Here is a 72,089-nt window from a genome sequence, read left to right as displayed (position 1 = left end):
TTTCTATTTCTTTCTGCTGCTACTGATTATAAGGACCAGTTTCTTCTACCCACTCTCTTTCCCCTGTCATATTTAAAAAGTGGAATGAGTTTTCAACCCTAAATCCTCAGATCTTTGGCATTGCTTCTATTCTGTAAATAAGGGCTTCCAGCAGCAGTGGGAGGAAGTGGTCATTTATTTATTACATTTCTACGTGTCCAATAGCAGAACCTCTCTTCTCGAGGGTTTGCAACAACTGCTAATTAATTTCTTTCCTGCCTGGCAGGCCCCACCCAAATCCCCCTTTCTGAATTTAGGTTCCGGACAGATATAACCCTACCATTATTCAGGTCTGAAGTAGCAGATCTGAGGTATCATAAAAGGGCAACTCTTATTTATTTATTTGTTGTTGTTATATTTTTCTTATCAGAGATGGAGAGAAATATTTGTGGGATCTTCTATCTTCTGTCAAAAAGGTTGCATATTATGTTCATTGACTTGGGCAGGTAGCATTCGCTGCTCCACCTCAGGCAGCAAAAATGTTTTTGACCAGCCCTGCTTCCCAGCTGTGTTTGCATCACAAACAGGGCAGAGTCACCTGAGCTGGTGGGGAGGGAACAACGGATAGAGGCTTTGTGTAGTGCTCTTTTTCCACCTGTTACTGCTGTGATGCCAACTGCATCGCACTGGCCCTCATTTGTGGTACAGACACAATGGCCAGGTCATGGAAATAGGACCCTGAGGCAGAATATGTATTTTGAGCCCACCTTGCCTTAGTTCCTCATTCTTTGTTGTAGCTTGATGTATTAATTCAATATGCTGACACTCAGAAACAAATTTCTATTGCTATTTCTTCTACCAGTTGCTAAGGTTGTTTCTCAAATTTTGAATCACCAGTATAAGAGGGAAAATTAGTTTTTTCCCCCACCAGGGGCTTTAAAAGGCATTTAACTTCTACTGTATTGGCACCTTGCGTACAAAATAGCCTCCCATATGATGAATGTCTTAAGCTACATTTATGCTTGACCTATCAAAGATTTTGTCTAATTTTTTCTTTTCTGTGAAATAGCAACTCTAGGTAGACAGTCTAGAAACAATAACATCAACAATCAATTGTACTGATTGGTAACTGGGCTTTGTCTGTAAGGGGGGATTATAGTATATCTCCTTCTTGTTGTTTTATTATTATTCATTGTTTTATGTATTATGTATTGATATTATGTATTGCATTATGTATTATATTATTACATTAAGGTTTGTTTTGATTTTGTATTGCTTGCAGTTAAATATTGTATTGCTTGATTGTATTGCTCTAATGTATTAATGTATTTTTGTATACATTAATGTATGGGCTATAGAGCAGCATACAAATGTAATATTTGTAAATGTAATAAATGAATGAATGGACAATTGTCATTGATGCTGTTAGAGAAAATAAGTGTTCTCTTGCTCCTGAATGATATATATTACAGAATGCATTGAAAAGCCTCTAGATTAACTGATTAATACTGGACAGAAGAAGGAACTCTCTACATATATAGCAATTGTAAGAATAATCCACATCAGTAGAAATAGGTTTAGTTCACGCAACATTTCTCTTAAGAAAAAAAGGGTTTTTAACTTTGCTTTTGAAAAAGGGTCCTCCTTTTCTTAATTAATCACATTGGTAAGGCATATCTTTGTTGGGCATATTCTATTTCAGGAAGATAGATAGTGCTGATGAAATCTCTGTAGCCAATATAACTTATTCCAACTGTCCCTCATTCCTGGCCTTCAATCTTTAAAGTTTACGAACTCCAATAACCCTCATTTGGTTCTCATAGGGAGAGAGTGCCACTACTGTTGAGTGGAAAGTTTTGTGCAGAGTATATTTCAAATTCTTTTCTCCATGTAGATAAATATTCAAGTTAGTATTAAAAATGCAATCAAATAAAAAGGATTTAATCCTTGGCATGGCAGACAAAGAGTCTCAGAATTTGAAAGTTCTTGCTTGTATGCATTAGAGGAGAAAATGTTGTTCACAGCTTGTAACTTAAAAATATGTTTATGTGAAGTACAATGTTGCAGCTCCAATATGAGATTTATTGTCATATATTAAGCCATCTGTTCCCAAGGACTGTTCTTCACATTCCAAGGCTGGCCAATGACTGACTCTGTACAGCTTGCTTTTGAATCACTGAACTCTTCTTAGGCATGTCTGCTCAAAATGAGTAGAAATTTTGATTCACATTTGTTCTTTTGAAGAGCATACTTGGAACAGTTTGTGCTCTCCACAGGTAGCAATAAGTAATCTGGAATTACAGAATTTATTTTTGACAGGTAGAATAATATGGATGGTTAATCAAGCCTTATTGACTATAGTGAACATTGTTAGTTTGGTCCCTCACTCAGCTCTTGTGTATAAGCACCCTTTGCCCTGAAAGCATGTGCTGTGTTTTATACATATTTTATTCCTTTTTCACCACTGTCCATTTGCATTCTGAAAGAACAAGGTGGATACAGTTCTTATTCAAAAACAGTTTAACCACAACTAGGCAAGGGGCAGGGAAAGCTTGTTTAGTTCACATTTTTATGTGACCTTACAAAATACATAAATGAATGGGAATGTAATTCACTGTTGATATCTATTCTTTTCTGAGGTTTGCTGAGGTGATAAACATTTGCATACTAAAATTCTGTACACATTGACTAAAATGCAGCTAGTATCGAGAAGTATGTTTCACGTGTATTACAGAGATGTGTAATAAGAATGCTGTATCTTAAGAAAAATCTTAAGATATGTATTATTTGAAGACCCTTACAAAATGTGCATATTTTGAGAAATGCACATGAAAATATGGATGAAATTCTGTGCCGACTTTAAAAAACACAAACTGATGGAAAAACTCAATGGAATTAATAAGAAACATAAGAAAATAAGCATAATCAAGTAGGACAGTTTCAACCAATGAACCAACCAGCCAGCCAAGCAACCAACTAAGCAACCAACCATTGAACCCTAACCTATAAACTTTTTATTCAATGTTCAAAAGCAATTATTCTTCTGAGCTCAGTGAATACGGGGCAGGGAGGATATCTGGATACCTACACCAGCATTATTGCTCTGGTCATTTTTGTGTGGTCTGCCTAGGATAAAGCCCTGTGCTTGGGCATATGATTAGGATCCAGATCTTTCTCTAGCAGTTGTCCAAAAACTGTTGAGTGGTCTGTATCCTGCCCATCATGCTGCTTTCCAGTCCCTGGAAAGCTCTCTCCTGAGAAAACAGGGACATGTGAAGAGCTGAAACGAAATGAAACAAAATGAGAGGAGACAAGATGAAACAAAATGAAACAGAGATCTCATTCCTTATATGAATTCCAGATTCGTATTCTATCATATGATAGCTAGAATCTCTCAGTCATCATGAGATTTCACAGATGCTACATGCCCTGGCCATTCTTGAAGTTGGAGAGGCGGACAATAGAATGGTGCTGCTTCAGTTCAGCAATATTATTGTGGACTACATGACAATTTTGTTCCTGTTTGCAAAACAGAAGAACAAGATCTGCTCACAATCCTGAACATACACATAGCCATGCAAAAAATGCACATCCCTGGGATGCAGTTTGGGTGTGCCATTACAAAAAGTACATATATTCCTCAGTTGACAATGTGCGTCTTTTCCAGTTTGAACCTCAAGTGAAACAAAAAACATGCCTGCATCCAGTATCACAAATGAGGTGAACTGCATCTTGGGGTGATTGAACATTGCTTCTTTTCCCATTCCTAATCCTCCTCCTATTTTGAGGAACTTCCACTGATCAAGGGCATCTCTGTCGGCTTGTAATTTTATAGTTTCATTAGCTTTTCAGCCTGAAAATAATTTTGTTAAAATACTGACATAAGTTAGAAACATTTTGGATGAGTTTCTCTTAGCCATAAACTTTCTCATTGGCTACAATAGTTCATTGATTCCAGCCACTTTCACTAACAGTTAGTGAAGAACCTAATTATATAGAAATGCAATAAAAGGCTAATAATAATACTAGAAATTAATTAGCTATAATTCATTCCACTTCCTACCTGTCCTTCAAGAAGCTCACTTGAGCAGTTTCTCCCACTGTTCTATTTAATTGTGGCCACAACCTTGTGAGGAAGTTAGACCTAGAGAAAGGATAACCCAGAGCAACTCATGGTTGAACAAGATCCCTCAGTCCTAGTTCAGCATGTTAACCACTACATCACAGGAGTTGGCTTCAGACAATACAATAAGCCATGGTGCATTTTTACCATTGTTGGTCTGTTGTGTTGTCTGCAACAAGTCATGGTATTTTACTATGCTAAGTTTGGTTTTTAGAAACCATGATAAGAAGCAAAGGTTTGTTCTATGGTTTCTCTGCACCCCTGCAGTCCTGGTGTGCAACTACCACAGAGACCTCTGGAAAGAGTGTTAACTCCAGTCATCCAGCCTCTATATGTGGACCACTGAGGAAGAGACAGGCAACTTAGGCAGAGACTGATGCACCTTGGGATTAAATTTCTGGCACAGTCACTGATGCCAATAGTGGGAGGACTTAGCAGGGAGGATGGATAGTACAATAAAGTAGAACCCACTTGAGTGTTTGTCAGGTAGAATGATGGTAAGTACACAGAGTTGTGCTGCATGAATGCAACCAATGGCTCTAAAAATAGTCAACATGAGTGTATAAGATGCAAGTACTGTAGTACTGGGGTAACTCGTATTATGAATAGAACTGAGTTTCAGAGGAATAGGAAATTGTGGAACGGCTTCAGACAATTAAGTCAAACATGGGATATCTTAAAAAAACAAATAACAGAAAATTGAGACTTACACTAAGGAACATGCAAAACATGGCACATCTTGCACCAAATTATGCACAATTTGTTATGTTTTCCATATACCATAAAGAGCAACACACCAGAGCATGTGTTAATGAAATACAGAAATGCCTTGCAGAAGTACTTGTGCCCTTTTAGTTTTTCCATATTTTGTTTTGTTACAACCTGGAATTGTAATGGGTTGAACTGGCATGTTACCACCTGATGTACACAAGATATTCAACACTGTGAAATATTATTATTAGGATAAGAGCAGTTCAATGTATTTTTGCTGGTGAGTATTCTGTAGCTAGTTGAGAATTGCTGACTGGCAAAAGAACATACCTTGCAACATACTCAACCTAAACTCCATTTAAAAGGACCTCTAGGAAGAGTGCATTCTATTAAGTATATAAGCAAATTTATATTTGCAGCACTCATCCTAAAATATAATAAATTTGGATGCCTTAATCCATGCTATTTCAATCTAATATGTGTTCTAAATATACCTGGCATCAGCACCAGCAAGCCCCCAAGAAGACTTACATAAAATTTTAAACCAGATTGATGAATTGTTAGCTAATGCCTGGCTCAGATAACTGAGAAGTTTATTTTAAGATGTTCCCAGGGATTTCCCTTTAACATACTTTGGCTCAATCCTCTAGCAGTTTGGAACACCATGCCTTATGGTGGGGGGCTTCAAGTTGCTCTGTTCTCACTTTATAGATCAGCCAGGTCACCTGAATGAGCATTCAATAAATGTTTCAAGAAATGCAGTGAAGAATACTGCTTGATTGTGTACATCAGCACAAAGAGTTTATACCTCCAAAGTGTGCAATGCAACTCTCAGTTTAAGAACTAAATATGCATGCATATGAGTTGCTTGCTTTAAAAAGCAAATTAACGCAGAAATCAAATTAACGCTTTCCATCTTTATGACCTCGAGCAATGGAAGACCCAATCTCTTTCACTTGTTAAACTTTGTAGCACAAAAATATTCTTGAATAGGGTGGATATGATCAGCCAAATATCCGACTAACCCTTTGCTGCTATATGTTTTCAGATACAGGAAGAACTTCTTTGGGCATCAAAAAGGAAATGAAGAGCAAATACCATTTTTAATTCATAAAACCACAAATGCATTTAGTTAAAAATCATATTTTCAAATTATTTATGCTAATTAAGCAAATAGATTGTGTTGTAATCACCCTACATTTCATAACAGCATCTACTCACTGTGTCCTGCATGTAAAGGTGGCTGCGGTAGGTTAGACACAGACTAGTTTCTCTTTCTCATCTTCGATAATTACAGGGAGAGTGTGTCAAGCAGACTGTCTTCAAAATGACAAAGAGATCCTGAGAGCATCTCTGAGATTTCCCAGGGTAATTTCTGGACAACAACATTTCCATGTAGCTGAATTGGGTCCATTTGTATTCCGTAAGGAATAATATGCTTTGGTGTACTCTCAGTTATTCAAAGCCCCTTGAATCCTTTATGCATTACCATGACTACTAGCTTTAGCATGAGACAAAATAGCTTGTTTACTTTTATTTCCCCCCCTTAGCATGCAAAACAAATATTATACATGCAATTATTAGATAATTTATGGAAAGTGGACTTCAAACATGCAATCAGAGCAAAAACCATAGCTATTCATAAACAGATGTTCAGTGCAATGTATGTTGTATTCTTTCATTTTCTATTGCTTTGACTCTGGAGGTTAGCTAATCCTTTTCTATGAGCTGAACCATTCTAAGGTAGGATTGATATTTTTCATTAACCCAAGTTAAAATATGATAATTTTCAAGAGTACTGGAGAGTGTTATTTATCAAAAAGTCACCTCACATTGTTCTGACAGTTGGCCTTTCCATGGAGCATGTTACTTTTATATGTTCTGGTTTAAATGGTAGCAAATCCAGGTGATGGAAACCTGTGCAATATACTCTTAGTACAAGGTCTGGAGTATTGTACTGTAGGGTATACACTGGGAACCAAGCCACAGGCTGAACCATACTTATGATTCACTACCTTATTTTCAATAGCTTCTCCAGAAAAATGTCTGATAATATTCTAGCTGACTATACCAGCTATGGGAATTAGCATTCTGAGCAGTTTTAAATTTTAGATTTAAAAAAATCTTTGATAGATAATCTGGTACGATGAATATTTTACCAATGTGACAACTTCAAACATCCTGCCCAGTCCCCCCACTCCAGTTTTAAAGCATCCTTTACTTTGTTTCTTGAATGATTGTTGTTGACTTAGTTTGATACTGTGATTGTGGAGGAAGTGCTCATGTAACAGCTGTCTTGGCAGGCTTGTGATCCCATACAGAACAGCTGTCATTAGGATTCTTCCCTGCTATTTCCCCATGAAAACAAAGATAAGGAATTCTCATAAAGGTAAATTCAGTCAACATGAGAGGACCCAATGGACCCCCAGTGCAGCTGGTCATGTGACAATACAGTTCTTGATTGCTTTGCCATGCGCTGAGTTAGCCATTCAGCATGTGTTGAATGAGGATATTTTCCTCTCTCGTTCCATAATGCACTGAACGAAGATTTGTGCAAGTGCTAAAGCAATCCAATGACTGCCCAGCTGCGGTGCATGCCTGTTAGATTATTATGTTGGCTGATTTTTAAAAATCTGTTTATTTAGAAAAAATATAATTCATTGGAAGGTGGGGGAAAGAAAATACATGTGAAAATTGAGAATTGCAGACACATTTCTCAGGTTATAGACTTCATTGCTTAACTTATTGCAACCAAGTGGTGAAGCAGAAGAAGTATGCATGATCTTTCTTTTACCATTTCTTTGCTGTTCTGCCGGTGCAGCCCCTCCAGCTGTTTGAGCATTTCTGAAAGCCCCATAGATGATTTAGCCAAAACTTCCTTCTCTGGGACTTCCCTGTGATGCAGCCTGTTAGCATTTTAAAGCTGAGTGAAGATTTCTTTGTCTTCGTATATGTCTTCTTCAAAGGGCTTTTAATAACAGCAAAGCAAAGAAAAGCCAAAAAAGGCATTTCTCAGTTTGCTAAGTCCTTAAGTCCTCAAGTCCTCTAGCCACCTTTCCAAGCAGCTCAAGCTACAAAAGAAAGCCCCAAGTTCCTACTTATGTCTTCTAGGTTTTCTAGAACAGAATAAAAATGGTAAACATACAACCACCTGAGCTATTACAGTAAAGAAAGCATTGACACCCTCTTTTACAGGGAAATAAAGAGGTCATAAAAGGACAGGTGCAGTTTTACAAAGAACTGATTATGGTGTTCCTGGTCTAACCCGATGAATATAACAAATGGAGTGGTGGCAGTGACACTACCTGATTAAGTCTCAGGTGTAAGGAATTATTTCATAATCTTGCCAATCAAGGATAGGCAACTAGTAGGCCATCACATTGAAAGGCCTTCAACTCCTTTGGTCTCTCACTATTGTCTAAGTCAATTGATGGCAGTTATAGGCCAATCCATATGGAGGACCACAAGTTGCCCATTTATGTTGCTGAACCTCCTAAGTCATGGTGAGGTGATATTTTTCAGTGTTAGAGAGAAAGATTGGCATGTGCATAACCAGTGCTGGTAGTCCAAAAAATTCACTGGAGTGCCATGTCAATGCTAATATCTTTGCCTTGTAATAAGGAAGCCAGCCATTGTGGTTCCTTAAGAACATTTGGCATGGAACCCACTGCAAACCTCTGGCTGTATGAATCCAGTCGTAAGATTAAGCAAAATGTGAAAGCATGACACAAATTCTTAAAAGTCAGAATGATCTACCACAATTTCCTAATAAAATGAAGCACTTTGCTAAACATTTACAGGTTCTTAGGAAAAAGAAGCTGAAAAGGTGTCACACACCCACAATAGCAAGATAATAGATTAGAAAAAAGTTCCCTGATGTAGCCAAAAATCTGTATAAAAGTCACTCTTAATGTTACACTTTGTGCCTTGCTATTTGAATACAGATAATGAAGCTTTTTTTTCTTTTTGAGGGAGTGTAACAATGCTGCTGGTGCTTAAAAATCATGTTTTCCAAATGTTTCCTTTTAATGACAATGGCACAAATATCAGCACAGCTGAATACTAGCCTAACTTTATATAGGCATGCACATGCATATGTCTATGTGTGTGTTATAAATTATATTGTAGAACAATATCATAAAACATGTCTTATAGAAAAAATTGCAATTGTAAAACACAAGTTGATAAATGTATGTATCAATATATTTAGACAGTAGCATTGTGCATTGTTAGAGCAATGGCTTTGAAATGTTTATGATTAGTATGGGAAACTACTGGATAATTCTTTTTCCAGTGTAAAATTATTCCTGATTAGTGGAATTCCCAGACTATATAATTATCTAAAACCAGAACTTTCTGTTCAGTCATTTTCATTGGCCTAATTGGAAGTCATTCGCTCATGGTTTCTGCTCATACAAAGGGGTGGCCATATGCAAGCAGAACCATATGGAAGAGGTCACTCCATAAGCTCTCTTCATACAATTCCACAAAGTTTCATAACTGAACAAAATACAATAAAAAGGGATGGAATCAGTTGCATGGCTGGAACTGCATGGGGAGCTGCCCCACAGAAATTGTTTGTCATTCAGAGTTGCCTCCATATGGCTGCCAATTAAATGTGCAAAATGGGTCATAGACTAATAGAGATAGATGAGTCCTGAATCATCTATTTTAACTCATTGCACTGAAGTACAATTCTCTATACCTAGCAAGGCAAGAAAGATTATAAAATTTGATGATCTACTGCAATTTTCTAACAAAATGAAGTGAGTCACTAAACATTTGCAGGTGCTTTGGAAAGCTGAAAAGGCATCAAGTGTTATAAGCCACCACCTATAGAAGGATATCAGTTCAGAAAAAAATCTAATAATGCATTAAATGTTTAGATTCATTGGGTTTGCATATAACATCTGTGAAGTCCTGTGGGAGTAGGAAAGGATGGATCACTGCAGATATAAGTCCTCCAGTGATTTAGGTATTTGTTATTCTGCTTTGACCTGCCAGCTATCAAGATACACAATCTCTGCTTTGGTTTAATTACCTTTGGGGAGGTTCTCTTCAATTTAGGGAGGTTAACTATTCTACAGTTTAAGAATGCATTTTGTTTTGATTGCCAAATTTGCAAGGTGGTAATACTGGGGAGACATGTAGCTGATGTGCTTTCTATTCTGTTCCTCTACATTCTTCCCCACCTGCTGGAGTTGCATCAGTCCAGTTTTTTTTTTTTTTTTTTTTTTACATGCAAGTAACTGTGTCACTCCAGTTTTTATCCCTTGTAGGAGCAGGGAGGCAAATGGGCCAAATAAATAACTATGAGGAAAGTGATACAGCTGAATCTTATCATTTTAGGATTCTGTTAGATTACCACCCAGTAATTCTTTTTTTTTTTTAATACATGAGAATAACTATTCCACACCTCTTTTTCATTTGTATAATCTCTGTCTTAGCTATAAGGAACTCTAGAAGTGTAAGAGACTGTAGCTATTCTACTAATACAAGGCATTTTCAGATTTTTTCATCATTTTCACATTGTCTCTCAAGGAACACCAAAACATCTGTTATGGATCTGCTGTGTGGTCACCTGATGCTATATTGCACTTTGAGTATGCATAAATTAATAGTAGGGTTGTGGTGAATCATTTTCATATTTCTAAAGTCCAACAAATGAATAAAAATAGATATAGATTTTAATTTGAGCAGGATTTCCATCTAGCAATTGCAAGCAACTAATGTGGTCCAGGAGACGTGAAAGAAAAAAGAAGAATCCCTTTCAAATAATCCAAAGTCATGTATGATTCCCACTAAATGATGAACTAACTATTGACTTGGATTGTATGTGGAGTCTTTATATGAATCCGCATACAGAGTCAGTGCTGTAGGTATGAATCCTGCTGAAATTGAGAAGCATTAAACACATTCTTGATTGTGCTGATTATATTATAATCAACATATTCACTGACATAAGTTTAAGTGATACTATTTCAAAGACACTGTTTCAAAAGCCACACTTCATAATTCTTATGGAGAAGACAAAATGTAATATCAGTTAATCTGTGGGGTTAAAGAAGAGGACAGGTAGATCTGGCCTTGCGAGCTCACTCATATTTTCTATGGAACTGCAATCCATATTCACTAAATGCATTCCATATTCAGTGTGTATGGCATACATGGAAGGTCTGTGTTGCTAATCCAGAAACCTTAAGTAATGGTGAACAGTTTAAGTTTTCCCATTAAAACTCATGGAAGATCAGGCTAACACAAGAGAAAAACTGCTACTAAGGGAGTAGGGCCCATCTCATGTAGCATTCAGGAAACTGGAACTGAAATCTTATTCAGTGGGAAGTGAATGTTCAGAAAAACCACCCAGAAGGATGAAGTTCTGGTAATTTTTGTTACTGACTGTAGAAGCTATTCCTAGAAACAAATGTATACATCTGTACAATCTCAAAGCCAATGCTGTGAAGAGGCACACCTTCACTGACTGCAACTATGCCCTATTCCCCAAGGTTCCCTTTTCCTTGGGAAAGTGTCAGTGGGGTTGCATCCAATATTGTTCTAATTTAGAGCAGGCCCATTGAAGAAATGGTCATTTTGAAAACAACGCTATTCAGTAGAGGGCAGAGAACTGAGGTGGTGGGGGACTGTTTACAGTAGACTGTGCTTCTCTTGGTTCTGCTCACAGGAGTTGAAATGGGGGTGCTCACCTATTTGAGTACCCTTGCTTTAAATTTTTGTCCTAGTAAGTTATACTGTGGGATCTGAAATTCATGTATACCATTAAGTTTGAGTAACCAACTGATCAAATGCTATACTTCCAAGTGTTCATAACCATTCCACATTTTTAACCACCTTGAGAATAGCAATATAGTTCAAACTAACCTGCACTCTTATCTTGTATGTATACTCTAAAGGTGAATGGGATGATCTGGAGAAAATTAATGTTGGAGTGATAACTACAAAATTTCATGTTGAGTGATAAGAGTGTAATAATTTCCTGTTGCATTCTGGACTTGCTAGTGTGATACCTGTGTACATACTCAAGATCACATGTCTGGGATTAATTGATCCTAAATAATTACATGTTCCATTGCTCTTTTCTACACATAGCCAGAGTGGTTAAAGAATGATAAAAGGATGACCTTATAGGATGTGATCATCATTGCCTAGAATCTCATTTAGCTTTAGATGTCCAGGCAGACGAATTTCAGGGCCCTCACCAGTGCTGGTAATAAATTATTCTGCTCAGGAAGACATACTCAGGAGTAATTGTGTTTGATTCTATAAAATCTTGGAGGATCTATGAACAATTCACAGGGCTCAAGAAACTTACTTTCAGATTGCCATAGCAGAATTCTTAATTTTATTACATTTGCAACTTCAGCCTGCAACCTTTATTTAAGTGTTTTAAAAGTTAGCACAATTAATGCATGTTTTTTCTTACCCCTGGTTCCATGACAATAGATAGATGGATAGAAACCTGAAAGGCAGAATTATGTCATGAATGTGTGGTCAAAGCTTAATCCATCAGTTGCGTCCCTTCCTGGAGAACGACTGCCTGGCAACAGTGACACACACGTTGGTAACTTCCCAATTAGATTTCTGCAATGCGCTCTACGTGGGGCTACCCTTGAAGACGGTCCGGATACTTTAATTGGTGCAGAATAGAGCTGCCAGGCTGCTGACGGGGACTGGGCGTTGTTCTCATATAACCCCAGTTCTCCGTCAGCTCCACTGGCTCCCGATTGAAGTCCGGGCCCAATTCATTTGGTTGGTTATGACCTATAAAGCCCTCAACAGCTTGGGTCCTGGGTATCTAAAGGAGTGCTTGCATCCATATATGCCCTCCCGTCCCTTGAGATCAGCAACAGCTGCCCTTCTCCGGGAACCCTCAGTGAATGATATTAGGAGGGTGAGTACCCGGAGGAGGGCTTTCTCTGTGGTGGCGCCCCACCTATGGAATGCACTCCCCAGAGAGGTCCACCTGGTGCCGTCGTTATTTGTTTTTCGGCGCCAGGCTAAGACCTTTTTATTTAAAACTTATTTTAAGTGTCAATTTATTGTGTAGGATTTTAAAATTTTGAAGTCAAGATGCATCGGGTTTTAATATTTTTATTGTATAACTTTGGTTTTGTTTGTAAGCCACCCCGAGGCTTTGTTGCGATGGGTGCGGCATAAAAATGTTTTAAATAAATAAATAAATAAAATAGCCCTGAATATTTTAATTTGCAAAGTAGCTACTGAGTTACAAGCAAATGAGAAGACAAATAGGGAAACAAAGATAAAGCCCTGAACATAACTGTTGAGTCTGAAGTACGGTTATGTGATGGACTGGCTGTCTATGATTGCTGAAATTTGTGTGGCTGAGACTGGCCTCACTACATTTACTTTTCCGAGAACTCTCAGTCTGCACCTGGTGGACAGCCACCCACACAAGACATGTCTGTCTTGCTGTAACAGTTTCATGATAGAAAAGGCATAGCAGAACATTGTGGATAGATGGTGTGGATAGCTAGGGATAGACAAATCTGTCATTTGCAGGGTTTTTTTCTTTCCAGTTTTACCTTCTTCCCGCTACATGTCATGACTGGCATGCCCTAGCTTGTATTCTGTACTGTAATTTACACAGAAGTAGGCCTGCCAATTCTTTCTTGTAGGATATTATTATAAAGTGAAACTTCTCCAAATTTATGCTTCCTATCTTCTACAGCTATTTTTTTTTTATAAATAAAACAGTCTGGGGGCACAAAAGAACCCCAGAAACTGCATAGAAGTAGCTGTAGAGGGTACTTTTATGCCCCAAATAATACCCCCCTCTGGAAAAAAAGGAATAAGAAAGGGCGATATAGATTATCTTGGTATCTTTTAAAAGTGAAGGTTGTTAACTAAAATCTCCAGCATATTGAACTGAAATACATTGAGGGAAAGCTGTGTTATGATTTTTTAAAGTTAGTAGGCCACAGTATTGTTATGCAGATAAAAAGTCAATGGGCTTAGCATTGTTATGCAGATTTTCTTGTTTTGCATAGCCTCAGGAAGGATTAAACCTTAAATTACTTGTACTTGCTGTAGATGAAAGCCATTCTTATGCTGATTGAAAACTCCTGAGGGAAAATTCCAGCTAGAACAAAGGCTTTTCAGATGCAGCATTTTTCTTGCCAGAAGCACTTTTGTCTGGGGTAAAAATGATCCCAAATGTGACTAGTACTAGTTTTTCGTTAACATGGTAAGAAGGCTTAAGTTTAGTTCATCTCAAACTTTGAGAATTTCTCTGTTCTTAAGTTCAATTCATTTCCAGTTTTGAGATTAAAGAAAAGTTCACATAAAAATCATTTTTGGCACATGGATTTTTGTTAACATTTTCACCTAATTTTTGCCAATTTTCCTCAATTTTACTGCACTTTCAAATGTTCTTTCCCCTTATATATGCATTTTCTTTGCAACTTTGATTGCTGAATTCTAATACAAAATTCTGAGAAGCCTGAATTTCAAAAGATGTTTGAAACAAAGATACTGTTTCAGTTTGCATAGTTTTCAAAAGTGCAAAATTATTACAATGCAGACTTGATGCAAAGTCCCCCTTTCTGCAACTGCAGTAATGACACAAGCAGGACCAGGAAGAAATTGTCTCTGTTATATCCCCTGAACAATGTGAGCTAGAGGTACCTGGACCATCTCAGAGTCTAGATATGGAAATATCTGCACATTTCATACCTGAACCTCCGCCAATCCATCCCCTGTCAACATGTTTCCAGCACTGTATCATTCCTCCAGGAGTTAGGCCTGGGTGAGATTTTTACTGTAAACTCCTTAGCCCTTTTAACATCTTTCTTTGTGTTCATAACAGAACATTCAAATGATTGCATTGCACAGGAAGTTCAATATATATACTAGAAAGGCAGGCAGGCAGACAGACAATGTGGTTTAGATGTGGATAAATGCTGGCTCCAGGTTCTTGTAAGAGAATTTTATGGTTTGTAACCATCCATATATGATCCCCTTTAGAGCCTTAATAAGTTTATTCCTTTTGCCTGGTATTGCAGAAACAGTCAAATGACATACAAAGTCTTATCCACTTTGGATCCAAGCTATCTGAAAGATGGTATTCTTCCCTGTGAGCCTGTCCATACCCTAAGATATTTGAGAGAGTCCTTCCTTTTGCTCTGGAACTGCCTTCTCAAAGAAGCTTGATTAGTGTCTCTTTCACCCTGTTACACTTTCAGAGACTGGCAAAAACTTTTCTCTTCTAAAAAGTCCTAAACTGTGAGACTGTGTTGGACTGGTTAGGTTGTCTATAGGGTTTTCACTGTTTATGTTGCTTTGATTGCTGTTTTAATTTTGGTACTTATTTTAATCCTGTAGCTGATTTGATTTTATTTTGTGTATATTTACATGGATGTTTTAATTGTACAAATAATTAATGCTGTAAGATGCCTTACTCCCGGTACCAGGAATATGCAGAATAAAATTGAGCAATTGACTGGTGGGTTACTAAGTGTGCAGAACTACCTTGGAAACACCTCAGATGCCCTGTATGATACAATATTGAATATAACTCTGGTTAAATGAACTTGGAAATATAGATTTGTTTGTGTCATTTGACTTACAAAGGTTCTTGCTGCAGTTTCTATCTTACATTTTCACCCATTGAACACACAAGTTTCTAAAGCCAGAAATGTTGCATGGGTCATGGATCTAATCTACACTCAAGTGCAGGAGGCATATGAAGGATCCTGCTATGATTTACTCTGGGAATGAAGCATGTGTAGACCTTTAACGGAAGACTCATTCATTGACAAACCATGTTAGTGTTCTCTGTTTTGCTCATTATGTCTGTTGCTGCAACTGTTTGTTAAATTAATTTGCTATATAATCATAACCAGCTTTCAGTTTGATATAAATTTCAAGTAAGCTCTTTTTGACAGGTGAAATGATTTTGCAGGCTATGTTATCAAAATTTTCCCTTGCAAGGATAGTATTTTATGTGTCCCTTGAGTGTCCTACAAACTTCCATTATTAATGGTGTGTTAGTGGTTATATCGATGCGTGATAGCATTGATATGGCATGCGCAGTTATGGTATTTTAGTGCTGTAAACCGTTTTAAGCAATGTGCTTTGCAAGCCTAAGTCTAGATAGCATAATATAGCACTACTAATTATATTGATCTAATTAATCTAATTAAATGGCTGGTAGATATGTTATACATGTAATTTATCTATACTAATACTGTGTAAACCTATTCCTCTTGCCTATCCCTTTTATATACAGTTCAGTATTTCTCTTAAAGCCATCTTTAACATTTGGCCAGTGTCTCAGAGTGCAGTATGACATGTGAATGATATTTTGAGGAATAGCAATCCAAATAGCAATCTGGGTTTACCCAAAGCAAAGCAAAGCAAAGCAAAGCAAAGCAAAATGCAAGCACATTTGCAATCCCAACTGAATATTATCTAACCTGATTTTCAGTTTTATTACACTGCATATTTTCTAGGATATCATCACCAGTGTATAGTTAAATACTGGGTATTATTACATGCTTTTTGAACATTCTAGCCATCAAAAAAGCATACTTGCAATAGTGCAGAAGGCTACATACATGGTAGTAGGTGTAGTTGCATCCTCAGTGAGGCAAAGGAGTCAGCGCCATGCCTGTGCTGTGCACTAGTTCCATGCCAACACTTCACTCACATATTATGCAAAGTGTTGCTTTAACTACTGTTCCCACTCATCCTGCCTTCATAGTGGTTCTTTATTTCATTAGGTAGCATATAATACCTTTCTAATGTCACAATTACTGTTATATTTATTTGTGGTGAGAGAGTCTATGGCTCCCTGGACAGCATCTAGAGGGGCAGTGGATAATTTGGATTTGTGGACCCGAAGTTGGTGTCAAAGCTTGGACCCCTGAGCAGGGGATTCATGCCCTGATTCTCCTTCCACCCCTTGCAGACAGTGGAGCAGTACAAAAACAGCACTGGCTGTCTCTCTGGGTTTGGGAATTCTGCTTACATGGTGGTGAAAGGAGAAGAATGGGGCTACAAGGATCAGAACTATCCTGATGGCTCTCCAGCCTTCTTCCCCATACCTGCAGCCAAAATTGGCCATCTTGCTGAAACACAGAATGAAACACGCCAGGAGGTGGTGATGGCTTCCACTGCTCCTTCCACTTTGCACTGGATGCACATAAGCCTCTGAATTGGAGGGCTGACCAGCATCAAGCGTACAATCATTAGGTTTGTGCCCTTAGTTACTGAAGGTATTTCTTGACCACCCTTCAGGGCAGGAGCCATCCATGATGGCATTCAACAACTGGTTCAATATAAAAAGGAACACAACAACCATCATATCTCAAGAAGGCTTGGATACAATAATATGTTTTCAAGGCCTTCTTAAAACCGTAGGGATGCAGCCCAGGGCTATTTATTCCAGAGGTGTGAGGCCACAGCAGAGAAGGCCTTTTCTGAAACACTTGCCCACCTAATTGCCCTCAAATTGGGCAAGTAGGGTAGTCTTCTCTTGCTCATCCCAAAGCACAGGCAAGCTGATAGGGGTGAAGGCTTTAAAAGCCAAGACTCAAAGCTGACACTTCAAACTGAGCTCAGAAAACACACTGGTAACAATGGCAGCTGGTGTCAGTCCAAATACATGACTTGGCATTAGCCACCCTTAGCCTTTAGCAGCTCTTTCTAGGTTATGCCCAACTATGTTACTGCATGGGAATCATATTCGATTCTGGTTATTGTACTTCTGCATTGATTGTCTTTGATTGTGAAGTCATACAGATATAGTAGCTATAGCAAATGCGTGTGCTTGCTACTCTTCAAGGCTACTTATTGCCAGGTGTTTCCACCTGGTTTCCATTTTCTAGCTATATTTCAATTTCCCCTTCACCTTCACCCACCCAGGCTCACAAGGACTGATATCACTGGCAGGTGTTAAGTCGAGACTGCTTTGAAAATGCTAGAGGCATATCTACAGAGTCTTTTTCCAACACGTCCAAAGCTATGGGGAAGAGATTCTAGGGGTCATCAAATCCAACACCTTCAACTCAGACCAAGGACACATCCCTGGAATATGCCTAATCTCAAGCACTTTAAAAGAAGATTTCATGTCTGTTTTACCACTTCTCTCTCCTTTTATGTGGCATCTATGGATATTGATACTTCATCCAGACACTGTAATAATGGCCATGCATTTGTAAAGCAAGCTATTTTCAAGATGTCTTCCTGATGCCCAGTGGGCTGGTCTTCAGGTAATAAGGATTTATGGCTTGGAAAACATCTTTTTAAAATACTTGAACTAAGTATAACTATGATGCTGTGCAAGGGTGAAGTATGATTGTCTAAGACGTATTGAGAAAGCTATCAACACCCCCTTTTCTGTGCCATGCAAGTTTATTTATTTATTACGCACTTTATAAAGCAGCCATCTGAGCCTCCAAGTTTAGTGAAAAGTTTACTGATCCATATTTCACGTGAGCCATATGCTGCTCTGAAGGCATGTAATTTATAAACCTTTTAAGCAATTGTGTTCAACAGCCCTCCCCACCCCCAGTTCTGCTCGTGAGACAAAGCCCTGGTCTATGCTTGTCTAATCAGCATCTTTTTCTTCAAGCAGGTGTCAGGATTTTGTCCAGATGGCAGCGGAGGTTGAACGAGAGACTGAAAAATTTAAGAAATAAATAAGTGCAAGGAGACAGGAAACACCAATTCCCTCTTTCAAAAGCCAGGTGAAGTATTGGTTGCTTTTGTTACAAGAGCGGTGTCCATTGGGTCATCTGCTGGATTATAATAATCAGAACATTATTTGCCATCATATTTCTCTGAATAGTTTTGGGGGACCCCTCCCCCAAGTATTGTCACTGAAATCTTCCTTCCTTCTTCCCCATTCTTTTTGGTGATTAGCATGCTCACGTCTGGAGTGGGTGTAGCAGTCATTCTTCCTAATAAACCCTTCCGATTTGTTGAAACATAACTACAGAGCTTGTAACCAAGGTACTGTTGCGATGAGAGTTCCAATCTGTGTGGATAAGAAAGGATTGGTCCCATGGGCTGCCTTGCAGTGCTTGTAATGGCTAATTGGGCCTGTTAGGGTCAGCAATTAGCTCTAAGCTATTCAGAACTTCTGACAGCACCACCTTTATCTGTAAGCCAGCTCTTCTTCCAACAACAGTGCCTTCGATAATCCAAGAGTTCACCCAGCATTGCATAATAGTGTGGTATGCTTCTCTAGGAAGGCTGTGGCCCTTTGTCAGTCATGGATGTAGATCATTCCATTCACCATCGGTCTGTGCTGTGCTGATATTTCTGGCACAGCGTATAAAATATTCTCTCCCCACCCCACTGATCCTTTATTTTGTAGATGCATTAGGGTTGTTTCTTTTTTCAGATACTGGTTATATATCATTGGAATCTGTAAAATATTGACATTGCAAATTATTTTAAAACTGGAGAGCCAGTGTGGTGTAGTGGTTAAGAGCATGGGACTGGGACTCAGATGACCTGGGTTCTAGTCCCCGCTCAGCCATGGAGCCAACTGGGTGACTTTGGCCAGTCACAGACTTTCAGCCCAACCTACCTCACAGGGTTGTTGTTGTGGGGATAAGATGGAGGAGGAGATGTAAACTGCCTTGAGCCCTTTGTAGGAAAAAGGCAGGATATAAATCGAAAAATAAATAAATAAAAACAAGGACAGTAAATGGTTCTGGTCTTACTTCTGCTTTTGGTCCTATTAAGCAATTAAAGTTTAGAGGGTGCTTTGGTACATTTTATCCCTTTGTGGGGTAATCAGATATACATGCACTCTTTTGCCTCTAATCCTCGAGGAAAGGATGGCATTTTAGCAAGTGAGGCCTCTCAAATGGTAAGAACTGCACTTCTCAAATTTCACTCACTCACTCACTCACTCTCTCACACACACACATATATGAAAGGTCCAGGAATGTTTTGTCCTTTATATCTGGTCACCTTACCCTTGGGTGGCTATGGATCTTGAGCCTCAGTGGGTATCTTACAAAGTATTTTCCCAAATCATGAAATTTGTACTGCACATTGTCTGAGACATGCTACTTACATTCTGCCCTACCCCCCACCTCCTCACTTGCTATCGGTGGCCAGCAATTCAACACAGAAAGAGATGGAACACTAGATTTCCACTTCATGCAGATCCCATCATAAACGTCATCTCCATGCATTCACTCAATGCATGGAGGAAGAGCAGAATTATTACCTCAGTGCCCAGTCATGTGCCTGTAGTGGAACTTGCTCAGCTACTGAACATGACCTCAGGCCCTGATCTGCACACAGAAGGAGGTGGTGGTAATGATGAAGATTTATTTCATTTCTATACCACCCCACAGCTGTGGGTACTTAGAGTTAATGTGGCTCTATTCTTGAATGGCTGTATGAACAAAGAGCAGCCTCATCATATATCATTCCTGATCACATCTCCATGCAGATGAACCTGTGTGGAGCTCTGTTCTCACCATTTGCTGAACATGTAGAGCTCATGCTGGTGGTTGTAGAAGGGCAGACCTCCAGGGTGGGGCTGCAGGGCACAATCCTGTCTTCCACACACTGAGATTATACCTGCTGAGAATGGTGGTGAGAAAGGGGCCTTAATTAAAGCATCATTTTGTCTAATGCTGCCATAGAACATATGAGAGAATTCTTCATCACTGGATGAAGAATTAGTGGAAGTGGAAGGTTGTATGCTTATGTGCATGACTTCTTATATGTGAAAACAGGGGCACAAGGAAGGAGATTTTGTTTGGTATTTTCATATAGAGATGCATTCCAAAGTATGAGCATTTGAACAATGCAGTCTTATCGCACTATACAGTTTTACTGCAGGTCTGAATAGCCTGTCTGATAAAAGTAGAGGATATTTTCTCTTTTAGCAACTCTTCAGATTGAGTGAAGTTGACAGAATGTGTGGATTCTGACAAAGTGCAAGTTTTATTTGCCAATATTTAACCAATATGCACAGGTTTCCTTGACTATCCCAGAGAAGCAGACATCTAAAAGTTACAAGCCATATCAAGCAGAGTTACATGAAAATGATTCAGAACAATAAAGTGTGGTTAACATTCTTTGGATTGTTGTGTAATGCTCCGAATTCAAAGAGCTGCCCTAGCAGTCAAGGTTTCTTTTGTGTTGTGTTCTCTGGCAGCAGTTCCTACTGCTGAAAAGGCAAGTTGCTTTTTAGATGGAAAAATGGCTTCTCTCTTCAGCACAGGGAAATGTTGTAGAAGAAAAAGTGAACAAAGAGGGTGCATGTATAGTTCTGCCTTGTAAGCATGTATCATCTTCAGCTTCTTTAGCAGATGTATTTGCAGTATAGTTGCCAATATGCAATACTCACTCACCTCCCTCTTAAATTTTAACTTAAAATTTAAATTAAAACTTTACCTTACTTTATTCTTTACCACTGTTTCTTTATATGTCAGAATATTTCCAAGCCCTGATTTTAAAACAACATCCTAAAATACTCCAAACATGCACAGTTCTGTATTTTAAGCTCATTTAAATCATAATGCCAGACTATCTAAAGCAATGAAAAGAAGTTTCTTCTTTCTTGAGGTTCCCATAATCTTCTCCTCTCTGGGTAGCTATCTGGACATTCCTAGGCTTCAGGGACCTGAACTTTGGCCCAAAGATCCTACCTCAGCTGCATCATTGCTAATGTCATTGTACAAGTGCAAACGTGTGTGATGTAGCTAGCACAATTGTCAGTTTCTCCACTAGTTATGTGGCACAAGTGTTTCTTCATACAGGTACAGCATCATCTTCACCAGGAGCTTGATACATTTGGATCCTTCCTATTGTGTATGATCATTTGCAACAGGATACCAGCAAGAAAGAGCCCTCATGTGTTTTTCCATTGACATGCTATTGTCACCTGGATTCTGGATGTATACACCAAAAACAATCAAATTAAATATTTATTACTTATTTTAGAATTATTTATATGCTGCCATCAAGCCCATAAATGTCATGCATGCGCGCTTGGAAGAGATTCCCAGGCACACAGGAGAGATGGAGGGCTCTGGTGGGAATGGTGGCTTAGACTCAGAGGAGGGGGAGTGGATAGCTGACCCAGCAGTGGCTCAGAGTTCTCACTCTGATATTGGAGTTGTTGAGACTAGTGAGGCCCCGGCTGCCCAACTCCTCCTGGTGAGCCTGCCCGAGCCAGCTCTGGATCAAAGTACTTCAAGGACAACCACTGAGCTCCCAGCCCTGATTGTGGGAACGAAGCCAGCGGAGAACAGGCTGAGGAGGGATTCTGGGAAGGAGAACTTGACACCCCAAGAGACAAGGACACACACAGGCTTGTTGACACACTTGCTGGCTGGACCAATTGGAAACTTGATAGGAAGAGTGGCGATGTGCCTGCTTCTATAGCACCCCTGCCAAGAGACCGGCCCCAAAGGGTTTATAAGCAGAGCTTTGGGTGATTAGGGTCAGAGCGAGAGGTCAACTTTCCACCTGGAGTGCATGTTTCGGGGTTTGTGAATACCTTGTAGCTGTATGGAATAAAGACTCTTTCAATAACTACTGAAGAGCTTCCCTCATTTGGGAAGGGACACCTAGCTCATGACAATAAGGTAGATTAGAAGTATACCCAAAAACTCATTAATGAATTACAATCCAATGTAACAAGCTATCAGGCTTCTCCAGGGCAGTTGATGTCAGTTGGTGGGTGGCTGGTAGCCCCACTGATTTGGCAGAAGACATGGATAGAATCCCATAGGTTACATGTGACAAAAGAATCCACCTGGTTTGTTACTTTCCAGAAAAATGTAGCAATTCACAGCTGGGCATATTACAGCCTAGTGACTGGTCAACTGAAGCATTGCCAAATTACTGAAATCCTTATAACTACATCCATGCTTCAGATACATGTGTTATCTAACCTTATCTTTCAGGACATGTGTTCACACATTTTTGGCATATCTGTTGCTTTTTACTGAATTAGTCCCTTACACACACTTTTTCCTGAGAGCTCTTGAAGAATTTTACAAGACCTCACATTTCAAAAGAAAGGTGATGGCCCAGGTGCACAATATGGCTTTTCTGTCCAAAATGACTGGAATGTCAAAATTGCTATAACCTTCCAAGAGAAACGCTAAATCACAATGTGATAAGAAAGGCACTCTCGACAGGTCTGCAAATGACAGCTCTATAATTTCAGCATTATTTTAATACAATGTAGAAGTGCCTTATATGTTTAAGCTTCATTTTACATCTTTTTTAAAGAATAATTGATTCATACTTGTCTGCACAGGTTTCAATAGTTCTCTTTTCTTTCATTCTTTCATTGTCTATCTTTCATTTCTTTTTTCTTTTTTGACTCCCTCAAAAGTTTTTTGTTTTTATGCCCTATAGAAATAAATTGTATTTCCTAGCATATTTTATTTCACAGCCATCTTTATCAAAAATAGCAGGCTTTTGCTGATTAGAGGTAGAACTAGCCTGTTTACATTGGTCACAGGAATGATTTAAATGTGAGCTTTCCTATTCTGGCTGTTGACCTTGGCTTACTGTCTGCTGACAGATTGGCCAAAGTCAGAGGCAAAGAGTTGGACTGGGGCTAAGTGCTATTTGTGTGCACATGTGTGTGTGAGGGAAAGTATGTGCATATATGAAAGAGGGAGGTATGCTTGGGATGAATTGCCCTGTGGCTCTGCATCTCCTAGAACCTATGAAACAGAACCTAAGTTTCCCCTCCTCCCTTCCAGTCCCTTTTCCTTTTCTGTCAGGACTTTAAGGTAAATAATCTATTTCCATCTGCTGCTATGTGCACCTGGCTTCACCAAAGGGAAAAAGAGCCAGCAAGGCCCAACCCATCCACCTGGTTGGAACCAGTTGCTGTTTACCAACTTGTCTCTCAGAAACATCTCTTCAGCTGCTGCTCCAGCCAATCCCCAGCAGAACAATTATGTACTTTACTAGAATAATTACCTGAATTTGTTTGTCTTCCTCTTGCCCTTTCCTTTTGAATCATGCATATTGGATTGTGAGCCTGTAGGCTGGGATTCTGTGGGTTTGGTTTTTCTGTTCAGCACCTAGAAAATTGTAGGTGCTTTATAAATATTATCAACATTATTATTACAACAGCTATTACTTGTACTACTATTTTGAACCAATGTCTGGCACCCTACAATATATTTCATAAATTTGCATATCCTACTCCTTCAGCTACAAAGAGATCCCAGTGCAGCAAATGAGATAAAGGCAGTGATACGAATATAAACATTTAAATACATAGAATAAATAGATTTTTATAAACATTTATATAAACATATAGATAGATAGAAAGGGAAACAAGCAGAAAATCCACCTAATACCAGCAGTTCACTGAAAACAATAATAGCAGCTATACTCAATTGACTAAAAACCCTGGAAGAATAAAAATGCTTTAAAAAGCCTAGGAAAATAGAAAGAATGTGGGCAGCCACCTGGGCTTGTGTCCCAGCAGGGCCCACTGGAACAAGCAGTTGGCTTTGGCTTCTCACAATGGGTTCCAGGATATGGGAAGCATTCACTTGAAATTTACCACAATGAACCAGAAATTCCAGTGTATTGTATTATCCAAACACTTAGACGAGAGAAATGACTGAACAAAACTTTGCAAGGCTAGGAATGATACCTTGCTTGAAGAAATACTATTAGTATTAGGGTAAGAAACAGGTATAAGTAGCACCGTGTTTCTCTTTTTGGTCTATTTGGTTTTGACCATTTATTGGTAGGGACCGAGTGAAAAGAAATTGTGCCAAAAATTGAGGGAAAGGGTGAGAATTTTGGAGAAATTTCTCATGATACAGGAATTAGTGCTTAACTTACTATAAGGAGGTGGCTGAGGGAGCATTCTCTCTCTCTGCCTCTCTCCTGTTGTTCAGTCATTGCAGCCTCTTTGGCTTTTTGAGCTTCTGGGGAAGTCTCCTAGAGGACATTGTCCTTTAGGAATTCCTGGTGCTGCTGCTTGCATTTCTTCTTGTGAGACAGACTTTGCATAACAACAAAGTGAAACCAAAAATACCTCTCTCAGCTTAGTGCTAGGGGGCTTTCCAAGAAGCTCAAACAGCCCCAAAGTACTCCAGTTTCTATAGTAAAAATGGTAAAATAAAGAGTATATGTAAACCCTTCAGCCGCCTCCTTATAATACTGCAAGCACTGACCAATGTAAACTGGCTTGCTCTCCTCATTTTGTCTATGCTCAGGGAGTAGGTTTTTAGATAGGCTGAGTGGATTCCTGGTCACGACCAACAACTTTTCCAGTTAGTACAGGGTAAATGTCTCAGCTATCCCTTTAACCAAGCTATATTATCAGATATTTCACAATAGGACTCTGACTCTATCTCTAGTAAGCCAGATTCTTACCCATATGTGTGCTTTAGAGAGTGTGAAGAAGACACACAAGTTGCTTATCAGTAACTCTAGTTCTTCAAACTTGTTTGTGCATTCACAGACCCACCAGCCCCACTTCAGGGGTCTACCTGTACAATACCAAGATTTTCTTTAGTTCAAGACTGTTGTATTATGGTCTCAAGGAACTAGACAACCCATTAGGGCTGTGAGGAAGAGTTTCCACCAAAATATTCTTCATCTTTAGAAGATTCCCAATCTAGGCTCTTCTCAGACACAGAACCATGCATGTGAATGCACATTTGGCCACAATTACAGGTGAGCAGCCTCATTTTTCCATAAACAAGAGTGTTCCATTACAATTTGAAATTAACCTAATCTTGAAGAAAATAGAAACTGAATGAACCTGAAATTGATAGATTTGCTCATCTCTAAATCTAATACATCTGGAGGGCATCATGATGTGTATCACTACACTGAGAAGGTAATTTCCATCACCTTACCCATAGGAATATCCAGGCACACCTCTAAAAATACATTTGGCTAACTTGCTGCTGGTTACTGTCTGAAATATTTCCATACTGGAAAGAGACAAAGAGGACAAATCCTCTACTCATTAAAAGTATAAGAAAGAGAGAGGAATGACTAATGAGAAGCAGTCATCACACTCCCTTGGTTAAAACAGAACAACAGAACATCTCTAATATTTTCTGTATATACCATGGGTAAGGCTATGTATGTTCTTAGAACATTCTCCATATAGATATGTTACATAGCCAGTGTTTTTTTTGTAAAAAAAAAAATGGTGCCGGAACTCACATCTTGTTAATCTTTTATTTAAAAAATTATATATTCCGTTCTTAATATTCTTGCCTTTTTATTAGCAGGACTGGTGGTTGAGAATTAGTAATGTTTTTCAATTTTAAATTTAGGGTCATACTTTTACACTAAAAATTAAAAAAAAAAGATTTTCAATTCATCAACGTTTTTTTTTTTGAAATAAAGAAATTATTTACCTTTTGCATGTAGCCAGTCACTCTACACACACCAACAATGTGTAATGAAACATAATGGTCGCCGCCCACAGTAAGCACTCAGTGCGTGACCACACAACCAATCACAAGTGGAGCAGTGTCACAAGCCGAGCAGCGCCATCACAACCAGTGCTGACACACAAGCAGCCTGCATGCACCATTTTAATGATTTTGCTGCAGACCTGCTATGCCCAACAGGGTGACTCAAATTCATGTGGAAAAATCCATCGAAAAAAGGTGCCAGAAAGCCGTTCCGGTGCGTTCTATGACAAAAAAAGCCCTGTATATAGCACTTAACAGCATCATTGTAAGCTGCCCCGAGGCTTATGCGAAGGGGGAGGCATATAAGCTGTCTAAATAAATAAATAAATAAAATCATCTCTGCTTGTTTATTCAGCAAGAAGTCCCAATGTGGTCAACGATTCTTACTGCCAAGTTGTGGCTGATGGAACTTAGTATTGTGATGCAATTCCTACTGATTTTAAGGTAATCTGCTTGTGATTCATTGAAAGATGGTGAATGTAAACCCCATTAAAATAAAAAGTTTGTTCTTTCACTTATGCATGGGTGCTTTTGCACCACCAAGCTGACAGCTGAAATTCTGTCCCACTTTGTCTGTGTTGGATGTCAGACACAGGCCAGCTTGGCAGCTGGCAAAAGGGTAAAGGCAGCCACATAGACGTGGGGGAAAAACTGAAACATTTTGCAGTGTGTCTGGCCCTGCTGAAACTCTTTGTCATATGTCAAAAAACTGTGAGACCTGGCAGATCTCTGTGGATGCAGCTATGCTCTCATGACACATCCAAGGGAATGGTATCTTGCTGGCCTGATTCCAAGCTGCAGTTGTAAATTTCATGCTACCCACTTAATTCACTAAAACAGAATAAAGGGCTGAACTTTTGATGAGGGGGTGAACAAGGACATTCTGCAAATGGAGATTTTCCTCTGTTTGCAAAATTGTGGAGTCCTCCTTCAGCTGCCAAACCACAAATCAGAACATTTAACCAGAAAGCAAACAGGAAAAAGAATAATCCTCTTTTTTCAGTCCCTACCTTAGCCTGTGCTCTCCTCATTCAAAGCAGTTGGAATTGCCAGTGTTCAGGCGATACTCCTGTGAAGCCAGTCGCTGCAACTTCTATTCCTCCTTCACAACCACAAACAGCAATATAAATATTAAAATGCGTCTATCTATATGCATTTCATCAACTGACCATTAAGCTGAAGTAGATATAGAAAGTGCAGATAGCCTGCCAAGAAGATGACTTCCTTTCTGAAATGGCACATTTGTGATGAAGTCCCATGTTTTTCTTTTTATTTCAAGTGTCTCTCTGCTGTAGTTCCAGCCCTTCTCCTGCTGGCAGCTTTTCTCTGCATCCCACCTCAAAATAAAGTGCTCTCTCTCTCTCTCTCTCTCTCTCTCTCTCTCTCTCTCTCTCTCTCTCACACACACACACACACACACACACACACACACACACACAGACTTTTCCATCTTGGTATAGACTAAAGAATAATTACCAAGCATCTGGAAGATGCTGCCTTCTCCCATACCATGGGTGGGAGAAATACTCAGCTGAGGGGCTGAACTCAGTTTCCAAGAAGTATTCCAGGGGTGGGTGGAGGCACAGGCAAAGGCCAAAGGTCAGGGCGAAAGATGCAAGGGAGGGAAAAGGCATAATTTAGCTTTATATTTTTATAGTTTAGCCTAAAGCTTATCCTGCCAGTAATTAAGCCTTAGGAAAAGCATGTCAACCTTTAGAACTGGGCAACAATGGAGAAAAATCAGAAAGCCACCAAGCACTCAGTTGGAGGAGTGGGGCCATAGGAAGACAGTGATATCATTTAGGGAACCAGGGGAGGGGTGGATTTGCACCCTGAGTCATATCGATGCAACATGATATCGGGATGAGCAACCTTGTTGACTCCGAAGACTGCATGCAGTGCCAGGTAGCAGGAGATGACACACATGCCTCTCCATGTGCCATGATGGAGAGGTTTGAAGTTCACCCCCCTGCCTCCAGAATCACTTGGTGTGCATGTACGCACATGCATGAGCATGTGCAAGTGTGTGGGAAGGGGAGTACATGGCAAAGCTCAGCAATTATGTCAGCATCAGGAACACTGTTAGCCCACTGCTACCAGTACACTTATCACTTTGAGGTGGGGGACTTAAATCCTGTCCCACTGCAGCAATCCCCTCCAAGACAGTGGTTGCTCTGAAGCTATTAATGATAAGGGAACAGCTGTATGAGTACCACTGGGGGAAGGGAAACATGGGAGACTTAATCCTCTCCCCTTCCCCAGAAATTCTTATCAAGGTAATTGTTCCAGCACTGTGAAGAGTAGTACCAGAACTCATCCATTCTCTGCCACCCAAGTGATGGCTTATCTGGGCTGCCAGGAGTAGCGGGTTGTACTCCCCAGTGAGACTACAGCCATGCGATGCACACACAGACACACTGAGAAAGAGTCCCTGATCTGAGAGAAAAGGTTGTTTTCAAGTGTGAGTTGGGAGATGTATACCCCAATCACCAGTGAATGAATTGGGAGCTTGCTGGAATTTTCCCTACCTGAGGCAAAGATAAGCTTCTCCCTGATCTTTTGATCTGACCACCAGAGTATTCCTCTCCATGCATGATAATGGCACATTTCTCCTTGCTTGCATTAGGGGTAGGAAACGAAGCAGGGAGATGGACAAGTACTCTCCTCAACATAGCTCACAAAATTATCTGAGATTTTCTTGGTAAATAAATTTGAGGCAAGCTTTGGAAAACTACCCATTTCTTCCCATAGTATGGGTGTACAGCAGAATCCTCATCTCCATGGGCAGTCATGCAGGTATTCCCAGCCAGTCATATTTCTCCTTCTTGGCAGCCAATTTACATGGAGTTGTGAAATCAGTTAGATTACATTCATGTACAAAGGTAAAGGTTTCCACATGACATTGAAGTCCAGTCATGTCTGACTCTAGCGGGCAATGCTCATCTCCATTTCCTAGCTGAGGGAGCCAGCGTTTATTCACAGACAGTTTCTGTGGTCATGTGGCCAGCATGACTAAACACCGAAATGCAGGGAACACTGTTTACCTTCCCACCAAAGTGGTACCTTTTTATCTACTTGCATGCTTTCGAACTGCAAGGTTGGCAGGAGCTGGGACAGAGTACATGAGCTCCCGACCCCCGTTTGTGGATTCGAACTGTCGACCTTTCAATGAACCAACCCAGCAGTTCAGCAGTTTAACCCACTGTGCCACCGCATCCCATATTCATGTATACAACAAGGCAATTTTGGTAATTTGATGAATGTTGAGGATCAACATAACAAACAATCCTAAGAGGAAAGGTAAAGGTGAAAAGTTGAGAAAGAAAGAGTTAATAGTTCTATATAGAATTAAAAATTCTATATCTGTTATATGAAAATAAGGTTAATTCCTTATCAACCAAGTTTCTAGATATGATATTTGTTGTTTTTTTAACAAGTAATGTAGATATTCATTAAAATAATATCCAATAAAATGTCTGTGAATAGCATTGTCTTGCAATATTTGTTTTTATGAAAAGTGTACTTTGTGTTTTCTGAAGTGTACTTTGGCACTAAGAGGATATTAATCTTCGGAGTTCTACTTGTTGGGTGTGAACTGGAAGGCTTGCTTAGTTCCACAATTTCTGGAAATAAAATGACACGCACTGAGTTCTGGTAATCTCATTATTCACTGGCAAATTACACTTCCCTTACATGCACACACAGAGTACTATTGGTACTATTTTATTCATAGTACCAATTTTCAATCCATATTTGTTCCAAATGTGAAGTTCAGTATATTTAGAACAAAGTGAGGATACCGGTGGTGCAATTGCTTACATGCTTCACATGTTGGTCCAAGAGTTTAATTCACTCACTGTCACACTGATTAACTTGTTGGCATATAATGACTCCAAGTATCAATGCTGTTTTGTGAAATGCACCAGTGTGTGTGATTTTACATAGTTAATGTTCTGGACCTATGCAATTGTTGTCATTTTTCCATTCACAGGGTTAGAGTCAGTTGTTTGTAAAATGGATGCAGAGAAAAAGTCTCTTCCATCTAATTTATCCACTGTTGGCATCTTGCCACTACCAAACTCTTCTTGTGCTCATCTCCCCTGCTTGTAACGGACTCGCCAGATGTTTTGTTGTTTGCATCCCTCTGCAGACCACTGCAGAGAAATTACCAGGCGATGGATTTTTAAAAGAGCCATCACTGTGAAATGTAAATGATAAAGCAGTTCCAAGTAAAACGTATAGAGAATGTCCTTACAAATAAAGACTAAGTATGGAATTTTGTGCTTCAGATCTTAATGTTACTTTTATTTTAAGTCTGTATAAATAAAAAGGGGAGTTTATGAGGCACAGAAAACCTGAATCAGAATATCTCTGAGACTGAAAGCATTTTGAAGTATGCATGAATGTTGTTTCTTCAAACTGTTCATGACAGGGAGAAGAGTAGGGGCATTGTTTACTAGTACAGCATTGCAATGAATGGAAAAATGCAAAATCTCTTCTTTGTGTACATGTTTGAATGGCGTTTGTAATTCCTTCAGCCAAGGAGATGATACCTCTGTGTACAGTGCCACAGCCAAGTGTCTTCTGATCTGTGGTTAACTGTTGACCAACAACTCAGAGCAATGCTTAAACAGCAAGGGCAATTCTAAAGACTTGTAGTTTTGGGTCCAAATGAGGTAATATTCAGCTCACATACTTAAGGCCAAAGCTCAATTAAAATAGTAATTCTTAAAAAGAATGATTAAGGGCGCAAGCCATATGCACTGACCTGGGAGTAATTCTCATTACCTCAACAAAGCTGACATCTGTCTAGAGTATTCTACAACCCAACACAATTTTTGTTTTTTGGAAAAGACACATATAGCTAAGTAAATCTGCAAAAGGGTAGCAATAAACATTACCTTAAAGAAATACTCACACCCTCTGACTTTAAAACATTTTAATATGTTAGAACATGGAATTATAACAACAACAATTGCCATTGTTACTATGTTACTATGTGATGTACACAAGATACTCAGCACTGTCAAGGTGCAAAATGTTTTTACTATGGCACCAAAATTAAGTAAACAAGAACAAATTGGATTGTGTTGGTCGGATAAGTGTTTATCCCTTTTCTATGACATGTCTAAATAGCCCTGGTACAACTTCTTGCCTCTAGAAGTCACATTCGAGTAGCTGAATAGAGTCCATCTATGTGCAGTTTCAGTGCCACATGATCTCGTTAAATTTCCCCTATCTGGAAGGTTTCAAGATTGGCCAAACATCATCATGAAAACCAAGGAGCACTCAAAACAGCTCCAAGGTAAAGAAGAATCAGCCATGGTTGACTGACACCCCTCCCTGCCGCCGCCCATCAAACTATGAACATTCCCTGCTAACTTCATTATCTCAGTCATGACTAGAAAATGCCATCCACCAAAGCTCAGTGACAGGGTATGGAGGGCATTAGTCAGATAAGCGATCAAGAGGCCAATACTAATTCTGATTGAACAGGACTGATCTGCACCTATGGGACAAACTGTACATGGAACAACTATCACAAAGCTGGTCTTTATGGAAGACTGAGAAGAATAAAGCCTTTGCTCAAACAGACACATATCAATGCCCATTTGTATTTTGCAAAAGGGTTTGTGAAAGAAACAACAAATGAGTGGAAGGGGGTTTTCTGGGCTGATGAGGCCAAATCCAGTCTTTTTGGCCTTGCTGCAAAATGCTATGTGTAGCATAAAGACAATGGTACTTAAAAACACCATCCACACAGTGATGAGGTGTTCACAGGTGAGGAATGGTGGTAAAAGCAGGCTATGTTCTGGGGATGGTTTTCTCTGGAAGGCTTTGAGAAAGTGGTCATGATAGAGGTCATTCTAAAAGAAAACTTGTTTCAGTCTATGAGGAACTAGGGATTAGGACAGAGAGAATGACCTTAACCACGGAGCCAAGTAACACTGGAATTGTTTAGAAAAATACACTGAATGTCTTGGAATAGCCCAGTCCAAGCCCAGACCTCAATCTGATTGAAAATCTGTGACCAGATTTGCAAGATTCTGCTTCCCAATGGTTCTCATCCAATGTGACAGAGCAGGAACCATCTTGTATGGCAAGATTCAGTTGTACAAAATTGATAGAGATTTACCCAAGAGGATGCACAGCTGTAATTTCTGCCAAAGGTACTTTCACCAAGAATTTCCTCAGGTGGGTTAATACTTATGCAACCAGCAAGTCCAAGTTTGATTTTGTTTATTCAACTAATGGGCCACAGTAAAAATATTTTGCATCTTCACTGTTAATTATCCTGTGTACTTCAAGTAGAAAAATGGGAATTTAATCCATTTCCATTTCAAATTGTAGCACAAGATGTAAAAAAGTTAAACGGATGTTTGTGAATAATTCTGCAAGGCGTTGTAATGTAATGTGGATATTACAACAGTAATATTCTACTACAATAATGTAATTGGATCAAATCACGGTATGAAAATAAGGTCCGAAAAGATGAAATCCTTATGTTTCAACTCCAATTAGATGTGTCTGTGACAATAAATTCCTGTATTGAAAGAAGTACTAAAACAATTAATGTTGTTCATGGGGCAACATCTATTTTATTTTTAATTTTGGTTAATTTAATAACCAATAATGTTGGTTAACTTTCATTACTTATAGTTTTACTTATTCTGTGCTCTTCGAATATCAGTTTAGCACTGATGGTACAATGATCAGTAATACTCGCATTTATCTTGTTGCAATCTTTGTCCTAACGTAGGCTACTTTTCCATAGCGAGTATGTGCCATTTCTCGTGCAAGCTGGTTGAGGCACACTATGGTCTAATATTGTAGGCTATCTAGATATGAACCTCATTTTTTTAAACGCCCCTGAATGTGAACACCAAGGATTCCTGCAGATTCTGTGAAGATTCGTTACTCACAGAATTGTGTATTCCAAAAGCAGACATAGGCATCTTCTAAATCCCAGAAATTTTAAAGGTGTCTATTCTTTTTTTTTTAATGAGCACTGGAACAGTTGAGGAACATGGCTCTGTATCTGGGGCTTGACACTGATTCAACAATAAAATGGAAGTTCTGATTGCAGTGTGCCAAATGTTCATTTCCAGGAGCTTTGGGGCACATTCTTTTTTTGGAGGGTCACCAGTTAGACTGGCCCAAATCAATCCCGGTACTTAATGAGAGCACAGTGAGTTTAACCTTGGTTTAAACTATGTATTTATACATATCAATGAGAGAAATAAAGCAGGTTATTGATTTTACATCCACTTTCACAGTGGTAATTAAAATGTACTTTTGCAGCCTGAAGATCAGTAGGCTGTATATTTCAGGCCAAATAACAACCCGTCAGTAATATTACGTTGGTGATATCCACTAAAATCTCAGTGTTTTGGGCAGTACTTTTCCACTGTCAGAACTTCATTGGCATGAGCGCCACTGAAAAACCTCAGTTCCACTGAAAACACCAATGTAGTGTACAATCCAGTGGGGATGCCCATAAACCTCTAAACTTGCTGGCTTACAGGTTTCTTATGGAAAGTGGAAAGAGTGCAGAGGTGAAGGATGTTTCATTCCTTCTCTCATGCTGCAAATTGGCCATCTAACTGGGGCACTTTGAACGGGGATGGAAGAAGGTCGAAGAACCACCATGATTCCTCATATCTTGGTGTCACCAGTCTCCTTCTCCCCACATCCTCCTGAATACCCTCTTCACCTCATCTCCAAAATTGCTGTTATAACATAAGAGAAGCAGGGTGTGTGATTCTTTTCACACCAGCAGTGAGCAGTGGGAAGGGCATTCTGAGCACAGGGTCCCAGCTCTGGGATCAGAGCTCTTTCCAACCTTTGAAACTCTTATGGCTCATACATGCTGCACAGTAGTCATAGGACTGCTCTGTCCATGGCTCAGTATGGGTTTGGTAATTCATGTGATACAAAATGTTGGATGGGAACTTAAGATAATCCAGTCAGTTGCTGAAGGCAATATTCCTTGACTTAACTCAGCTTTGCTGTTCAGCCTGAACCTACCCAGAGCAATTAATAATTTCCAGATTATTAGCTTTCCAGACTTTATTGGTCTAGCCAAATTAAGATAGCTGGTAAGATATTTTTGTGGATTGATTTTGTTTGTTATTATTAATTTAAACTATATCCAACAGATACAAATAAGATGACAGAGGAAAATAGAAAATATCACATGTGTATTAGATGAGTTAATCTCTTGATGAATTAAGCATGTCATTATATAGAATCAGGAAAGAATGAAGTTTACTGCTACATGAACCCATGTTCTTATTCATTCTAGAATTGTTTCAGTAATGGTACCTTGCTGTCTCGTTACTTGGTTATTAACAATGAACACAAATTTATGGGTGGTCAAAAGAATGTCATTTCAGACACATGCATAGTCCATTCACATCCAAGTGCAGAGCTTCTAGGACTGGATGTGGTGTCTAGCCAATGAGGCAGTTTGAATATGGTCAATGAAACAGAAATTACGTTTTTGCAGAAACGGAGCTGGAAGCAATTGTGGGAGTATCAACTTTGGATAAAGTTTGTCAAAATATATTCTTAAGCATGGAGAAGACTATTTAACAACAAAGCGATGCCCATCTCCATGATATTGACTAACATTATGTTCTATTGGGCAACATTTGCTTTTATTAACAAGCACCACCGTGCAGAGTTTTAGTTTCCTGGGCAACCACTAGATGTTAGTGGCATTGCTAGCTTCTAGGCATTTCAATGGATAGTTTCCAGCTGCAATAGCTTCATGCCTATGTTTACTTATAATTCACTTGTGGAGTTTGAGTGGAGCTAAGATTTGAGAACTGCAACCCACTTAATTGCTTCCTCTCACTTCCCTTTTTTTATCATGAGGTAAGAACTTGATTATGATTAGATGGAATAAGTCCAATTTGAAGCCTGCATACTGTTCTATAAACACTCAATTAGAAGCATATAGGTGGAATAAGCCCAGTGATATATTGATTAATGCAATGTGCATATTACATAAAGACGCAAACCGACATTTAGGTCATTCATAAGCACACATGCTTCTCGGTCTTTATAAATACATAAACCTTGCTACTACACTCTAGTGAGAAACACATTTCAAAACTAGAGCTTGAAAGAGAAAAAAAGAACTCAATTGAGATTAATAGTGTTCATTACCCAGTCAGACTTCTGACCTACCCAAATTTGAAAGTATTTATTTTTCTCGTAGGAAAAAAAAGAAGAGGTAAAAATATGGGGATGGTGGGGAGAGCTGGTTTATGTCTACATTTTGTTTAAAAGCTATTATTTAGGTTTTACAGTACATGTCACTGAGCAGACATACAGTAACTGAATTGTTTCAACTTATCCAAATAACATTGAAATAGACTTAATTGTTGAGCTCGAGGAAAACCCATGTGTCTCCCGAGACTATTAGTGTCATTTAAAAGGCTAAATGTATCATAAAACCTGTCTTTAACTGAATAAAATTGTACAGACCAACACAATTTTAGCTAATGTTTTCCACATTTCTTGGGGTGGGGCAGGGGGAAAAGAAAAATGTAAAAAAAAGTGGCTGCAAAGCAAAGTTGATACCATTCCTAAGAACTTCAGGACTGCAAAGGGTTTGTTCCACTTTTTGTACCCCTGCTGTGAAGCACTTTGCTTTTAAGTAGCCACTTTATAAACAGTTTGGCTTATGGCTGCCAGGTACTCCACCAGAGATGATGTATGTCTCTTTAAAAGCTCGGGGGCACTGAGGGAGGATGCAGTACTTCCGGAAACACTGCTTAAGCGGTTTACCCTGTTCTCCCTCCCACTGTGGAACAAAAATAACATCCTGCTTACTACAACAGGTCAGAGGAGAACCAAAGTAAAAAGGACAAGGAGAGATGAGGTAGGAAACACCATGGATTCACCTTCCCACAATGCTTTGAGACTTCTAAAGATACATGCATGCTTTCCAAGGAGTAACCCTAGTTGGGTATCCCTTTACTTAAGGCCCTGAGCCAGGGTTCAGTGAACATTTGAATACACCCAATGAACTCCTGTAGGAGTGAGTGCTTTGCATTTCAAGGGAAGGATAAGCTCCACTCTTGCTTTGTGCTTGCAGAGCTATTCCTTCACTGTGGCATGCCAAGCTCTACATGTCAATCAAATCCCCTGCTCCCAGAGGGAATTGCTGCATCAAAACACATACACCTATATTGCTACGTTTCTTTTTCCTTTTTCTTATTTTTACCCATAAAAAGCAAAATGTTGTTATGCATATTTATTTAAACTGATGAAAGTTTGTGTGTGGTGGACAATTTAAAAAGGTTTCATTTACAAGAGGAAAATGTGAAATCCTGCCACTGGAAAATATATTCTTCAGTGATCATCCACAGTGCAACCTGGTCATATTTATATGTATTGCCCATGGATCCAGACTCATGGTGCAATCATGTACATGTCTATTCAGAAGCAAGTCTCAAAGATTTTGATAGACTATCAATTAAGTGTTGCACACATGCCCTATTTATTTATTTACTTCTTAGTCACATTTAACTCCAGTTGATTTCAGTGGAAATAAAAAGTATGACTGATTTCTTCTAGATCCAACCTAAATGCTTAATTGAGTTGCACGGTTTAATTTGACTTGTTATTGTAGCAAAATGAAGGAATATGATAGTCATGTTTGGAATCAGAGTTGAAACCTTAATGTGTGTAGAAGGGTGTTGCAATATCTAGAAAGAGAAAAGATAAAATCTTGTGAAATACTGGATCAGTATTTATCGTTATTCTTGGAAGTGATACTTCAATTTTTGGTCCATTTTGTCTTGAGGGTTCAGGCAGGGCTGCAGTTAACAGTAAGCACAAAGCTCTATTTGACTATAATTAGGCAAGATACAAATGCATCTGGAATCCTCTGGCCCAATAAACCTTAAAGCTGGCAATCAAAACTCAGCCTAAACGGAAAAATCTTGCAACACATCTGAAAGATTGCATTGTTCATTTTTTTCTCAGTGAAGATGTTCTGTATTTTATGTGTTTTATTCTTTTTGGTTCCTTTTTTCACAGTCCATGTGATACGTTTATCCTGAATAAAAGAAATAATGGCAGTGTTATTTCAAAGTGGTGGGGGAGAGAAGGAGAAGTTTAAGCGTTCCTTTTATACTGTCAGAGACACAAAAGGTTGTACCTTTTTTCCAAAGCAGTTTAAAATATAGTGGAGAAATATCAAGAATAGAGACAAACAGTGGATCAAATCTCCATAGAAGGAACAAATCTTTCTATTTATCTGTCTTGGGTGTTCACTGGAATTGTATTTCAACTATCATGGAAGCTATTTTGAAGAACTTCTGCTAACATAATTGTTATTTTTACAAGTTTGGTTGCTATGGAAATACATGATGTAATCCTTTATTTCCAACACAATTGTTTTCTTTCTTCTACCTAGCCAGCTTTACTTTTGATTTTCTTTTGCAGTCCAGTTAATTTCTTGGAAACCTTCAAACTTTAGGATATAATTACCAATTTAAATGGGCACTGGTGCCTTTCCTCAAAAAGTTACATTTCCTTGTAACTACAGTCTTTGTCAAGCGCTTCCCATTACAGTCATGTGTATGAATGGAAACAATTGTAATTTCCTCATGGCCAGCTATTAAAATGAAGTTGAATCCTGTAAATCTTTGGGAGGGGAGACATTACAGTGACTTAAATTATTGTTTATGTCTAGCTCAGGGTTGATATGTTTGGTTGCAGGCAGCTTTGTAAAAGGAAAAGAGCACGAACATGAAACATGGTGTCTCATTTAGAATGAAATTTGCCCAACAAAGGTTAGCCCTGCGTATGGCTTAGTTGTTTCTTAGCTCCAGTTTTGCAAAATGGGGTGACACCTGCGTGCTTTTAAACTTGAGTACACATGAGTGCTTTTGCTGCAAAGGCTAAACAAATGGCATGCACATGTTATATACTGCCCTGTGTGTTCCAACTTTCTGTGTGTGTATGTACCTGCGTGCATCCATGCCTCCCTCCCTCCCTCTCCCTCCTTCCCTCCCTCCCTCTGTGTATGTGTGTGTGTGAGTGTGTGTGTACAGGAAAAAATATCCCATTTCCACACAGTAGGAGACTTGATCTGGTTTTGTTTCTCGGACATCCTGCTCCTCTCTGTCAAAAACAAGAAGATAAAGAGCACTCAGTACACAAAAATTATAATAAAAACTATTGGACAATTTTATACATACTTTGCTAGGAGTAAGAAGCCTTACACTCAGTGGGCTTACATACAGCAACACACACGGGCTTTGGATATGGTAGCAACATGCTTACTTGCATGGATTGGCTCTGTGGGGCTGTAGACAATCTATTGCAGGGTTGGGCAGGCACTTTATTTCTGACTGTAAGAACCACTACCCAGTGTTTTGCAACAAAATCTGCTCCAGGAATATTAGAACAATAATACAAACAAACACAGCAATATAAATAGGGCTACTCTGCATTTTTTCCTTTTCTATTTGGAAATTTAACACTACTGCCCTAAGAGCAACAGCATATGTATTCAGATTTGTTATAATATATATTTTCATGATTCTAGTTTGGTCCTGTGGGGCTCTTAAAACAGAAATATAAGAGATTGTACAGCCTCTCTTGGATCAGTGACAGTCGTTTATCTTATGCTGAGTGGAAATTGTTATCATTATGTTCTTGAAGTAGATTTCCGAATGTTAAATATGGGTATTTTTCAAATAGAGCAAATTTTGAAGTAGAACTAGAATTCAGAAACTGGTGTTTACGTTATACAACAGTACTTACAAAATGAGCTCTTCGGCTATTTGTACATGTGTACATGACAACTGTATTTGGAAACCAAGTTTATTTCCTTGGGACTATACTCCACTGATCATGGAAACCTCACACATATATACATACAGCCCACAATCCAAAATCAATAAAACCAGACAATTTAATTATTTAGATTCTAGTATCTCTATTTATTTTAAATTATACCCTGAACTTTCAGACTGGAAACAATGTGATTTATAATAATCTTTAATAATTTCATATTATTTTACCTATCACATGTGGTGGACTTGCAATAAAGTGAAAAAGTATTGGATTAAAATACATAAATGGCTTGAGGAAATGTTACAAAAATCCTTAGCTTTTAAACCTGAAATTTTCTTATTAGGCATTATACCTATTGATATTAGTAAAGAAGAACTGTACTTGATTTTACATGTAATTACTGCGGCGAGGATTGCATTTGCCCAACACTGGAAAAGTGAAGACCCACCCACTGATGAACTGATCCTAAAAAAGACCTTGGACTGTGCAGAAATGGACAGATTGACTTTGTCATTGAAGGAGAAAGAAGATATCAGACTATCAAACTTGGGACTCTGTTTATTATTGGCTAGAGAAACGGGACTTCGTATAGATTCAAATATGTTTTTAAGTTATCATAAATAGAAAAAATGAGGGGGCTGACCCAGCAGGTCTGATGTTTCTGATGACTGATGTTGTTTTTAGTTCTTCTTGTTTTAGGGTTATTTAGAATAAAACTTATTAAAAAATAATTTCATAATATTTTCATATTCTTGTTGTTCCATAGATTTAGATGCAAATTTAGCGTATATAATCATTATGTTTTCTTTTCACTGGTACCCTAAGATAACTAATAAGATATTTCTATGTGTAAGATGTGGATGTAATTGGAAATAATCACTGTCCGTATTAATACATTATATATTCATCTTATAACACATATTATCATTATAATGATGTAATAAAGAATGGTAAGACAACACATGCAATCATTACAGTTTAGCATGTTTTATTAGTGTTTGTTTTTAGTATTGTTTGTATCCTCCTGAATGGCCACAGGTTAATAAAAGTAAATGATTTTTCACAACAGTAGACTTAGAACTGAAAATATTTCTTCAGAGACACCTGAATTTCACATTGAAACATTATATTATCAATAGTTTAAGTAATGTTATTAGCATATCATATATTAATTATTATATAGTAAAAGTTTCAAAGCAACTTTGGACAAAATGTTAAAAAAGACTGCAAGTGAATATAAATACAAACAAAAACATATAAAGGGTACAACCATTTCCATCTGGATCATTCAGAGCAAGAATAGTCTTAAGATCAGGTACCTTGTACCTGAAACTACAAAAGCTAAATAAGATGTATCAGACTAGTTAATTTAGATGATGGACATGGCATTAACAACAGTTGCATAGATAGATCATATACTCATTAATTCAGATATATTAAAATAAAGATTGAAAGAATGACTGATTATATCCTGAAGTTATTTTGTGTAGTTTATTGACTAAAATGGTACAGAAAGTACACCAGACTTTAATTAAAATGTATTAACTGCAACCAAAATTCTTCTTCTGCCTATAGTACTGCACATAAATATTTTTATATATATAAAGTTTACAAACTTGGTGGTCTGGCTGCTGTTTTAATATGCAACAATAATGCAATGAAATCCAAACAAAGATCTAAAAACATCATAATGTAAAACCAACACAGAGAAAAAATGCAGATTAAACTGGAAAAGATGTTAAAGGCCTGGGAGAGCAAAAAGCCTTGATTAGATGACAGAAGGGAAACTATATTGGTGAATTTCCATGGGAAGAAAGGAATTCATACGCAAATGCCAGATAGAAAGAGAACCTTCTCTCTCAAAGTCAGCTTCCAAATTTTAGAATAAGAATCTCCATGGGTAACCTTAGGTAGGTACATAATGGAAAGAAGTGTTCCCAAGTCAGGTAGAAGTTTGCAGGTCAAAAATAGCACTTTGGGAAATAAAAAGTAAAATAAAAAAGGCCTGGGAGACAGGACAAGAATGTCTGGAATGGTATGTATTTAAAACATCTGGTAACAGGGTTCTGACTCTCAAAGATTTATGCTAAAATTCATTTGCAAATAAACTGAGGAACTGCACATTATTTGTTGACAATTTTGTTGGCCCAAAGATATCATTCCCCTTCTGAGTCAATATGGCTACCAACAAGTTGCTGCAGTACTCTCTTGTTTACAGACAATGGCTGAACCTACCTGGGAGTAAGCTCCATTGAAAACACTGTTTTCTGAACCCTATATATAGTACTTTAAAGAATAAAACTATATAGGATTTCACTGAAAATTGCTATGAATTAATTAATAGCAATAGAAAATGTCTATAAAATAATGGAAACAATTTACAATAAAATATGGAAGAGACAGGATTGCTGATGTTTGTATCACCTAAGTTAAGGGTAGACAAATGTGTTGGGGGGTCTAGGAACCATTTTCACCTGTCAGATCCCTTTGGGCCATAATTTAGCTGCTATCACCGAGCCACCAAAATTTGGCAACATTCTACCCCATAAGAAAACAAAGCAAAATGATCAGCAGTTTGTTGCCAAATTTTAGCAGGAACTACCATGGAAGCTTAAAACAGACAAATTTAGATTGTTTTCAAGCCCATTTGTGATGGGTTGCCAACCCCTTGACAGACATTGCTACTTTGTGAACTTAAGGAATTGAATAATAAAGTCTAAAATATATTCATAACATTTATACTTAAAAGCAAATGTATAATATTGGCATATAACACTGACATTGATAAATAGTATAGGCTTGATCAAATGTATTACTTGTTGGAATAAATATAATTTTATTTTCATAGTGTAACTACAATATACAGATTTAATATGTAGCTACAATATATACATTTTCAAATAATAAAATCACACATACAATTTACATTGATAAAGGAAATATAATACCGAAAGCCAAACAACACAGTCAGAAGTGTTTTAATACCAGGGTATGTGACCCTTGCCTTTTCTCATTATTCAAATGACAGTTGCTAGGTGATATAGGCCTCAAATATGCCCTGCCGTTTTGATCTCTTATTGTAAGAGATTCAGAATGAATGTGTGTGTTTTATTTGAAAGCTACTACCTCACCAGTGACAGCCGTTAAAAAAAAAAGGAAAGAAAATTAATAATTTTTCAGCTGCAAAACAAGCAGGATGTATTAGTTTCAAAAAAAGGGAAAGTTCTGCTGTTGAGACTTCAACAATGAACAGTTTTGGAAACCATCTTCTGTCAAGATTTAAAGGACAGAAATGGCATGGAAAGATTTTCAGTAATGCCTGACCACTGCGCTGCTGTGACTTTGTCTATGCACAAATTGTGGAATCCTCCATCCTCTTCCTATTCAGAAGGAAGCGCACATTTCATGAGACCTATTCCCAGGTAAGTTTGTATAGGATTGCAGCTTTAATTATCAATTATCATGTTGCTCATATGCCTGAACTGATTAGTGCAAATTAGGAATACATGAAGGGTGAATAAAATCTGAAACAGATGGCCTGGAAAAGAAAAGAAAATGAGCCAGCAATTTTGTTTATTTTAAGTCAGTGATTGCTTTGCTCACTGATAGGTACTTTTCTATTGAGCCAGGTGAGTGTTAGGAGTTTCTGGTGCTAAAAGTTCAAATCTATGTATCGGATTAGCTTCCTGTCACTGCCAATGCTAAACCAGGCACACATACAAAAAGCAAGACTGAAGTACCACTTAAAACAGCAAAACTAATATCCTTTAAATGAGACGACAGATTCCATTTATTCCAAATCAAGAAATAACTGCAGAGTTCTAACTTAAAATCAACAATTATAGGAAAAGAATCTTTTTTTCTCAATATCCAAAGAAACACATCACATAAATGTGTCAATCACGTTACAGTATTGAACACAGAGTATAATGTTACTTTTGAGCTACCAGCATTGTGCAGTTTGAAATGAATCCAGGATAAAGATGATGGATGCTTTCTACCTGTTCTGTAAGAACATAATCAGAGATCCTAGTCTGGTGCTCCTGATGTCTGAGTTTAGGTGGTCGGTGTTCAGGTTACAGCCTGGTGGTGGCACCCCAGTTATGGAACACTTTTCTGAGCAAAACTCATCATCTACCATACTTGTTTTTAGGTGCAGGATAAAAGCAATCCTGTTCTTACCAGCTTTTAATGGATTATGTTTTTATTGTTGTTTCGCTGCCTGTTGCTTTTATTGCTGTTTTCTGTGCGGGTGCTTTCTCTCCATTGCTGAATTTAATTCTGTTTTATTGTAGCCATCGTTTTATTGGTTTCATATTTTGATTGTTTTAACTTTCCTTCTGAGTTGCCTTGGAAGCCTTTTAAGCTTAAGGGAAAGATAAAACTCTTATCTACAAGCAAACAGATGAGCATCAAATCAAATATTTTAGTAAGATGGAGATTTCTAGAATTCAGAAGGTCTTGTCTCTCTTTAATTAATTTCTTATTACTTATTCCTTGAGACAGTCCCTGAATTCAGTTCCTCGATTCCATTCCATTACATGAATGGAAGGCTATCCACACAACCAGTCTTTCATCTCTGCATTTATCCTTGTAGCTCTGATCCACCCACCCACCCAGCAAAAAAGAGAAAAGCTCCCAAGAAAATCTGATACAACTTTCCTTCATCCTATTTTTGGCAATCTTTTCCTCTTTCTTTAGCCACCTGCCACACAGCCATAGTATTCAGAAAGGTCAGCCAATCTTTCAGTGTTGTTTTTGGAAGTATCAGGGACCATTTGTGGAAGGACATGAGAAACAAGATTGACTGTACAAGTCATATTCTGCCTGCACAAACTTTAGATCCAGTGGATACCATCCCTCCATGGAATATATTCAGCATTCCTAAAAGCAACAAAGAGGGGCAGTAAGCATGTTTTGTAAGGAAGAAATAAAAACCCTGTTGCTAAACAGGATACTACAATTCATGTTAGGGGCATAGAGTCCCGAGTCCTTTCCTTGTACTGACCTGGCCTACTCCCATACTGATTAGGAAGGCCTGAAGGATATATTCCCTTGAATGCAAGCAGAGAGGTCCAGATGATCAGGAACACTCCCTTATCAGGTTTGCAAGTCACAGGAAGGCACAGTGTCACAAGCTCTGGTTCCTCCTTTGACCATTCAAAAGCCAGATTGTTTTGCTTGCAAAGTGTTCTTCATGATCCTAAAAAGCATGAGTCACCTATGGATCTCTGAGGATGCGCAGAGCAATCTAGCTTTCACATTCAGGAACTCATAACTCATAAGGAATGCCTGAGCCCCATCCCTTCTGGAAGGGTTTTCTGAAAGCAGGCACAGCTCCTGTCTGCATGGAAATCCTCTAACTGGGCCACCCTCCTGTGCTGACACTGCATCAAGGGGTCAAGAGCCAGGGCTTGCTGGTCTGTGTCTGAAATATTCCAATGCTCAGGGTTTCCTCCTGCCAGCTGTATATCTTAATTATTCCCAGGAATTGCTTTTCTACCTGTGGAGTCTGACCATGAGAGAAGCACCTCCTCTTCTCTCATCTCAGTGTCTTGGCATGACCCATACTCCCCAAATCCCTCCTGTTCTGCTTCACGTTCTGATTTTGATTCTGATGAATCCCAGCCAGCAGTCCTTGTGAACAAGAGCCCAAAGCAGCCATCCTTCTCATTCCCAGCACACAGTATTTGGACAGGGTTTATATGTTTTGTAGAAATGTAAGGCCATCAATTGCTCTGTAGGCTAATAAGGTTTATAAACACTATTAGGCATGAATGGTGTGTTTCCCAACTGCATGCATTTTGTAACTATAACATTTTGTAGACATATGTTCCAATCAATGTTAACTCTTGTTGCCCTCTGAATTGAGCATAATTTTTCATACTGAACAAGCATGCAAGGATTGACTTCAACAGAAAATTGGACAAGATAGAACTATGAAAGGCTAATCTACAGTTAGTTGTCAGTGAAAGTAAGCTGAAGCCAAGCAAGCAGGCAAGCAAATCAGAGGTTTGGTAAAGATGAAAGCAGGAATGAAATCTAGGAAATAGTCTATGAACGTCTCAGCCTTCAGTGGGACAATGAATAGCCCACGTTGCAAAGGCACTCTGGAATAAACAAGTTTACAGAAACTGATGGGAACTCTTGGTTCCTTTCACTACCTGATTCCTGTTGGTTTTGGCCAGCTGCCATGGTGATGCTGCACCTCAAGATTCGGCCAGCTGTCCCTTTACCTTCCACGTACTCAGGCTCTGCTGCTGAGTTGGGTTAAGACCCCTGAAACTTTCTACATTATCCTTTGTCCTGCAGGCTTAAACTTTCCATATTTTTGGCACAAACATATTTGTCAGTGCTTTTGATTCTTTCAAAGACTATCTGTATGTGTTCATTCCCAATGTCCCTGTTTGTGTCACCCAATATCTTCAGAATTACCAATGAATGCTCTGTGATTCTGAAAAACGAACAAATGAAAGAAAACCCAAAATACTATTCCAAGATCCCTTCACGTTTGGCATTTCCCTTGTCAGGTTTATGAAAGATAGCCATGGTACTGTCGACTTTACTTTAGAAAACGGTCAGTATATAGTCTTTAAAGTAATGCCAAGACTTATCACAATGGTTCTTCTTTCCATTATTGACTTTTAGGAATTTTCTAGCATATGTTATGCATCTAAAATCTAGTTCAAATAAAAATTTCCAGTCTCCTTTTGCCCTAATTGTACTTGCCTTGTGATACCATAAGTATAAATGATGCATGATAATGCCCCCATTAGTAATTGCTTTAAATTAAAAATCAATTAGAAGCTTGCTAATTATAGGCTAGCAACTTTGGGTCAGGATTGAGATCACTGGCTGAACAGATAGAGGGCATGCATTACACATCTTCACTTTCATAAAGGCCACATTTCTACTGGAGGTGGGTCAATAATTACTACTACTAACAGTATTTTGTGTGTTGTTTCTTTAACTCTACACAAACAGAATAGTTGTTTATACTTCTATAGTCATTATACCAGGTGTAGTGGGCAAAAATGCTTGACTAAATCACTGAGATATTGAGGCTTCATTCTACTCTGTACATAAGCTGTTGATGACCATCTCAAATTCGTTCTGTGATTGTACCCAAATCATTGGGATGAAAGAATCAAAGATGGCTGAACTCTGGGATGCCAAATGCTTTGTGTCAAAGAAGATGGTGCATATTGCTAATTACCTGACTATATATAAACCACTGATAAAGCTTAATATGTAGACCCTTGTTCTGTCAAGGTTAAGGAAGAAAGTCTTTCAAGGGTGCACTACTGTTGATTAGTGATTCATCCAGGGATCAATTCATAATATGTACCAGGTCTTTCTATTTAAATTGTTCCAGGTTTAACTGCACAATATGATACCTACAACATTTTAAAATGAATACTGTGGTTCTTAGGAAGGAAGACAGTCTTGGCTATTGGGCAGGATAAAAATTAATTAATTAATTAATGGAGGGCATTTTGTGCTAGGATTTTTAGTCATGGCTTGTCACTGAGCATTTATATGGAGGGAAAAGCAATAATATTAATTCGATACAAAACTGTATGTATTTTTCAAAACTTTGACAGTATTATGGCATGCTTCTAAGGTGGTCCTCAAACTAACAAATCTCTCTCCCTCCCTCCCTCCCACACACACACAGAATACCCTTTTTTTCCTCCAGTATATTTTCATCAATAACTTGTGATTGCCTTGTTTTGGGCTTTGTTGCTTTGTGTAAGAACTTGGCTTTTCTTGGCATGGATTCCAGCATTTATTATTTCTGAGAGCTCTGAAAACTTTTCCCTAAAATGTCCCTCTTCTGCCTTCTGGCTGAAATGTGTGATGGATGCTTTCTCTTCCCTAGTGAAGTTGTACATCTGTGGAGTACACAGGGAGACTGGGCAACAGGCTGTCATGTCACGTTTCCTCAACATTCTTGCATGTCATTTCACTAGTTGGTCTGTATCAAAGCAGATTCTGTGCTACCAGCTCTGTTGCACATCAGAGACAGAAATTTCATTTCATTATGGAGAAAATGTTTTTGTTAAAATCAGTCTACTCCTGCATCTGTTATTACTTCCCTTAAGCCTCTCCCTCTCTATCCCCACCCCGTACAGACAGGTTGATGAGAACATTTGCTTCTCTTCCTGCTTCTCTTGCAACATCAAAAGATATTAAATTCTCTATTCTTTAATTTAACAGCTTCTGCTCCATTGGGAAGAAAAAACTTCATTTAATAGATAACTAAGCTCTCTAAATTGTGGTTCCTGCACAGTCATAATTTTATACCAATTAGCAAATGTTTAGGCTACTTTCCCCAATAAATTATCATACTGGAACAAACTGGCACATTTGGTTTTACACATGCCTGCATTTATTTAAATACAAGTGTTCAATTTGCATCATGGTATAGAATTGATGTTAGCTATCCCACCTTGCTTTTGGTCTTGGAAATGTGGTTGGCAAGCAGATGGAAGTATAGCATCATTGCCATGAACCCAGATCATCTATAAATATCATACAGCAGATTTTCCAGAAAGTTGAGCAACAATGACGCACCTGCTCAGTGAAGCAGAGTTCACCATGAACAAACTTGTAACAGAGGTGAAGTTTTGTACAGTAGCCATAATGTTTATTCTGCCAGTGTGATTTCTCTTCCATTATGTTTTATTGCCATCTGATGATGCATGTATCCTTGTATGTGCTGCAACTGCAAATCTTGCATCAGAAGGATGTTGTGGAAAACTGAGCTGAGATGCTTACTGAATCCAAGAACACCTGTTTGGATTCAGTATCCAGAATCAGGCCATGAAGCTTTCCCTTCCTTGAATGGACTGCCCAATTTTGCTTGCACACATTCCATGAGATGAATCTGGACACCAGAGCAGAAATGTTCATGCCCGAGCTCAGTCTGAGATGTTTTGATGCCTGAGACAGAGCAGCAAATAGTTCCACCTTAATTCAGGCGTGTGGTCTCCAAATTTGCTCATGTTATTTCATTTTCTGAAGCAAAGCACCCCTCTTCACTCTCAAGAGAAGGACCAATGGTAGTTTAGGATATGCACTCTATGACAATGGCTGTTTGGTATGCAGTCTATGGCAACCACAGGTTAATAAGGTAAACAAATGAAAAATTCATCCAAATTCAGCCCAAAATTCAAGCCAATATCAGTTCTCACTTCCTGAGCTAAGCTCAGAACACAAAGCTTTGCTTTGCTTACCAGATCTTGCTCAGAATTGAGTATTTTAAAAAGAAGATTTAATTCTAGTCTTTCCCCTTCATTTCACTGCCGAGCTGAAGCAGCCTTTCATTTGGATGCAGGATCTCATGTCCAGCCCTACAGTTCGTTCTGATGAGCAATACATATAGAAACATTGGTTAAAATATCTTAACCAGCTATGAGAACATTGTAAAATATGTGCCAAATGTACCTCTTCAGGGAACACATTTCAAAGCTCGAACCAACCCTGGGTTGCTGTGGGAATTTTCCCCTGTGCATAGGAAACAGTAGTACAGTGGAGTGTGATAATAACTTGCACACATAGCATATGTTACTACAACACACATGCATTTTCCATGTGTTTCTGCACGTGCCTTTTTTTTTTGCTTAAAGTCTTATTCCATAACTTTTGTGACCCTACACAGAGTGGCAAAAAAATGCTAGGAATTTGAAAACACTAATGCAGAAGAGCATTCTAGTTATGCATCAAACAAGAGTCCTACATCAACATGACAGTTGGAGTGCCTGGTTTTAAAGGACAGCCTAGTTAGAGAGAGGATAATAAAACCTTATGGAAAGGAGAGAAGCAGTGGGATCCTATCATGTCTGCATATAAACTTTATAAGCAGCACATGGAAGGGTGCATTAAAAGTGGTGTCATGCCGTACATTAAAGAGTGTGCAGTGTCATGAAGACTAAAAATCCTAAGTGGGACAGACTTATCAGAAGTACTGTGGCTGTAACACCAGGTTCCAAAAACAATTTAGTACTGGGGACATGCTCTTTTGCTCAACAGCAGAAGAGTCAGGGTGCCGTTATGATGGAAAATGAAATCAGGGAGGCTTCCAAACAAGTGTTGCAATAATGAGTCATTACAATTACACACATATTGCAGAGAAACCAAATACTTCCTTTTCAACAGTCTTCAGTGTAGAGGATGGAGGGCAAAATTGCAGAGAATGGATCTCCTGTGACCAGAGATACCTGTGCCTGAAGGTTGGTATCAAGAACGGAATCTGAGCAACTGAGGCAAATATTGGTGACCAGAGATTAAACCTTATTGTCAAATTGAAACTTGTATGTTCTTGAAAGCTTTGCACACACGTAATATATACATCCAACAACCCCCCCCCGCCCCGCCCCGCCGGTCATTAATAGATTTTACTTCAACTTCACAGAACCCCCTGCATTTTCCAAAACACACAACAACCAACACACACGGAGACCGGATAGCAACACTGAACAGCGCTGCAGAGTTGTCATGTATGTATTACAACAACTCTCCCATTCCTCTGTAAAATGGGAATAATGGGGAAAGCAACAGCAGGCCACTTTGCCTTCATTCTGCTGTAACACAGATAGTACAATAATAAATTTTGCCTGCATGCCTTGTTGGGACAATTTTGCAAGGTTTACAAAGTCAGAAAAAATATTAAGCCACAAGTTAGAGATAACATGAAATCCTGACTTTGTTCCTACCATTCATTCTTTCATTCATTATCACATTACTTTCCAACTGCATTGTTATAAAAGGGATTGCGTCAGAGCACACATATCATGTAAAGAAAATTTGCACAAAATTAAATACAGGATTTTGGTAATTTGGAATCCACGCAGTATTCCCCTCTTCAAAAAGAAAAAGAAAAAAAGATGATGCTTACAGTTGCAATTTTAGCTCAGAGGAATTTGCCCACCTTTGAGTTCTTCTGTGAGTTAGTAGGTAGAAAATGGTGGTGTAGAAAAATCTAGTTATGTTACTGTTTTTTGAAGAATGGGTCTTTAAGCCATACTTCCTTTTGATAGACCACCACAAACACAGAAACTCAGTCACACAGAAATGAATAGTGAAATCTATCCTTAAAAGGACTTTCTTTACTTATAAGTAAATAAGTGGAAGTCATTTCTTATTCACTAACAAATCTGTATTATACCATATTTTATACTGTGAAATTTGTTTTTTATTCTTACTTTGCAACTTGATGGGCCTTTATAAGCAACAGCATGCCGATACCCATTTAAAGCAAAGACATTAAAGAAATGCTTTGTAATATCATATTTCATTAGTAGCTTCATGTCCACAAGTTGTTTTAACTTGAGGGGCCTCACAAAGACTGGAAACTGGGTACAACCCACTTCCCCACAGTACTCATCCTCAAATACATATGAATAAACATAAGGCACCATTGCAGTATGGTTGCTACAAAGATGATGTAGTCTTAGGCTGCATTGACAGAAGTATAGAATCCAATATATAAAAAGAAATAGTTGTGCTATTCAGATTGCTTCTGGAATGTTGTGTCCAGCTCTGCATATCACATTTTTAAAATGAACACATCCTGAGTAGGTGATGGAAGTAGTGCAAGATCCAGAAGCCAAGTCCAATGAGGAATAATTGAAAGAACTAGGTCTGTTCTGCCTGGTGAAGATTAAGCAGAGAGAGGGGTGTTAGCTGTATTCTGCTTTCTGAAGGACAGTCATACTGGTGACGTATTCTTTGGCTCCCAGAGGCAGGACTAGAACCACATCAGGAGAAACACCCTAATGGTAAGAACTCTATGACACCAGTGAGAGGTGGTGTGCTATCCTTCCCAAGAGATATCTCAGCAAAGGCCAGAGGGACATCTTTGTGAGGTGCTGTATTCACATCTTGCACTGCAGTTCCTAAACTGAGCAAGGATCAGATTTAGATGATTTTAAAGATTCCTTCCAACTCCCAGTCTATGACTCTGATTTGGAGGTCCAGAGATCAGGGCTTCTGATCTCAATAGACTTTCAATGTCCTTCAGCATCTGTTAATTTCTACAGTTCATCCATGCTTTGTGGTAACTTGGTTAGCATGGAATGTGCGGTACAGTTTACCATCTCCATCTGGAAAGTATGTAATCATTTAGAATAGTTGAGAGGGACAATACTTGCTTTTGTTGTTTTTGTTATAGAGGTTGACTGTTCTCAATTAAGAGCCTTGTGAGCTGCCCCCCTTTCACTTTCCCATTCCCCAGTGTTGGCACCTAGCAGTTGGAATGTGATAGAGGCTGTTCTTTTGACTCTTCTTTCTGCTGCTAGGATGGTGGCTGCGGATGAGGACAATGCAGGAGAGGACAATGGAGGTGACTTTCATTTTCATCTTGCCAACTGCCAGGAAGACTTGAGACAGAGAAGAATATAATGTGGGGAGGGGACAGAGCTATTCAATATCTCCTATGCATAAACAGATATTGCATCAAGTAAAACTATCAAGTGAAGGGCAGATAATAGTTTCCATGTTCTTTGTTTAACTTCAGATTTTGAGAAACATCTAAGGTTAGTCCATACAAAGTACTACATATAGTCCTTCAATGAGATGAGTGAGACTAAAGTTAGCCACAACTAACTTAAATCCCATTCATTTCTATGATCTATTCTAAATGGGAGTAATATTGGAAACTACATCTTGAATTTATTTAATACTACATCTACATGGTAGAGTCCCAACCAAAGATTTTTAAAGTGTCTGGCTTGTGTGTTCAGCCTGCAAAGGGCACAGGAGTGCTTCTCTTCAGACTGTCCTCCACCACAACTAGAGGGTGATGAAATATGATGCAGCAAAGAATGCTAAATCCTCTCACGTGTTTGGTCTATTTGTGTTTCACATACCTGCACAACATTTGTTCCTGTTTAGTCCTTAAATTGTTAAGTGGACATTTTGAAATCCAGAAGAGCTGGTATAGCTACCCTTAGGTTTACGAATCATGTATTTTTGGCCTAATAGCTTGCCTTGCAAAACTTTCCCCAACAATGTCTAATGGACATTTTTTGTTTGTTACAAACATTTAGCAATGGATATGATATTAGAAACAGTCTCTGGAATTGGACGGATTGGTTGCTGCAGGCATTCTAGTTAGTTTTGGTATTTAATTTGTTTAAAAATGAAAAGTTTACTTACTCTCAGCAGAGGCACAAATCAAGGAACAAAAGCCTGCAACAAACAGATGTTCCCTGTCTCTTTATTCTCATGCCTTCTTTCTGGCTCTGATCACACCCTTCATTTCCTTACCTCTAAAATCTGATCAGACGGATCATTTCTCATTTGTGTATGCTAATTCTTTTAGGACACAATCCTATGCATGTTTAGACAGAAGAAATACCACCACTCCAAGCAGTCCCCAGCCAACTGTCAGAGCTCACTGTCTTACACACCCTGGCATGCTGACAGAGGTCACTAAAAACAGTAAGACCCTTTATTATAGCAGATCAGGTTACAGAGAGCAGCTTGCTAGGGACAGAAAGTGGTCCCTCAACTTTTTGCTGGTGGGGGCATACTGGAACCTTTTTTCTGCCTAGACCTGCATAGGATTGCACCCCCAGTGGCCTGAGAAAGCTGGCTTGTTGCCACCAGGTTAGAGAGTGTGTCCTTTTCGCTTTCATACATTGGAAAATTTGCTGCTCACTAGTAAGATACCCCCTGCAGAGGGACAAGATAAGACTCTCTCAAACAAAGCAATAGACATTAACGTTTTTTTTTTTCCTCCCTTGATCTGAATTATAAGCATGCCAGCTATCCAGAATCTGTGAAGTATGAACTTTGCTGATTACAGCCCAGACTATTCTGAGTGCTATTGAGTAGGTGTTCAGCTTTTGTATATTAACAAAGACGTATAATGTATAGAGGTTTCTTTCCCTTGTTTAGATTGCAGCCCATATTTCATTGCCTAAGTGCTACTCTAGCATCAATTGGAAGTATATAAATAATAAGTACAGTTATATATTTGTTTGTCTAGGTCTTGAAAAGCAGTAAATCAGAAACCTTTCTTGGGCTAACTTCAGTTCCCAGAACAAGACCAATACATTTGAACTACTGTAGATTATTTGGATGTTGTTTGTCAAGTCGGTTATTTAAATCAGGCGCCTGCTTTTCTCCCAACTTGCTGCCCTTTAAATTGCTGCGATACATCCAAGCCCAGTAAGGAGCAGTTGTGGGAAAGTGTGTGCTAGAAGTCAAGGCTTCAGCAAATGCATTCAAAATAGCTGGCATCTGAGTAGTAGGAGGAAAACAAGAACCTTGCTTTCACTATCGCACCAGTAGTTTAGCTGCAATCCTGTACCAGCTTCCATGGGAACAAGGCCCATTCAACAATGGAACTCAATTCTGAAAAGACATATATAGCTATTGCACTGTAAATCATCTGTCTGGTTTTCAACCACACACATCATTCTGGGGGTTAAATAGGAACAAGCACCACTGGCTTGCTGTCCATCATGCATATTTGTAAAGTTTATTGGTCTGGCTGGTGATCTGACAATTTGGCTGGCATTTCAGATAATATTTGAGTTGTTTAATTGGGATTACCATTTTCATCATCAGAAAAGAAAATGAAGAGCTCTCACTTCTTGTCTTTCACATATTGTTGAAAAAGTCCACTATATATTGTAATTCCTCCACCTGGCATATTTTCAGTTTACTTGTTTTTATCATTGTATTTATATTGTACTTATCACTATATTCATGTATTAGACTATCTTTTGAATCACATCACACTGTTGGACAGCAAACTCAGCTTTCTTCACTCCGTCTCTGAAGGAGTGAGGATCTACATACCCGGGCAGGGCTGGCACTGAGGATAGGCATGGTTGGGCACTTGTCACTGGTCCACCAGAGGTCCACTGGCAAAAAGCCCTTGACGTTGCTCCTGCTCTTTAGCATTGCTGCCTTCTTGTTTACCTGTCTCTTACTATGACCCACACTAGGCATGGCAAGAAGGAAGAACAGCAGACGATGCAGCTTCCTCACTTGTTCTGTTGCTGCAGTGCAAACAAGGGGAAGTACCACCACTGAGGAAAAAGAGAAGGAAGAACAGTAGCAGATGGTGACAATGGCAGTGAGAAGGAGGGGCCACTACAGAGGATGTTTGTGGAGGAAGGGGCCACCGGGGGGTGTTGACCGAGCTCTCCACCCCCGCCCCACCCCCACCCCCAGTCTGCATCCAGCTGTATGCACAGCTTCCCCACTACTTGGGCCCCAAAACCTCAAATAAGACCATTCTTAGGGTTCTGCAGATTAAAACTTCCAAAACCTGTTCAGTTGTGAATATTGTTTATCTACATTTTATTTCCACAACATTGTTGTGTGAGATAATTGCTCAAAATGCAACTCCATTGTTTTATAGAGCCAATTAATAGGCAGAGCAGTCCAGAAGGGAGCAATGAGGGAGATCTACAATCTCATCCCCCATGTTTCCAGCATGGTCTGTGTGGAAGGTGTGCTGATGGATATTTTGCCAGGAGTTCAGCATGACAAATCCATGTATTTATAATCCCTCTTGACAGAGATATGGAGAAAATTATCTTTCCATGTCCAGGGCAGGCATAACTGATATAGAAACAAAGCGAGTATACCAGTCCCTGCCCTATTCTGGACCTTTGCCTTTCTTGGTAACCAGGTTGTCTTTCTAGACATTTACTTTCATGCAAACTACATGCAAGCAAGCATTACCTAAGGCTACAGGGAGTATTCTCTTGCACCCAGGAGAGACAAAGGTTCTAAACAGAGTTCTGCATAATGCAGTGCATCACAATCTTCACTTAAGCCCCTGGGTTAGAGTACCAAGAAACAGAGTTGCTACAAAAACTGCCACTGCCTACTATGGCTCCTCCTTCCCATGCTCCAAGGCCATTCAAGCCCCTTCCTCAGGACCACTTTCCTGGAAGTCTCTTTGAGCACTGCATGACTGTGCATTGCCTCTCCATTTTCATCTGATGCCTAATTCTAGGGGTCTCATATCCCCCCTCATCTTCTTTACTAGCAGCCTGCACTTCCAGCTTGGCTGTCCTCCAAAAGATTAATGGACAGCTGGGCTTCCGTCTCTCTGTCTCTGCTATTTGCACCCATCTCCTACTACAACACCCTTGGTGGCTCAACAGCACCTTCTCATGTGACTCAAAATCAGTTTCCATGTCTTCTTGGAGATATCCCTTCATCCATCTGGGAAAATGGAACAGCTTGGATACAGCAAATCCATCTCTTCCCTACCATGCTCACAGAATGCCCCACAGCTTTCTGAGCTTTCCACCTGTTCCGTATGATAAGACAATTAGTTGCAGCACTTTACTACTCACCTGTGCACAGGGAGAGCCTCCAACACAATGGAACCTGGACTGCTGGTGTTGCTACAATTTTATGGTACAATTAAAGAAAAATGATCTTTGTGATGCTATTAGAAAACAATTCTGGCATGTGAAGATTCATATAAATTGGCTTCTGATGGTCAGGTGTGGCTTGTTTCAGAGAACAAGACATCCTTTTAAAGTATGTTTTGCTCTTCCTTGTTATTCATCATCTATGTTTTGCACTAGGTGGAAAAAACCTGAATTCATCCACATGCTCATTAAAATAATTGAGTTGTGGCTTGTTGTTTGGGGATGGGGTCTGCATCTTTTAAAGTGCTTTATTTCCTTCATAACTTTTAGGTAGCATGTTCTAAAAACCATTCATTCTAAGTCAGCTGAAATCGTAGAAAATATGTCGATAAATTTCAGGCCTCAGACATGTAATTAATCTTCATATATTTCCGGTAATGCAAACACACCTGTGGGATGTTTTCCATTGAAAACATGAAAAGAAAACCTGTAATATATCTCCGAGTGATAGCTTTATCATGACTGACAGAGCTGCTGGAGGCCTCTCCTTTAGGAGAATAATTTGGGAGCGTATAAAAGAGAGATTGATTTCCACAGAACTCATTCTTTTCTTTCTAACATTTATCCCTAGTGTGTAAAATCCTCCTCCTTTTCCATGTATGAGAGTCCAAATAGGATTTTTCTAATATTTAATGTATTTAAAAAAGCACAGGCCGATGTGCGTGCAGCATAATCAGTACCTTGTAGATGGGCAAAGTCCAAATTTACGTGGAGTGTGCAATTTGCCAGTGTGGTGCTCTTTCAATTAACCTCTTTCTTGTCAAAACTCGTTCTTATTTTGGACATCTGGAAGAAAGAAGTTTTGACATGTGGAGCTTTTCAGGAAGTGCAGGATAGGAACAAAATACACGTTTTAGGGTCTTGTCAGAAGATATTTAAAACAATCCATCTTCAAAGTGTTATATTTGACCTCCACACAATAGATGTGAACTAAATGTGGTGCAGAGTGAAATAAAATGAGATACAAGGTGTGAGACTAAGCTGCACATAGCGTAGCAACAACTTTATTGTTGTTCTAACTGGGTCTGTATGAAATTGTGTTGCTGCTTGGCACAATCTGGAAAGTGCATATCCAGCCACAAGCTCTTAAGAGCATGTGCTGTGGTCACTTTCTATATCTCCTAACGACCAGCTGTAGAAGTTCTTGAAAATTAATCAAATATATTCTGTAACAAAAGGGAGACCTTGCCCAGCTGGCTCAATGAAGTAAACTTTTCACGCTTTCCTTCTGGGCTGGTGGAACGCAGCAGCTGTACTTGCCAGCAGTCCTAAACCAAGTCATCCTGATACTTATGGCCTATCACAGTAAGTTGATAACATGCTTGGATTTCACAATGTTCATGGAAAGACTGGGAAAGTGTGCTTTCCTGTATTGGTTTAACTTGTTTGGGGTCACCAATGTAGTGGCAAACCTGAACCAAGCAACCGTGTTCCAGGACCTTAGAATCTGAATTGCTGCAAACAGTGAATGTAAAATCAAGGGAATAGAAGCCGTGTACCATGAATTGTGGTCATAAATCCTTTAATAAACTCAAAATCTCTTAATAAAAAAATCATTGGTGAGACATGGTGAACACTTAGGTTCAACAAAAATGTAATGTAAAACTAGCCTTGTAAATATTTGTGCTCTTTTTGACCTGGTAAACATTCCTACATAGAATTTAGCAACTGCAGAGCCTGTATGTGTCTTAGGCCCTTTAAAAATACTTTAATTGAACTATTAACTTTAATTGAAGTTTTAGTAAAGAAAAAGAAGAAGAAAAAGCTAATCTAGATAATTTTAATTTTAATCAATACATAAATATAAAGTGCTATCTCATTATGACTGTAAGCAAACAGTCCTAATGTTTGGAAAACAAGGATTAAAGATAAATAAGCATTCCTTTTAGATCTATTCTGCTGTGAACTCTAGGAAAAATAGAAAATTAGTTCAAAATTTTGGATGAAAAATGCACAGGGCACTATCTAAAATATGCCACAAGGTTGTTGTTTTTAATGTAATGTACTGAAGGAACCAACATTTATTCCAGTGTAAGAGAAAGGAGAGTGGGTGAGAAAAAGTAGAAAGGTAACTGTTCTATCTATCCAGAACTCTATTTGGAGCACAGCAAAAAGGAAAATAAGCCATTTTAACAGCAAAGCCTGTACACCGTTCAATAAAAGGTTGCCCTACCTGATCAAATAAATACAATTTGCCATAGTACATAAAGGGGATCTTTTCCAATTTAGCTATTTCCATTAATGTCTAAGTCTCCTGATCAATAATAAGCATTGCTTGCTTCTCTGTTCATAAGAATCATCTCCTTGGCAGCTGTAGCTGATTTTTGTTTTTGTTTTTTTTTTTTGCAAAGTAGCTCTCAATGAAACTACAAAAAAATTCACCTCACCACACACAAGCTCAATAATGAAGTTATAAATATGTTTGGATTTAGACTAAAGTCAATTTTGTGCTGTATCGTGTCAAAATGTTGAAACCACGGGGTCATTTGGAAAGATTAGGGAGAAAAAAACCCAGTCAGTCACATTGATGCCTTCAATATAGGCAGCAGTTTATCTGAATAAATAAAACTTCTAAAAAAGTGGATCAACATAAAGGGCAGACAAAAGAGGACAAACATTTGCATATGCTAATTTACATGTACAGATAGAAATTTAGGAATTATTGCTGTAATTTAAATGGAAATTCAGTGGTCCAGTTATTTGCCACACAAATTTTCTTGTGGGGTTTCTTTGCGGTGGCAGTGTCCATTTTCAGATCAAGTCTCAAACGGCTTGCCCACCCTCCAAGTGAATTACTGTACTTTCCAAATAGTGCATATGAACTCACTAAAGTGGTGTTATACCACTATTAAATAGTATCTGTGTAGTGAATCAAACAGAACCCAGTGGAAGCCCATAGCTTAGTAATATTCTTGGCAAAAAACCAGGAACGGGCCTGAAAATTTGCAGGAAAGGTCTGAAAATGAGGTGGATGTGTCTCCTCTTTTACAAGGCCTTTATTTGAATGGCTACTGGAGAGGTATTTTCAATATTTATCTATTTATTCAATTTATATGCCTCCCCATTAGCTGTAGGCTCTCTGGGCAGCTCACAGCACAATAAAATCCACAATATATGACATAATATGCTGTACAATATATAGCACAATAAAAACCAATAAACAATAAAAACAATAAAACCAATAAACAATAAAGATCCATAAGTAAAAGCTACTAAAACTAAGTAAGACAAAATAGGGATGATTAAATAAACAAACAAACAAAATCATACAGAGGGATCAAAAAATAAAAGAACACAAACCAATTAAAACATAAGCAATATGAATATGTAGCATGAAATTAATAGAGTCATAAAGGCAGCAGCATTTAATGGTATAAAATCTTAAAATCATCATTAAAAAAATAGCAACAATTCACCTGTCAAAATAACAGGAACAGAAGCATCTCAAGTTGGCATCTAAAAGGAAGAAGAGTGGTGCCAACCAAAGCTCCAGCAGGATTGAATTTTGGAGATGGGGCACTATGCTTGAAAAACCTCTCTTCCTTGCGATCTTCCTTGATGAGGAGCACAGAGGAGAGCTTCAGAGGAAGACCACAGTGATTGGGCTGGTACATATGGAAAAAAGGCACTCCCTTAGATAACCTGAGGGAGATGCTCTTGAATATTTGAAGACATACTCTGAAGGAATGACCTGCCTAGTTCTAGTCTAAAGATAAAGAAACGTGAAAACTGTTGTCCATCAACAGTTAGCACCTGGTCAGCAGACTGAAACTCTAAAAATGCATCTATGCCTATAAGGCAGCACATACAAATATTGAGTTATCACCCTTATTTGTCCTTTTTTATGACACATTTCCTCTCTTTTAGCAATACGTAAGTGGCCATCCTGGAATCAAGGGGGCTGGGAAGAGTTTATCAATACTGAATTCATGCTCATGTTTGAAGAATGTGTTTATTCATAAATCATTGTGTGTCTTTACCATTTTTTATTTATTGTAATTTATATTATATTATAATTACTTTTATTTATTGTTGTAAGCCGCCCCGAGGCTTCGGCGAATGGGGCGGCATAAAAATGTTTTAATAAAAAAAAGAAATAAATACATTAAAAAACAGAAAGGAGTGTTTGCAAGGGGGTCAAGTGAACATGATCAGGATGTGATACCAGCAAAAGACATCAAACAGATACCCTAAGCAGCTGCTTAATATTAAACCCTAATTGCTATTAGTAGTAACAGAAATAATTATGCCACTGGTTCTAATAAATATATGGCTGAACTGTGTGCAGTGGAGACTAGTCATCCTCTTTAGCTTCAGGACAAATTCCTGAAGAATCAGTGACCCATGCCACAGTTTCATTAGTGGCTTTGATCCAGTTTTAATAAGGTGATGATATGTGCGTTATAGTAATGGTGGAGAGGAGTCATGGTGCCTATATGGATATCACTGACTATCTCCCTCAAATATTATGCTTATGATGTTCTATATTAAGCCTGGGGTTTTTCTGGGTCAGCTCCTTTTTAAGTGGGAAAGTGTGTAAAAATGTTAAGTTCATTGAGATGAAGATCATTGCAGCAGTAACACTCCAAGCATTGCGGCATAGTGCATCAGCGTTTTTTTTCTTTTTTGACAGTTGGATACCCAAATTTCTCCCTGTAATTAACTGTATTCTAAGGGTCCATTAAAATGGCAAGTGATAGCCCTGGGCTGCAGATTACTGGCATATGCATGACCTTGGAAAGATGAGCACATCAGCAAAATACATGCCGTAAGACTGAAATGTGAGGACACTTTCTGCTTGTGAGAGAAAAGACAACTGGAAGGTCATTGCAAACAGGGTGGAATATTTCATAGCTTTAATCAGGAGATTTTAAAATAAAATTAGTTGACCAAATAGAACCCCTGAATGAATGAGGTGTTGTAGAGAGAATTTTAGAATGACAAAGATTGTGAGGATTGATCTAGAAACCCAGAACAGCATTCTCTGATTTTTTTAAAAAAGCCATCAGATAATACTTTTAAAATATAAAAGAATAAAAAAGACCTACACCCAAAGACACAAAACAAAATGACCAAACAATTATAAAGTACAGATCTGTTAAATTTGTTTCTCTCTCCCATCTTAGTAGGCCCAGTTCAAGTGCAACCCCCATTTCTTCCTTGGCATGGCTTTGCTGGCAAAAGAAACAAAAGTTAGAAATTCTAGCTTTTGGGAAGCAGGCACCCAGGTGGTTGCTCTTGCTTTCTTTCCTAGAGATGTCATTTTCAACCTTCAAGCTCCACTTCTCTCTCTCTCTCTCTCTCTCTCTCTCTCTCTCTCTCTCTCTCTCTCTCTCTCTCATGATTGGGAAAAGAAGGTCGTCATAGTAAGTTTCATTGCAAAGCTCCATGAAGCATGGAATATTATGCATTTATTTATTTAATTATTTCTACAGTTGTAATGTTGTTCTGCTGCTTTTAAGGCCCAAAGAGCTCACACAGCAACATAATTACAATCATATCACATAAAATAGCATGATATATACCACTTTATAATGCAAAAATACTACAAAACTCATAAGATACAAAAACAAGATAACTTTATGAAATGCAAAATCAGTGTAAATGCTAGAAAATCTTTCCATTTCAAACAATAGAACAAGCATCCATTTAAAAGCCACCATTTAAAAAGAAGACAAACAAACCAGTTTCAATGTCATCTGGAAAAAAATCCAATATCTGAAGGCTACCACAATTTCATAACTTTATGCTACTAAATTTTTGGTTGCTAAAGCTTCAACAAATGCCCCCATAATTGTTTCTTCAATTACAAGGCTTTAAAAAAGGCCCGATTTGTTTTACAGGACTTGCTTCTTCTGAGAAAGGTGGGAGGATGTGTCTGCTACTCTTTTAATAATATTCTGCCTGCAGTTTGAATAGATGTTGGATCCTCCTAAGAGGTATGCTTCCTGTAGAACAAAGCTAAACTCCTGCCTTCAACAGATGTCTCTAGTTAAGAGCACAAGCTCCTGCTGACCTGCTCTTAAAACTCCAAAATGGGTTCACTGTGCCCTCCTGGCTGCCTAATGATAATACAGTGCTCTTGCTCCATTAACTGCTGTGTACGTGCACCCATCATGCTGACTGGCTGCTAAGCACTTTACTGCCCATCTACATCTAAGTCAGTGCTACTTAAAGCTAATCACATACTAACTACATATCCCAGTGACAAAGCTGCATTCCCACTCTGTCTGTATTGATCTCCCATCAGTCATTTGTAAGTGACCGTGCTAGACATGGCCCTTGGGCATTTTTCCAATACAGAAGCCACTTAACATTAAAATTGCAGGATTTCTCTTGGCTGTTTTACAAGCCTTTATCAAAACCATTTAAAAACCTACCCTTAATCATAACGACTCTATGAATTCTTTTCACCTTTGAGCCCTGACCCCTTTAACATAGTGGGAAAATTTTTGTCCCATGTTGCTTCTACAGTAGTTTTAGTCCTTTCTCCCACTAAAACCCAATGAAAGCTAAGCCATGTGTTGCCCAAATATGTTTCTGTGTTTAATTTCTTGAAAACAGATCTATAAAGTTTTACATTTTGGTCAAAGAACATCAAGGTAGAAGCAAGACCATCACAATGGTGGTGCATTCCAAAAAAATACATGATTTCATCCTGGTCTAGATACATACTCTGAAGTGAGGTACTAAAGGTAATTGGAAATTGATCCTGAAAAAAGCCCCAAGAAGTGTGACATCCATTACTGCAATGGATGTATTAGATGAATCTTCACCAGTCTGGTGTTTTCCAAATGTGCTGAGATGCAACTGTCATCATCCCAACCACGGGCATTGTAGACCCATACATCTGGAAGGCACCAAGTCAGAAAAGGCAGTCTTATACTGAAGATGAAGTTCTTGCCCCACCAGTGTAGGTTATCTACCACCACAATATGTAGAGAGCATTTTTCTGTTGTTATGTCTGTGCTTAAAGCTTCCTATAGTAAAACTGACGGTTCGTAAGTTCATCCTTTGACCTATAGATTATAGGCATTCCGTATCTTAAAGAACTTTCATCATTGACTATATAAACTATGCCTGTATTGTTCCAAAGTGGTTTTGGTGTAGACTTATCCTTTGGCCTTTCATAGTACTTTCAAATATTCATTTTATCTTTTATCTTCCTTTTCCAGTTCAAAGGAGATACTCAAAGTGGATAACCAACCATCTAGTCAAACACAACAATAATGTTAACAATAATTCCATATTTTAAATGACTATATGAATGCCAACACAATTCAAAACCAAAAGCAGCATGTGGATTCAGAGAGCCAGGGCTAATAATTAAGAAAATTAATCTGATAAAATGAAATTCTTGTTTAAAAAGCAAGGACAGAAGATAGATAAAAAGGAAGAGGATCTAACATATTGGTTATGGAATTCCACAGACAGGGTAGGGCAACAGAAAAAGCTTTTTCACGTAATGTCACCAGCCATGTTTCAGAAGGTAATGGCATATGGAAGAGGACTGCTTAAGTTCATTTTAAAGGGAAGTAGAGATGGATCTACAAATAGGTTGATTGCAAACAATTTAAAGCTTCCAGGTAATAAGCAACACCTTCATCTGCATTCAGAAACAGTCACCCAGTACAGTTGAATTTCACCTGCCCCAACAGTTAGGACAGGTGAAATGTTAGGGGCAGCATTCTCTGCCAGTTGAAGCTTTGAAGTGGTTTTCAGGGGCTTAGAAATTATTAAAGAGAGTCCAATCAAGAAGTAACTAATGCATGTAGGACCATGGCCAAATCTGATAGTTTTGGGAAAAGATGGAAGTGAGATGGAATCAGTGCATGTGGGATATTGGGGTAGGATTTGGATGCATGTCCTTCCCATTCCCTACTTCAAGCCCACACATGTTTGTGCAAACACTTGAACTGGTTTTCTGCATATATTTTGGACATGCACATAAAAGGAACACAGCAGTTTATAGATATGGTATCATGAGTGAACCTCTTTCTGTCCATAAGCAAAGATTTTAGTATAGCTGAAGGCAGTGTGTAGAACTGACATTATCAACTATGAGCAACATGTCAGAAAATAAAATACTCAGACCGACAAGTCTTCTTTATTTGTACTGGATCTACATTTTGGACTATATATTTTGATTTATGTCTCCTGACATGCATCTATTACATAAATGCGTGAGATATTTTACAGAAGGAAACATAACACACAGGATAGCAGTGGACAAGAAAAGGTCAAAAGTGCCATGACCCTTTTCAAAATAACATCTAGGAAAAGCTGTACTTAAAAAAGTTCAGTTTAAGAGTAGAGATGAAAACAAATGCCACATCAGTTTCTGAATATTCAGTGGAGCAATTCTAACTACTGATATTATGTGCACCTTTTGCAGGTGAAGATCAAGTTACAAAATACAGACAAATTGCATATATTTCTATGCTCTTTATAATAATTAATGCACAAAATTGCTTTGGTGATTTATCTATCGCCTTAGAAAATGCATAAATGATCCCTTTCAGTGCAACAGTAAATGAAAATCTACAATCCCCTAAATTAATCATTTCAAAAAATATTATTAACCAGAAAAAGGAAAAAGAATTAAAAACCCCCAAACACAGGAAATACTCAGACCAGCATGACTAACACTTTCAAGAAAAACCATATGCATCTTGACTTATGAATGTGACCCAAATTCTACTCATTCACATGTAAACTTTTAACTCAATTTGGACTATATAGTATAAATTTATTGATTTCTAAAAATGATTTAGAATTTTGAGTTTCTAAAATCAAATGGCTGATTTTCTCAAAACTCTGGAAAATAGGAGTAAATCAACTTTTTGGGAAAAGGTATAGGAGCCCTACACAGAAGTAAAATCCCAGCTCCTAGCATTTTCCAGCATTACCTAAATCAAGCTTCCTCTGAGATTTCTATGAAAGAAATGAAGAGGGACAAATTGAGGCCAGGCCCTACTGCAATTCAACCCCTGGGTGACGTACAGCAGAATATCCCTTTCAGTCTCCAATTTGTGTTAACAGGCACTGCTCACTGTTCATCAATATATAAAACAAATGTGTGGAATAGACTTAAACAGACCATCCTGAAGCACACCATAATGCCACACATGATTTCAAAGGCGCACCCTAGAAACATGTGGAGCTTTACACAAGCCATGCAGCCTACTTCGGGATGAACCATGAGAAAGAGTGGAGATAGATGAAGGCAGGAATTGGGTTGTACCTAGCTCTTTTATAACAGTTGTCCCTTTTTAAAACTGTTGTCCCACCTTAGGAGTCCCCATGTCGAGCCTGAACAAGGTACTAACCCTGCCCTGAACAAGTTTACTGACAACTGTCAATGCTAAGGAATACTGGGAGTGAGAGGACTTTTGCATCATTCCTAGCAGAGACCAAATATTTGAAGTTTGGTGTTCCTTCCCCATCTTCTCCACTCCCCACCGTATGTGTTGAATGCTAGTGTATCACTAAATCCAAAATAAGTTTCCAAGTTTGGTTACCAATCTTTTTAGGTTTCAATTTCTCCCTTCCTGTTTCATTCACTTTAGCTTTGAATTTCATAAGCTTGCTTTGCAGTAGATTGAGTTCATTTTGCTTCGTCTATAGAAAGGCCTAATAACTGGCTATTTAATAGCTTAATTTAAGGAAACAGGTATGAAATCCTTTCACTTCTGCTAATATAGGTATATCTATTTCAGGGTTTTTATTTCTTTTTCTGTTTTATAACAAAAGGTTAAATGTATCTTCATTACCCAGAATCAGTTGAGTCTTGTCTAATATTATGCATTTTCTTACACTGTAGGTGTGTGTGGGGGGGGGGGGCACACGAATGCAGTGAAACTACCCTGAATTAAAATTCTTAGATAGAAGCTTTTTAAAGTGCTAATCGGAGGGAAAGGAAAATCAACATTCAAATGGTAATTATTTAGAAAGTAAATTGATCAATTTGTTCTAAGCTCCATGAAGATGAACTGAGGTCAATCCACTTTGCCTATTAAGATTGTGAAGATATCTAGTTGGATTACTTTCACAGTAAAAGCATGTTTTCCACTGGGGTTTCATGAGAAAATAGAACACCAAACTCTGTTAGGCATACAGAAAAACAAAGTTTTTATCTTTCTACAAATTACTCAACCAGTCTCGAGTAAACTGTCCATGTAAATAACCTCTCTGTTATTAGTTTCTAATACAGTAGCCCTCCCTGAGGCCTCTGCAGCTAAACACTGCTTGTTACCGTGGCTTCACATTTTAAAATTAAATAAATTGTAAAGTATACTCAGGGTATGAAAATTATATTTACTGCTTTAAGCAGATAATTGCAAGAGGATTGCTCCATCAGACTTTTGCAATGACTAGAATGCTGTACTTAACCAGGAAGGCTGAATCCACACTTCGTGCTCAAGTGCCCTGAGCCAATTGCAACAGTAACTTACTTTTTGAAGGCTTTGAGGATAAAGATGGGAAAGGGCATCCAAGTAACCTGAGCCACTGAAAGAAGATGGACAGGGGAAATAGTATTAAATAGATAACAAAACAAAAACATTCAAGAGGATGAAAACTTTAGAAAAAAATCACAAAGTTATGTAATAGCACAAGTGGAGCAGAACAAAGTAGCAGCTCATGTTTCATGTCCACAGCCCTGTTGAGTCACGGTGGAGGCTCTTCTGGGATTCCCCCCCCCATATGCCCCCCCCCATTGACAATAGAAGGGGGGATTCGTTTTTCCAATCCAGAGTGGCATATGGGTACCCTCCAAGGAACAGTGGATACTCTTGACATACCCTCAGTACACCCTGGTTTCAAACCTACAGCCAGCAGGATGACCAGTGGTCATGTTACACCCTCTGACTTTTCTACAGGCATACCTGAGTCACCAAGGGGAAACCACTACCCTGCCAGTGGAGCTCCTCTTTGCTAGAAGAGCACCTACTCGGCATCCTAGGCCTGCAGCCAATGGATTGCAGGGTGGGGTTCTTAGGATCGCTCTGATAGCAGTAAATTGGGTAAATATCAAACATGAGAGCCTGGGACACCCTTGCCATTTTGGTTTTGAAGTGTAACATCAGTCATTTTAGGAGAACATGGGAAGGAGTTGAACCTCCTTACCTTTTCCCTTCAACTTGTCTCTGAATTACCCACAGGTCCCTAATCTGCCATCTGAAGCTGCCTTTTGTGAGATAGCCCTACTTGTCATACATTCTCACCTCAAAAAAAGAGAAAAAACATGGGCACAAGATACCTGAACTATCCAGCTTACTATTTTCATGAACCATTTAATGTATATATGAAATATCATTTTATCTATTTTCTGCAAAATGTGCACCAAAGTGTTGGTTTTCCATTTCCATAATTGCAGCGGTAACATTTGTGAAGTTTTATTTTCCTTTTGCAGGTATTGAATGCGAAGCTGCTTTAAATAGTGCCAAGAGAACTGTGAGGTGATGAAGAAATCTTCAAATATGTGTTTATTGACATGAGTTGACACAATAAATTCACTGTAACAGAATCAGTATTGACAGCTCTGGAAAAAAATGAGTACCATTCAATGAATAAAGACACAAGAACTTGCTGAAATATTGCAAAGATTTTTTTCCAGTCTTGGCAAGAAAGACACTTCTCTTTGGAAGGAACAATGAACATTCAAAACATTTGTTGCTAGTTTCAGCAAGGTTTGAACTGATGTGAATTTCTCTTTTCCCTAACCAATTCCCTGAGTTATCCAGCCCCCATATAAAATTGTTATTCTTTTCAAGGTCTGTGAAGTCCAAAGATGATAACACTTATTATTTATCTCAACAGTTTGCCAAGAAGTAGTTACTTGTGCGATTTCTATTGTCACCAAAGCCACTGATCATGATAACAGAATAATGCTATGTTGCTCACAATACCTGACCTCATTATCTTTGCAAGAAAACAAGGAGATATTTTTAAAACAAAATGTTTGCTCCTGCAAGAGTCCCAACCAGTAGTCATCTCTTCTTAAATAAGCATCATTTCTCTCATGCAGAGCATACTGTCATGAGAGTACAAGAGAATACACTAATAATTCTATACCATTCTTAAACAACCCCAGACAAATCTAAAAATCATTGCATCTACATTGTTCAAGAATCAACCTGCAGCTTTTGTTTAGGCGTCATACCCCAGTTCAGGAACTACAGAGGGCACTGTAAACATTTAGGGTCAGCTTGGAGACACTTGCTATTACAATGCAGCAAAGGGAGTTATATTTTAAAATCACATGGAAATCTATATGACTTTCTGTTTAAACCTATGCATGTTTACCTATAGGTACATTGCATTGTATTCAGAGGTGGTACCCCTCTAGTAAATGTATCTAAGGCTATAGCACTATATTATTTCTTTTTAGTCACATTTTAATGTGCCAAAGGGCAGAATCCTATACACTAGAAGGCCTATTTAATTCTATGAGATTTATGTCCATGCAAATGTTATATGATTTCAGTCTTAGTCATGTCTTACCTGAGTGCAATATCACCAAAACCTGAGCCCAAAGTCATTCTGTATTGGTGGCTGCATCAGTTAAATTAAATAATAATGGCATGGATATGCTTCTTTCCTAAGGCGTTCCTTAATATTGTTGGTTAGGTTGTTTAAACACCATCAAGCTAACTGCCTTTTAATAGCTAGACCTCTTAGTCAATGAATAGGCTACCTGGTATATGCAATTCCCATAGCAGCATTTTAGAAACCAGCAAAAGTGCAAAGTTTCTACTGGTTCCAAGCTACTTGTAAAAAGAAGCATCCTTATAAAGGATGGGGTCTCATTTTCGCATAGGCAGGCAATCAATAATACCCTGCGAGGTTTTGTTTTGTTGCTGGACTCCTGACAAGGTGGCTTATTGAACAGCTTGGAAAAACCTCAGATCATGTAACTGGATGGCACTCTAAGTTTCCCAATTTTTCCATAATTATGGAAGATTATGGAATAATGTGTCCACTGCAACACTGCCATCCCATATAGAATGACTGATGCATGACATTGTGGTAGAGGCATTCTGGTTCATACAAGTAAACCAGCTAGGGTGTAAAAGTACTGTTATAGTTTATGCATACTTAATGGTTAACTTGCCTAATTTAAATCATATCATTTGGGTATTTGGGCAATAGAACAATTGTGTGTTGGGGTTGATTCAGAGCAAAAGTCCCTGTGCACAGTTTTGCAACAATGTAGCAAGCAGCACAGAAATTAAAAGCCATTGGCGGGTTATCAGTTCCTCCATTGTTCTCTGTGCTCGCCCACCAAGGAACAGCATTGCCCAGCATTGCTATGGCCTTGTCGTTGTTCCTAGCTCGGCAGGCCAGATGGATCATGCTGTGCCGCCGTAATATCCCAGGTTTTTTTTCTTTTATTCTATATCAGCCATGGCATTATGCAGATGACAGCTTTATTTATTTATTTTCTATACCAATCCAACAGCTCTCTGGGGGATATCAAACCCTCCTCATGCTCTTTATAATTGACAGGAAATATTGACGTACGAATATGCCACATCTGCATCTTCAAAACCCATGAATGCAAGACCAGTAGCATTGATCCAGCTGGGGCCTCCATTCCAGGCATGTGTACTTAGGTGTTTAACAACACATCACTTATCCATATTTCACAAGCAGCTGCAGGTAACATCAGCCTAGTGATTGCCACATAAAGTATGGCAATGACCTCCATAGTACAGGTAATCTGGAAAATGTTGTCCTTATCATCAATCATCGGCTTTTATTTTTTGTGAATTCTGAATGGACACAATACAATATTTGAATAACTATAGTAGATAAATCAGATACTAAGCTTTCATATCGCTAAAAACAGCCAATTGTATCCAATGTTTATAGGCCTTTAAAATGTGCTTCTTTTCTATCCTTGCAAATCTCAAAACACATCTTAAATAACTAATATGAATTCCAATAATACAGAGAAAGGGAGCAAATGCATTTTAAAGACTACTTAAATCACTCTTGGTTGAGCCTTCCCTTGAAATTTGCTTTGCCTTCCTCTAAATGCTAATTGTGACCTGGATTATTATTTGCTCCTCTTAAACCTTTGATTCCATTCATGGGTTGTTTTTTATGAAACCTGGTGTAAGTACTATAGCATATTTACCTAAGTAGCACAAAAATCTGATTTGGCATATGGCTAGTACATACTCTTAAACCCCAGGTATTAGAAAAAGGCATTAGACACAGTGACTAGTATATGTCAGGTGGTGAGGGAAGCTCTTTTGCTAACTGTAAACCAGTCAACCTCAAAATTCATTAAATTGGTATGAGTTCCAGCACTTAGGACATACATTGTTCCATCTACTCCATCACAAGTATAAACAAAGTCAAGTTTTAAATGATTTGTTATATTAAAAGTACTAAAAAGGGAGAAGAAGGAAACATGGTATCAGCCACCATGCTAGTTTTTTTTTCTTCTTGCATGGGAACAGAAAGCAAACCTCTATTCTTATGCTTGCTCCCCTACTTCTCAAATTAAACCTGTCCCTATTCTTTGTGCATGGCTTTCTCGTGTATTGCTCAAATGAATATCTGATTTTCAGTAAGTCTCTGGAATGTGGTGCACCTATTCTGAATAGAGATGCCAGCCAAGTTCTGCTAAGTCAGCAAAAAGACTAATATAAAAACCCACCTTAAAGATGAGGTCTTTACAAATTTCCATTTTTTTCCAGCTTTGTTTAAAATGACAAGTGAAAGATGACAAATTCAAAATCACAGCATTCATTGCTATTATCAGTGGGTTCCAATCTGTATGCTATCTCTTATATAACATATATAACAAATCATTGCTGGATCAAGACCATATCAGTCCAATATGCTTGAAAAGTTCATAAAGCTAGGGATGCACAGTCTTCATTAAATTCATTCTGTCTGTGTCTTTCATTCCATTGCATACTTATTGATGGAACTAGTGCACAAATGCATTAATACACATTTGTACAAAGTTGCATTTCCAAAAATGCACAGATTTCCAAATTATGGAACAACCCCCCCCACACACACACACACAATGTGCATTTTCATGCTTTAGTCCGTGGGACAGGGAAGAATGCAAATTTGTTGGTGTCTTTATTTTTCATATTTTTCTATGACTAAATTTGTCATAGAAATTATGACAAGTTTTTTTTAAGGTCTGCAAGCCTGCAAATTGGGAAAAGCTGGACTGCTGCAGAATCCATGGGTCAGATACACAGATTACAAGGACTTTGTTGCAGATTTCTCCAACATCTCTATATGAAGCACTAGCAAAAAGTAAAGATGGAATGCTTTGAGGATAAGCCATATATCAGAGACTTCATGCATAAAAAATCCTGTGATCTTGGGTGGCTGGGCTGGGTGAGTAAACAGTAGTTAAGACAGGACGTTCATCTGCTCTGGTGCGATTCTTTCACCGCCATAGCCAATAGTATTTTACAGCTGCCTGAGTCCTTTATGCCTACAAGGTATCTAAAACATTCCCAGCATATATCATTTACACAGCTAAACAGAAATAATTTCAATTGAGACCCAATTCAACGGGTCTTTTACCAAGAGAAGTGTGTATCAAATTGCATCCCTTTGGACTCCATTGAGTAACAAACATGGATGGTAGGCATGCTTGAATTAGTCTGAAAATAGTTCTGTGCAAGCAAGGCTCAAGAGCACATTGCTGTCAGTCATGGAGAAGATTTCTAACAGAAGGGTCTGAGGTATGGTCAGAATCAAAACACAGGTAAGCAATCCCATGCAAATGCAGTCCCAAGAGTAAAGCAGGGGTCCTGGAGTCAGCAGCTCAGAGGATCATCCATGAAACATGGTCAGGGAAACAGCTGAAGTTGATACAACAATATTGTTCCAGCGATGGTTAGACTGAATCCTGAGCTCCCAGGGCTAAGCTGCAGTTCATCATAGATCCTTTCGCAAAACTGCACTTTTGATGTGCGCCTTGCTCATGAGGAATACTTTATTGGTAAGGAAGCTTTGTTTGCAAACCATCAGTCTTCCTTGCAGTGGTTCCTTTGGCCTGCTCCATGAGGTTATGCTCTCAGGACTATGAAGTTGGTCAGTCCCTGCTTTAGAGGCAGAGGTGTCTTTTGTGGATGAACTATGACCAACTCCCTTGAGGGCCCAGGATCCTCCCAGCCTTCTGATAAGGGCAGTTCTATGGTGTTTCGCATCCTGGACCTTCAACTCCTCAGGAAGATTTGTACAGTGGGAGTAAGATGGGTTGCCTGCAGGTTTATAATCTAACAGACATGGCAGGAACAGAAAAAGCAGTAGTGAGAAAAGAGGGAAACCCACCCACCTCTAGTCCTTAGAGTTTTGAAGTCCTTATAAAGACCTGTTTGAATTGACACAGTTAATACAAAAAGAAGATCCATGGAGCTGATGCCTCAGCAGAACGAATGAGAAGGTCCAGAAGCCCCATGTCTCATGGCCTCTGCTCCAGCCTGGTGGGATGGTTGCTCCTACATGACAGTAGTGTGTATGTGCTAAAGATTCCTGTGTGGTAGCCTCTGAACATCTGGAGAATTTCACTATAGCAAAGTCAGTGATTGAGTCATTAGGACTTTCTCCCTCATA

Source organism: Varanus komodoensis, unplaced genomic scaffold (genome assembly GCF_004798865.1).
Source record: "Varanus komodoensis strain SLA01 unplaced genomic scaffold, ASM479886v1 scaffold17, whole genome shotgun sequence".
Taxonomy (NCBI): Eukaryota; Metazoa; Chordata; class Lepidosauria; order Squamata; family Varanidae; genus Varanus; species Varanus komodoensis.
The sequence above is the reverse complement of the archived record's forward strand: the minus strand, read 5'-3'. Positions refer to the sequence as shown.